Source organism: Parus major, chromosome 7, assembly GCF_001522545.3.
Source record: "Parus major isolate Abel chromosome 7, Parus_major1.1, whole genome shotgun sequence".
Taxonomy (NCBI): Eukaryota; Metazoa; Chordata; class Aves; order Passeriformes; family Paridae; genus Parus; species Parus major.
In genome coordinates, this window is record NC_031776.1 from 23,188,230 (window position 1) to 23,260,318 (window position 72,089).

General features: G+C 47.5%; 1 protein-coding gene across 1 annotated transcript; it reads right to left on the reverse strand.

Moving 5' to 3' along the window:
• Window positions 1-1,811: 1,811 nt before the first annotated feature.
• Window positions 1,812-60,489, reverse strand: IGFBP2 (insulin like growth factor binding protein 2). The gene is made up of 4 exons (XM_015635416.2): window positions 59,719-60,489; window positions 7,037-7,260; window positions 5,481-5,621; window positions 1,812-3,710 (listed from the first exon to the last, which is right to left on the reverse strand). The coding sequence occupies exons 1-4, from the start codon at window positions 60,116-60,118 to the stop codon at window positions 3,543-3,545; spliced, it is 933 nt and encodes a 310-aa protein (XP_015490902.1). The 5' UTR covers window positions 60,119-60,489; the 3' UTR covers window positions 1,812-3,542.
• Window positions 60,490-72,089: the final 11,600 nt, after the last annotated feature.

The following is a 72,089-nucleotide window of genomic DNA, read 5'->3' on the forward strand; positions in this document are numbered from 1 at the left end:
CCCGATCTCCCTCCTCCTGTGCCCCTCTTCCCCTCAGTTCACCTGCCAGCATCACCCCATGCGCCCAGAGCAGGGCGGGAGGCGAAATCATTCTCTCTGTCCCTATACTGAGGACCGGGGGTTGCCAGGGCTGTGCCAACAATGCATTTCGCAGCCATTTTGCAGCACACGTAGCTGGCACAGCCACCCTGTCCCCGATGGCCACCCTATCCCCGATGGACACGCCGTCCCCCCCGGACACCCCACACGGCCGAGCCCTCGGGCTGCACGGGAGGCGGGAGCCGCGCGGCGCCGCAGCCGCCACCAGGGGGCGTCATGCCCCGCCCGCCTTACCCTCAGGGCCCGGCCGGCCGGGCAGGGCCGCGCTGCTGCCGCTTCCGGCCGCAGAGGCCCTGAAATTGGGCTTTCCACCCAAAAAGTCAGTGCTGCCTTCAGCTACGGGCTAATAAATCACATCCCTAAGGATAGCTGGAGCTGTATACACCTGTATAAGTAGCTACAGCTGCACACAGATACGGTCATACATTTTCACAATAATGATTTTCTTTGTATTAAATAACATTGTTTATATTACATTATCGCACAGGTTTTTATACTAAAAATATTAGGAATTAATTCTTCACTGTGAGGATGATGAGTCATAGGAACAGGTGTCCCAGAGAAGTTGTGGATACCCCAGCCATAGTAGCATGCAAGGCCAGGTAGGATGGGGCTTGGAGCAGCCTGGTCTAGTGGCAGGTGTCACAGCTTGTGTTTGTTCCCCTCCAGCCCTTGAACAGGAGGGTGTGGCCCCCAGGCACTGCTGGGCTCTGGCTTGGGCATCTCTGTCACCTCCAGCCCTCTTTGGGCAGCACCTGGCTTGGAGCACCCCTGTGCCCCACCCTGCTACTCAGCATTCCCCCCCACGGCATCACCTGAGCCACCTCCAGCTTGCCCCAGAGGCACAGAACAGGCTATTAATTTTGCTACCTTTCCCATGTTCTTCAGCTTACATCCCACACCCCATTATGCCTGTCCTCTTTCCCCTCCCGTGCAGTCCCATGCACTCACTGCCTCCTGTCCCCATACAGTTTCCTGGTGCTCCTCACCCCTGGCAAGCCACTCAACATGTGTCAGTCTGAAACTCGTGGCAGGGAGTAAAAGGAAGCAGGAGAAGAAGCCCAGTAGTTTTGCCTCCCCTGTGGGAGTCCAAAGGGAAACCACAGGCAGCCGGATGCAGGATGTTGGGGCCAACAAAGAGCCTCTCCTTCAATGCTGCCATTTTAACTGAATGTAGTGTGGGGTTGTTTTTATTTTTATTATTTTCCTCTCTGTGATGCCCAAACACCAAGCTCTGCTGTTACACTCCCTTTGGTAGCACTTCTCACCTTGGGAGAAGGTGCAGGACATCCCTCCACAGCCCTGTGAGTGGAGCAGCTCAGCCAAACTCTGGTCACACACAGAGCCTGTACCTCCCTGCACTTTCCCAACAGATTCACAAGGACTCATGTGTACGATAGGAATATAGCCAAGCAAAGGAGGAGTGACACCAGTTCCTCCCTGCTCACATAACTGGGGCCAGTAACAATGAAAAGCTCAGCTCCCATTACTGCCTGTCAGCCATGGACAGAGGATGGTCAGGGACAAATCTGCATGTGATGAATCAGGCAAATAAACATTTTCTGCAAGCACTGTGGAGGGGAAGGACAAGTTTTCTGGCATCCTATTTAATTTATTCCATCTTTACATAGCTCAGCTTTCTTAAAAGGGAAAAAGGCAAACACATAAGAAAACTTCCCTATTCCTAAACAAAACAAAGTACAAACTGCAGATGAGAGCCAGCATGTGCAAGTTTTATGTGAAAAAGCAAACACCCTCAGATGTTAACAGATAACAGGTCGCATCATTTTTACAGTTACTTGGTTTTGCATGGTGTGTTTTCTTCTTTCATGTGCTCCCATTCATACACATCCACATATGCCCATCCCCAACTTTCCAAAGGGGGTCCTTCCCCTGTCTCCCCCACTGCCATGTCCAAACCCCTGCAAAGGCATGAGGGCCCTAATTTACAGAGCCCACCCCCTGTGCCCTTCACACTTCAGATCTGAAATGTGGGTCCAAGAAGGGGGACAAGAAACAACAAACCATTTAAGAAAAGCCCGAGATGTTTACTCCAAGGAGAGGGTTTTTGCAACTGCTCTAATAAGGACAATCCATATTAAAAAGAAAAACCAAAAAAAAAAAAACAACGAAGAAAATAATAAAACCTCCTTGCTTAGGCAATGGGGAAGTTATTTATTCTCAGCATCAGTGTGTTCTGTACAGAAAGAAATCAACAGGTGAATTAACAGCAGAGACACATCTCTCCTCAGTATGTCCAGCACAAAACCTTTCAGAGCACCTGGAATCACTTGGATTTCATCTATACAAATGTGTATGTGGGCAGAGGAGTGAGAGTGTGTGTATGTGTGTTGTGTGTGTGTGAGGGCCTTTACAAAGCAGGATATATACTGTAATTTACTTACAAAAAGAAAAAGTTATGTGCTGAATAACAGATGCTCACTTCAGTCCCAAGCAAAAATGGAGGGACAAGGGCAGCTGCTTGGGAACGCAGGTTTTAGATGTTTTGTTTTTTCCTATCTAGAAATAAAGAAAAAATGAATGAGAGAGAGACATCCCCTGGCTTGTTATCCTAAATCTACACACGCATCCTTCACACCCAGCCTCAGCAAGTTCATTTTAGCTCCCTCGGCATAAGCTGTTCCTAAGAAAAACTGTGCAAAAGCCCTTCAAATCCCTTGGAAAAACAAGCATTTAGCTTTGCTATCACCCAAAGGCCCCATGCTCCCAGACCAGTGGTTGAAGCCAGGTCCCTGTGGTGTGCCCCAGAAAGAGCAAAGGAAGCACCCAAGAGTGTTGTTAGGGGGCAAGGTGGCAGCTGTCTCATCTTTAGCCCTTTCCCTCACTGCTGCTTCCTTGGGGAACACATTCCAACTGTGGTGTTATGTTCCAGCTGGGAATGTAGGGTCTTTCTTCCTTCCCCCCCTCCCACACCACATCCCATGCCAGGACTGATGGCTGGGCTGAGGCACAAGACACTGACTGGCAGGACACAAGAGGCAGGTGACAGTATTTACAGTCTTTGGTCTTGGGGAAGAGAGAAAAAGAGGGGGAAAGGCTGGGCTCTTTCAGGTTTTTACCCTCTCCCACTCATAGCAAGGGGTTTTGTCCCCTGGGAAGGGTCAGGGAGCACATGGCACTCTGTGCTGGAGGGTGCAGAAAGATGCCGCGAAGCAGCAGGGAGGGCAGGGCTGCAGAGTGAGGAGCAAAGACCAGTTTTCTGGTTTATGTTGGGTGAAAGACTAAGAAAGCAGTCCCTTCTCCTTGCAAAACCCCCACTGCCTTCCCCTCCCATTATCCCTCCCCTCCCCAGGAACCAGGCAGCTGAGGAAGGAGGGCAGCACCCAGTCTCTTCCAGAGCTTAAAGAGACATGCTGAAACTCATGTAAAATCCAGCACTGGGGCCACAGTGAGCCACCTCCAGCCAGCAAGATCACATCTGTCTACTGGCTCCGCAGGGCGTGTGCTCCCCGGTCCTCCTGCTCATGGGCTGTGTAGAAGAGGTGGCACTCGGGGTCCCCGCGGATGGTGGGTGCACCCTGGATCACCTTCCCATGGATGGGGTCCACGCACCAGCACTCGCCACGCTGCCCATTCACCGACATCTTGCACTGCATGGAGAAGAACGGGACAGGTGTCAGAGTCAAGAGAAGGACAAAACAATCCACTTCCAGGTCACCCCACCCCACCCCGCACTCTGCCAGTGCTGGGGCTTCTCTGGTTATCTGGCACTAGTTTAGATTCAGGCAAAATCCATAGGATGCTGTACTGAAATCCCCCAGGGCCAAATGCTTCACAGCAGTGTTACTCCAGCAGTACAGGATGAGGGCTGAACCTCTTTCCCCAGGGGCTGTGCCAGGGACCAAGAAGCAAATTTTAAGTGTCCCTGAAATGCATCACCCTTTGCCAACTGTTGATGAAAGCATCCAATGAGACAAGAACCTTTGGCAAAGGGGGACGAGACAGACTGACAAAGGAGCTATGTAAGATTCTTCTCATCGGTAGATTATGGTAAACAAACATCAGACCAAGGCCCCCACAGCCAGACCAAATAGATTCACTCATCCCAGAACAGAGGTGGGAACCATGGTGCATCTGGACCTGGACTCTCTCCTCCCAGTCTTGTTAGAGAAAAGTTTCTTGGTCTAATAGTTATTGTCCTACTCCTGCCCTTCAGTGCTGCAGGTACTTTGAACCCGATGTTCATCCCTTCAGCCCCAGCAGATACATTTCTGAACAGGGTGTAGTGGGACATGCAGAGGTTACTCCAAGCAGGCCAGTGCAGGCTGACTTGTTCCCCAGGTACAAGGAGCAGCAGAAACTGTTTTTTTTCTTCTGTAGCACACTGCAGTGTCCAGCCTCATTCCCCAGACATGGCTCATCTTACAGGCAATTTGCCAGCTCTACTCCATCCAACCCTTCCAAGTGTGCTCATGCTGGGGGATCCAGCCAGCTCATGGGGCTCTTCAGAGGTAGATGGGTGAGGGTCCAAGTGGGACAGAGACAGAAGAACAGACAGAGGGAGATTCTCTCAGAGCATCCTATTTTTTTTAGTTAATGCTTCTGATCAAGGGGTAGAAGTAGCCCTAAATAAAAAGCCTAGCCATGTAAATAGCATGGGTCCCCTCCAAAGGCTCAGTTATAAGGGATCCTCATATCCAGGTATTATTCACAGGTGACTCTAGTCAACCCTGCACCAGCTGCTGTTCTGCTGTTTTTCTTGGCAGTTTTTTCCCCACTCCTCACCCACTGTCACCTAGTGGATTTGCATGGATGAAGCCAGAATTCAGACACACAAGTTTTCTGAGTTTTTCTGGGTCCTATAAATGCCTTAATCAGAAGTATGCTGCACCCCAATCCCCACCCTGCCTGGAAGGAATCTCTCCTGGAGGTGTGGGACCAGCCTTGACTTGTGGGAGAAAACCAGTAAAGTGCAGCAGAAACCTTTCTGACTCCCAGAAGTGCCTTCTCATTTGTCTACAAGGCTGTTTCAGTATTCAGTCCCTCTCTGCTTTTCTCTCTCTGTCTGCAGCAGGGCCCAGACATGACAAGGCCTGGCTCAAAGTTCAAGAAAATAGACCTGGGCAGATAAGTAGCTCTTGTGGGGAAGAACTAAATTGATTCTCCATCTCTGGACTGTCCCACAACCATGTGTGGATGTGGATTACATCTCCACTTGTGCAAACCTGTGGCTGCAGATGCACCTGGGTGTAACTAAACCTGTCCATGCCACATGCAACATTTGCTCTTTACCTCACATGGTATCAGCCCAGCCTTGAACTATGCAAGTTCTGTGTCTGTACATGGTGGGGACAGACAGTGAGCGAAGGGCTGCTTCTGGAAGCACAGACAGCCCCAGAGCTCCCACTCTCCCCACTCACCTGTTTGAGATTGTACAAGCCATGTTTGTCGCAGTTGGGGATGTGAAGGGAGTAGAGATGCTCCAAGGGCCCTCGCTCATCTGGCAACCGCATGGTAGATATGCGTTCCAGGACCTGATCCAGCTCCTGCTGACAAGGGGTCTGAAAACAGCACAGAAAGCAGATAAATAAATAAATAAATAAATATCAGGACAATGGTACCATTCAGCATCAACACTGTGGACAATGGGAACACCAGTAGGGATGAACACATGTGCATCCCTAAAGACACAGGTTCACCACTGGGTCCTGTTGCAGATTTCACCTCCAGGTACCCAAAATCAGAGTCACGCACAGACATGGATGTCTCCCATGTACATGGCCAAGAGCCAACATAATACCAGGTCCCAAGTCCTGGATACAGAGGAGAAACCTCAGAGAGGCCACCATGGCTCCCACTGGTGGTGACGAGTGACATGAAGCAGGGCTAGTCCAGACAGACCAGGAGGGTTTCCATAACCATAGCCCAGAGCACACACCTCAGATGCAGTTTTGGCCCAGAAGTGCAACTCAAAATCACGTGAAATTCCATGGGAGTGGAGAGGAAACCTGGGAATGAAAGTACCCAAAAACCAGCCTCTGGAGGTATCCTTTCTCCACAGCAGTTCCCAGACAGGGCTTCCAGCCAAGGCAGTATGGTTGAAATATGCCTGATGTGAGCCAAACTAAGTCCACACCTCTCTGCTTTTGCAGTGGGTGAGGTTTTGGGGTTTTTTTGCAAAGGAGCAGCAGCAGTGTGTGAGCTCTCAGAGTTGATGGTGCCTGCATTTTCTTTCGAACTTCTGTTTTGCCTAGTTCTTGGAAGGCATGAGGACTCATTTAGAGCTCCTTTCTGTCCCTGTGCTTCCCAGATAATAATAACTCTGTATGTTTACAGGGATGTATATTGCGGACCCTTTGGGGTGGGTTTCCATCTCCATCCCCATTCCTATCGCATCTAGTTGCCTTGATCAAGCTTCCCACTAGAGGGAAGCCACGGCCAAGAACTGGATAACAGACAGGGATAGGCAAGGAGACTGGGAGGTGTTAGATCATTCTCCCTGCTACAGGACAATCACACAGGTCATCCTCGGGACTTGTGGCCTCCTTTAACCTGGACTGGGGCTGCCCTGCAGCAGGCAGACAGCCCTGCTTCTGGCCCCTCAAATCCCCTTGGGCCACAGCTGCTTAGTGAAAAAGGGTGTGAGAAAGCCAGTCCATGGGCAAAGGGCATGCCTTCACCCCTGCAGAGGTGGGTGCTGAGTCAGCAGAAGCCCCTCTTCAGGAGGTGAAGCTGCAATGAAAATAATGCCTCCTGACCAGCATACCAAAAGTTCATCAAATGGTGTGTCCAGCCTCAGCATCAGGCCAAAAATGTTTGCTTTTCCTCTTTTGCTTCTCCCCACTTTTTTCTTTCAACTGATTTTGTTGTTTGTTTTTAAGACAGTAATTGCAGATGACACTTAGGCTTTGCATTCAGCATTTCCCAATGAGCACACAGCTTCCCCCCTTAGCTCCCCACAGCCCTGCCCTCTCACCCTGCCTGTCGACAGCCGTGACTTTTTGGAGTCCTCGTGGTTGTGATGGGCCTTGCTGACTTTGCCCATCTGCCGCTGCTGCTCGTTCACCTTCTCCCTCATCACTGCCAGCTCCTTCATGCCCGTCTTCATGGGCTTCCTCCCTCCAGCTCCACTCAGGATCCCCATGGTGCCATCCACGTGGTTCTCAGCAAGAATGCTCTCAGACCGGTCATCACCATTATCTGCAGGAGACGGGGCAGACAAGGAAAGCGTCCAGCTCAGTCAGGCGCTGCCTCACGTGTTCATCCAGCCCTAGATCATTTTCAGACGTGGCTGGTTACCAAGCCATAAAATCTTTGCATGCAAAAATGTTAAATTGCATTAGCCCTTTCATCTGGAAGGTGAGAAAAGATCCTTTCATTCTGGAGTTATTACCACTCTTAAAAGACAGTTTAGAGAGCAGGGGAAATCGCTGCTGGAGAAGTTCTTTCTGGCTTTTCTGTGACCTTCCAAATTACTTCCCAAGAATGCAATTTTCCCATCAGAAGTCCAGTTGGATTAGAGATGCCAAGTGTACCTCAGCTCCAACACTTAAAACCACAGTGATCAGCAACAATACCTTGAGTCCATCTATCATCCCTCAGAGTATCTCCAGGAATACTTACTCAATATTCATGTGCTAAAATAAATTCTCAGGCCTACTTTCAAAAATACCTCGCCTTTGTTCTGTGGCCATGTGGCCACCCTAACATCCTTTGGAGTTCCTGCCATTTCAGTGATCATCATCCTTGCCATACCATCTTTCCCATTGTTTGTCATACACTGTTACTCATTTAGCTTCTACCTACTTCTGCATTTGGCCACTTCTGCTGACAGAGGAACAGTCACAACTCTGCCACTGCTGAAAGCCACAAGATCCCAGCTAGTTCAGCCATTTCAAAATCAGTTAGCAGAAATCTGAGGATTTCTGGACTTTTTCCATCTCCTGCTCTGTGCTTCATGCATTTTCCCAATTCACCAGGAATTTGTGAGAGCTAACCTTGCCACAGCAGGATATGATGGTCACAATGCTGCAGGCACCAGTCTCTTTGGACTTTGCAGTGGCAAAGAGGACAGATCTCAATTCTTCCTGTTTGCTTCAAATGCCCAGGAGGTGACAGCTGATCACTCCTTGTTGCCTGCTCTGATCTGGCTGAGCAAGCGCATCTAATACTATAGCTGAATATAATATTGAAGCTGACCCTGAATTAAGCTGGGACTTGAAGCAAGACCTCCAGAGGTCCCTTCCAGCCCAAATTAGGATTGAACCCACACATGCACATCACCTCTCAGTGCAATAACCCAGGTCAGGCTTTATATGTCTCTGTATATATTTCTCTATATAAGACCTTTTCAGCAACTTCATAGGTACCACACCAGGGGACAGACCAGGCTGTTCTGGTGGTGGTGACAAACAGGAAGTGTCTTTCAGTACTGCCAAGGAAGAACTGTAGCACCCAACTTCCCAGCATCACAATTCTCTCTGGCACCTCCAGTTTCAGCTTTCCAACATTATGGAATTCAGGCACTTACCTAGAGGTAAAGAAATCATATCAAAATGTGCATGATGCAGGACAAGCAATGCTTTAGCTCACCTAACAGTGCTTAATTTATGGATCTCTCCTGCTTCTGAGGACCAAGCATACAGAGCATTTACAGATGTTAACAGTTCCTTTTTTCAGAATCTGCATGATGATGTTTTTTCAGGGCATAGCCCTACTGTCACAACAGAGTGAAAAATCATAATAGAAAGTGTTTTATTTCTGCCACAGCTTTCTAAGCTCTTTTCAGGTATTACAGCCCCAAGCTCACAAAGGAGAAACTGCCAGAAGAGTTTTGTCTGAACTGAATCAGCAAACATGCAGCTGCCTGATGCCGAGATGGCCCAGGTGGGCTGGATCAAGGCACTACCTAGCCAGATATTCATGAGACCATCAGCAGCTGCTTGAGAGCAGGACCATTCCTAATCTGTGCTGCAGACCAGCAGTAAAAGCACTTTCATGCCTGAAGAATGCATGTGACCCACAGGATTCAAAAGCCACCAAAAGACCCATCTCTCAGTGGATTTGTCCAGTGTCTTTCTGAACTTCTTCACAATTTCTAAAAATACTAAATGCATTTGGTCTGCAGGTTTTTAGCTGCTTAGGTAGCAGATGAAAAGTAAACATGGGGCAAAACCAATCGGGCAAAGTCCATTACTTTCCTCAGTTCTGGTTCCAGATGAGAATTGAGACCAGGTTTGATAGCCAGATGGGCGAGCTCAAAGTCTAGGCTGCTGTCTGGTGATTGCCATCTGGCCATCATCCTAGGAGTCAGACAAGCAGTATTTTGAGCAGGAATATTCTGTTTATACGCCAGTCTCCCCATTAATTAAAAACACATAGTGAGAGGAGAGAAGGCCATGAGGCTGCCTTTAGAGAAGATCAAATAAAAAAGCACCGTTGAAGAGACAGGCAAGGCTGGCCAGGCCCTGATCCCCAACAAGCTGCTTAGGAGAGTTTTAGCCTTCTGACCTCCTTTGTGCTCCTCTCCTTGGTGCCCCCCAAGTTGTCAACAACAGCAGAACAAGGGCAGCAGCAGGGCAGCTTCTCAGACACACCACAGTCCCCTGCTTCATTCAGAAAAAGATGGTACAAACTAACAGAAAAGCAGCAAACTGGAAGTGATGTCTTTCCCCATCCATTTTCACTCCTTCCTGCCTCCAACTAAAATATATAGACATCTGCCCAAATAAGCACTGTGCTAGTAAATGCAGGCAAGCTGGTAAGCCTCTTGTCGGCTGATTCATTCACAAAACCTGCTTCTGATAATATTTTTGCTCATTTTTCTCACTTTCCAATGCTAACAAATATCAGCCCAAAGAAAACCACCGATGGGAGTGGAGTGTGCAAGCCAATGTGCATGAACACACCCAGGAGAGATTGGTCTTGGCTCCCCAGGCACCATCACAGGAGCAAGACTGGATCAGTGGCCAGGAAGGTCTAGCTGCTATTGACTGTAAGCTCTCCTCTCTAAGGCCAAGTCAGCTATAGTGAGCCATGCCTTTGACCCTGCTGCCAAGCTGGACTGGCCCACCTGGGGCTGATGGCAGAGCCCCATCACAGCTTTTCCCTCTCCCAAATCTGGTGCTGCTCTTAGAAGAAGCTATCCTGACTTGGAGCTTCCAGGGGTGGCATCATCACAGGGGAAGGGAGATGAGACAGAAGATGTTGGCCCCAAGTGCAGAGCATCAGCATTTCTTTCAGGACAAGCTGCATGCACAGGAGAAGGCTGAGCACCAGGTGTGATGGACTACATTTGAAAGAGCAAAAGGGCTGGGGAGCAACAAGAAGAGTAGAGAGATAAAAGACTCGAGGTCAGGACAGCACAGAGCATGCCACAAACCAAAACCCCTCTTACATCCAGATAATGCTTTATAATGCTGCCCCAAAAGTGGCAAGTCATGTTTATTTATTACAAACCATGAACTTATGAAGCCACCTACCACCCCTACTAGCATGGGATGGGCAGGTATGTAATAGCCTCAAGACACAGAGCCCTAATCTGTCTGTCATCCTGGCCAACGCCTTTTTGCTGACCAGTTTCAATTCACACTAAATATATCTGTAAGGGAGTGGTGCTAAACTCCAAAACAATTGTTTTATAGCTTTTTTTTTATGGCATGTGGAAAACATCTCCTGTGTTATTTTGGATCAAAAGGTAGAGAGCTTTGTGCAGGGTGGGACAAGTGTGGCTATTCAACTAAGCAGATAGCTGAAGTTCTCCTAAATGCTGATGCAGAGTCCATGAAACACCTCTCTATTTGCCAAGAAAACAATTTCTTTATGGCCTTTTTCAAAGAAAATTCACATTAGTTTCAATGGGGCGAGGACTTGGCTGAGAAAAAAGCCTGTTCAAATGGCCATCAGTTAACATTTGTAGGAACCTGCACTGTCTTGCCAACATTTTCAAAAGTGACTACCAATTTCCAGGGCTAAAGCTTTTGGGAATCTGGTTTGAGACCTCTAGGCACCTCTGCCGAGACAGCTGAGAAACAAAGGGGCTGAAAAACAACTTGTCACTTCCAGAGCTACGAGAAAAAATGTACCACACAAAAAAAGGCAGCTGCCTCAGGTTAAAAATATATTTTTATCCCTTTGAAGAGCCCTGAAGCGTATCTGGGCCGCAGAATGAGATGGAGCCAGTAGCACTCACTTAGCACAGGAGGGCCAGGCTCTATCACGGAGAGTACACACCATGCCAAGGACTGCAGCCACCCTCACCAGTGCTGCTCCTGCTCTCTCTGCACTTGCTTTCCTTCATCAACAGCTTGCCCAGAGGGTTTCACGTGCATTTGCTTATCTGCCCGGGGTGTTTGTACAGTGTTTAAATGCTGATTAAGGTCCCAGACCCACAGAAAGTTTCACCCAAGTGGCATTCGACACCCTGCCTGAAACCCCACTAACTGGGGGTTCTGGCTGTGTCCTGGCTGGATAGGGCTTATATCTCCCTCCCACAGCAATCACAGCCTCCACTGGCCAGCATTTTCCTTCTGAAGATGTCTAAGGGCTGTGCAGTTCATTAATTACCCTGAAGACAAAAAGACGTTCATCCTGAATTACATGTGATTAAATAAAACAAAAAAAAGGCACAGAAATATTTGAGAATGCTGCCCAAAGCCGTGCAGGGAATATACAGGCAAATCCAGAAGCCTAAGACCTGACCTGGCACTGCACCATGTACAGGAGTGAGCATACTTGGAGTTGCAGGAATGCAGCATCCATGAAGATTTTTCTTACCTTGAGCAGCGTCATCCATCTTATCTAGTTTTGAGGGCTTTTTTGCCTCCAACTCTTTTAGCTTTTTGTGTCTGCAAGTTCTACCATTTCAGGGTAATTTAAATGCCTTATTGCTTGCTACTTTATTTTAAGGAGCAAAGCTGCCTGTCCCAGGCTGTCAGGAAGTCAGTGCTTGTCCTGTGCAGCCTGAGAGCAGACAGAGAGAGCCTTTAAGCCTGACCTTTCATATGCACAACAGCTCCAGTGGAAGAATTACTTGTAGGAAGGTAGGGAAGGAGCAGACAAACCCCAGCTACAGCCCCAGTGACCTCTGCCTCATCAGTCTGCAAAGTACTTCTAGAAGAGCCCTGGGCAAAGGTGCAACAGCTCTGTTGTGTGTGTTACAGCCTGGAACTCAGAAACCTCAGAAAAACTTTGCCCACAAGGATTATACTGGCATTGCAATTGCCTCACAGCAGGAGCTGCCAAGAACAAAGCCCACCCCTAAGCCCAGGACCTTTGGCCCACACCCTACCCCAAGAAGAACCCAGGGTTTGCTGATCAGTGATGCCAACCTGTAAAGCACCGAGCTGTGGCACAGCATCTATCAACACTCAGCTGGCAGCAGAGAGAAAATGTGGGAGCACTGGTACAAGGTCTGACCCCAAGCATCATCAAGCCAGCCTGGATGCAGCTGTCCAGAGGCAGATGAAACCAAAGCACCCACTCAAGTTTCACTCTTCACTTTGCATAAAATCACATCTGGAAATGCCACAGAGAGTGCATAAGCAATGGACTGTGTAGGAGAGGGGGCAATGGGAGACAGACACACATTAGAGAAGCATCACCTGCCCTGCAACAGCATCTCTCACAGAGGGTAACCATAGATGCTCAGGGGAGGGGCAGAAGAGAAGACCATCACAGAGCAATTCTTCCTCTGCTCTCCTCCTGGACATCGGCAGGTCAGAAACCAAAGCTATTTCATCTAGACTGGGTTTAACAGCCACTGACAGACCTAAAGAGGGAAAAGCTGTGCATGACCCCTCCGGATTCAAGTACAGGGACACCCCCATACTGCTTCCTATCCCCTCTCCTCAGCCTGTTCTTCTTAGCCTCATCCAGTTCTGCATGGGAAACATGCCATGTTTAAGCTGTTGATTTGGTTGCAAAGGACTTACAAGTCCAGAGGTATCCATGCCACCCAGCTTTTGGGAGGACTGGCCTGAAGACCACTCATCCCAATCTCTCAAAAACACTGGCTGTCAAGGGATACCCATCACTTCAGAGCATCTCTCCAGCTGCTGGAAAGCTCTGCAGGACTCTGCCTGCTGGCATTCCCAGGGTTATTTCATCACACCAATTGCTCAGTATCAGTGAGGAATTGCACACCACAGCCAGAAAATTCTTGCATTGGTCTCCAAGAGCTTGCTTTACCTCTGTGATAAGCTGTCCACAAAGCACTCTCAGATCTCCAGGGGCCAAAAGCCCTAGGGCTCTGCAAACATCCTTTTTTTTTTTTTGCGATGAGATCTTTTCAGCCCATCTCTACTAGCAGGGAAGGCAGGACTGGGGAGGGAACAGCATGTTCTGGTCAGGGGTTGCTTAGCAAGCTCCCCTCCCTACCCTGAGCAGCTGGCATCGAGGGGTGATCCAAGGGGCACCCAGTGCTTTCCTTTGACTCAGGCATCCTACAGGAAATGCTTTATGCGCCTCCAAAGTGCCAGGGACACTGACTCTGGGCAGCACAGCAAAGCAGCCTGCTTTGCTCTCTTTTCTCTGGCAATTCCTACTGGTTGGAGAGCTCAACCTTCCCTCCTCCATCCACCTCTTACCACTGCACAGTGCCCTATAGCACACCTGTGCACCTCTGCACACAAAGCCCTCCAGCACTGAGGGAGAAGCAATACTGACATGAAGCTGATGTCAGATGAGGATAGAAAATGGACTGAGATATCCTTCCCCCCGGGCTTTACTTCAAACAGTCTTTTTTTTACTTTTTTTAAACCATGTTTGTAGACTAGTTTCCCAAGGATACAGGACTTGAGCAATTACACAGCCTGCTTCTATGTGTTTCTGCATGTGCGTATGTTTGTATGACTGCCTGTCTCCCTATTAGCTCTCCTCCCCCTCCACCTCCCAATATATCTACAAACACGTCAGCAAATGCCAACTGCATCTCAAACAGGAACACAATTCGCAAAAATAGTAAGTTTCCACCATTTCATGGAAATGTGCAACCAGGCTGAAGAGAGACAAAATAGCAGGGTTTGTTTTGTTAGCTTTCTTTCCAAATTATTTGACTGAAGGGCCGTGTAGCACATTACCAGTCCACTCTGTGCAGACCCAGCAAAGCACAAAGCACCGCTGGGGAAGGTCTGCTTCAGCCCTCCTCCTGCCAGCAGTGAGCCTGAATGTATTGTTTGCGACATCCTGCTCTCTACCGCACCAGCTGTTCACTGTGTGCCAAGAATGGTAAGTAAGAATGCTGTTCAGGACCCTCAAAAATGCAGAATACTTTAAGTCCCTTCATTTACCAAGCTTCCACTTACAGTGTGCTTTTCTTTCACCACTTCTCCCAGGCGTGGAGCTGCTGTGCATCCCAGTGCACACCTACAGCAGAGACACTCTGGACTTACCTAAAAGCTGAGGCTGAGGAGCCAGAAGGTCTCATCTCATGGCTGATGACAGCGTTTTTGTGCATGTACTTAACCTCCACATGTGTGAAGGCAGCATGCTCAGGGGAAAGACCTTCAACGCATTTGGAAGGTTTTGCTGAGTGAGGCTCTCTGAGCTCCTGCCACCATAAAAGCATTCCCCCTTGTCAGTGAACCGTATCTCAGCCTTTTCAACACAGTTCGACAATTAGCCCTCTGCAAAGCTCCAACCTTCCCAGCAGAACCAAATGAATTAACTTGAAAACACTTCCCAGCTTAAATTAATTGCACTGCAGCTTCCCGATTTGACATTGACCCTGTCTGTAAAATCCCCAGAGCAGTTACTGCTTAGTCATTAGGGGCTTCTGCCTGAATGAAACAAGCCATTAATCCTACCAAGCCAAGTCTCTGCTCTCCTTCCCTGCTCACTCACATGCATCTGTGTGGTCTTCGGGCATCCCAAAAAGCCTGAACCAACTTCTAGTATAAGATCAGTGCCTTCTTTGGTTCCTATGAATTTCCAGAATAAAAATGAACCACAAAACATCCTTATAAATTTCCTATAGGTTTAATTGCTGTGTTTGAATTACCTGTATTTCCACACTGGAAACATGGGCCCATCTCTAACCCCGAGTCCAAATCTGCCAGGGCTTTTGCATCCCATAGTCCAGGGTACTGGAGCACAAGCACAGGAGAGTTTTCCTTACTGCAGCCTCCACGAGGGTGCCTGCATGTTCATTACTATCTAGATTATCTTTGGCATTAGACTGCTGCACCTCACTTTCCTGCAGGAGAGCCAGATGCTGTCAGAATCACAGAAGCTGTGAATCTCAACAAGGCCAATTCCCAGGTATGACACTCTGCAGCCTGCCAGGAAGGACTGATGAAGAACTTATAATCTGATGGACGCACAATATACAAAAACAAGAAACTCTTCAAAATCACACTAAATGTTTCTGCCTCCCTCACACATTTTGGGAAAAACTGTAGTATACAGGACCTTTTCAGACTATTCTCCTATTTTTAAATTATTACCTTCATCAGTGCAGGCCACAACAAGCAAACACCATGCTTGCTGGAGACAGACTGCCAAAGATTAGTTTGAACCTGCACAAACAAGAGATGGACTACTAGAGGAAGCACTCACATCTGTCCATGTCTCCTGGACAGGGTGCTTTAGCCAAATACAAGACATCTTGCTTCAAGGAGAGGTGGCTGAGGGAAATTTTGTGGGTTCTATCATATAAGAAGCTAAGGGAGAAAGTCTCTGACAGTGCCCTCTGCCTGTTCCAGCTCCTCAAGGACAGACAAAAGCTCACCAAAAAGATGTCCTCTGGCTCTGGAAGCCCAACCGCAATTCACTGATTTGTGAGTAAGCAGTTGGTGCCTGTTCATAACCCCTATCAAGATCAATGGCTGCTGGGGAAGTGGCTCTGGACATGGCATGACCAGAAGAGCCTGCAGCAGAGTACTGCACCATCTAGGAAGGCTATATGCAGCACAGCCAGAAGTCTGACCTTGTACCCTCAAGAAAGGTGAAAAAGCCTCAAAACTAGCAATAAAAAAAAAACAGTCAAACAAAAAACAACCCACAAATGAAGCAAAATACACTTAAAATGCAAAAAGTTGCTTCATCCTGCCTGTAAGAGCCATCTCTCAACTATCTCTGGTATTGCTCTGTTCCCTTCTCAGCCACATTGGCTTCTCCAGTTATTATGCATACAAATGGAATTAACTTCAGTCATTTATATTACTGATTTTTAAATAACATCTCACTTTTCCAAAGTCAATTTTCCAGACGGCAGCTCAGGCCAGGACTCCCCTCACCACCCATCCAAATCTCATTGCACATTTCCTCAGTCTGCCTTTTTCAAAACACACTTATTACAGTAATTTCTTCCTACCTTGTCAGAAACTCTGCCAGAGCCCAACAGCCAATACCATCAGCGTCACCTTAAGGTCTGCTGGACTCACTGTCCTCATGCAGCCCCTGAGCCATGCACCAGCCCTTAAAGCCAACACTGTATGCTTTTTCCCCCAGAAGCTTGCATTCCCCAGGCACAAAGCACAGGTGCCTCCAAATAAAACCAGAGCACTGAACCGTAGGTACAAAGAGGGAGTATCTACAGCAATTTAGTTGAGCCTTTTCTGCCCTCAAGCATGTCCCGGCTGCCTCCAGCACTCACAGTCATTATCTTCCCTCCTCATGAGGGCTGTTACTTAGTCGACACATCCCACATTTAAGCCACAAATTGAGCTGTTCCCGAATTGTGTTTTTTTCTCATTTGACATCCAAGCTAAGCAACACCACAATTGTTTCAGGTTATGTCAAAACACTTTGGTGATCTGTTCTTGGGGCAGTATTTCACTCAGTTTTGCAGTCACTTTGCTCAATTTCTTTAACCCTTGTTTCATCCTTCTCACAGCTAGAGGCAGAGCTGAATGAACCCTTGCGTTAAAGTACTCCATGAGAAGGGACTGAACCAGGTCTTGCACATGTATTTGTTATGCACATTTACTATTTATCTTAGTATGTGCATTTACTGAAACAAGGCAACTGCCACTCTCTAAGGATAAAGTCTTCACTGATACAATACTGCTACTGAAATATCCTGGAGCTTAGACAAAATTAAGCCTTTGCAGATTCATCGCACTGCTGACTGACACATGCAGGAACACAATGAAACATTCGAACTCATGGACACTCTACCAGAAGGCAGTGATTTGATCTGTAATACCTGTTTGTGGCATACAAGGGCCACACACACCCAAGTAATGCAAGGTACCTTTTACGGTCCCTCAGTGACTTCCAACCTCCAGAGCCTACAGCATGGCCATATCCATGCCACTTGGCCTTTAGAAGGGGAATTTTCCTCCCCACAGGTGCAAGGGAAGCAGTGCCAGGCAGCCTGCTGCTTCACTCTGATGTTGTTGCTTTGGTCTCTTGCCTTTATAGAAAAAAGGGCTGTATCTCATTCTGTTTGAAAATTACTCTCTATTTTGGGCCACCCATGAAGTTGCCCGAATTCAAACCTCAGGAGTTTGCAGACTCCTGCTGAGCAAACGCAGGAAGACAGAGTCATAAAACTGTGGTAGAGGAAAGAAGAAAAGACGGGAATATCAGTGGCTGCATTCCCAAGGAGAATGGAGGCACTGCAAAGCTTTAGAAACAGACCACCACAGAACACAGTGATGGAGACAAACGTGATAACCCAGCTTTACCACTGGAATGGAAGCTGGGGTGCACATCAGTCAGCTTTCCATTCAAACAGCTCCAGAAAGCATTTTGTGTACAGCCAGGCAGCATGCTCAGCACCAAGCACCCTGGTGTGTTTGCTTTACACCTGATCTACACAGCACCCCTTTCTTGGCCAGATAATCTGGATACTAGTTAAAGTCTTGGAAGAGATCCAAGCATGTGGGAAAGAGCACTTGAAAAAGGGGATCTGATGATACAATGTGTGAGATGGCCCCCAAACTAGAGAAAACCACCCCTGCCTTTGTAAGCAACTCAAATACTGAAACACTGAGCTTCTGCAAGGAAGTGCAGGGAATCCCCTGGCTTCAAGGAGGACTGGTGCTCCCACTGAATTCACTCCAAAATGCCAAACACCATAAACTGGCTTATGGCATACAGATGTTTATGTCTTCCTCCAAACCAACCCAGAACATGGTGTACACCTGGCGTGGGTCAGCCTCCCCAGCCACAGCCCAGACAGCTGCTCAGCAGCAAGTACGGCTCACACTGTACTCTGCTCATGTTGTACAGCAGGCAACAGGTTTTACCTGGTCTTTATCTATGGAATTTTGGAGCCCCCAAATTTTCAGAGCAAAATTCAGCAGTCATTTAAGGGCATGTAAGTCCCCAGGCACAGGGTCTGAAGAAGGAGCTCATCAAGGGGGGCACTAAACCATCCCAGGAGCCCTTAGGTGGGAGGCTGTCAGAGGTAGATTGCCCTGGAGTGCTGTAACTCACACTGCTCTCAGACAGACTACCACAGCTGGAAAGCACTGTAACCACAGCCATCCCAGAGGCAAGGGAGCAGGAGCCAAAGCGACAGCGGGGAACAGCAGCCCCCAGCAGATACATACCCCTTTTTATCAAACCCCAGAACAAAAGCACTGCTGCACTATTCCCCATCAGGAAGCAACAGGTACCAGCACCAACCACCACCACACTTGGTCCATAAAGCCCCATTTCATTAGAGCCACTGTTGCCACATCTGTTAGTGTTTTAAACCACATACATCTGGCTTAATTGAGCACTTGACTTTATTGCTGCTTTATCTCCATTTTCTAAACAGGCCTTGGGGAGAGGGCTTTGTGTGGCTGACATTTGCTTCTTTTTTTATTCTTCCTTTTTGAATTTTTCTTTCACTGAAATTCCACCTGAAGCAGGAATAAAAGCCACTGTGACAGCTGCTCACAATCTCTGGAGCTGCTTTCAGGAAAGTCTCCTCTCTAGACAATAAACCAGAATATTTAGCATGGGGTTTATGTGCTTCAAAACTGCAGACTTCAACCCACCAACCCTCCCTTCCCACTCTGTTTCTCCAGAAAAAAAAAAACAAAACAGAATTAGTGGCAGAAGGTGGTGGTAGTACATGTCAGGAAGAAAGAAAAGAAAAAGGATCTTGCTGCCCCTGCTGTCTCTGAAACTTTGCCTCTGCCAAGTTACAACAAACAGGAAAAGCAGAATCAAAACACAGCCCCCATGTCCCCCTCCAACCACCCAGTGCAGGCTGTACTGGTGCCAGCTGTCACTCACAAACAATCACACTGAGACTCCTCTGGCACATCCTTCCAGGTGGTCTGAACAACAGAAAAGCCCAGCTCAGGAAGCCTGCACTTGATGCACACAGTGCTTGAATCCCTTCCAGGAAGTACAAGGGTCCTTCATGCCCCCAGACTGAGGAGAGGTTACCTGAAATGCTCTTTGCCCGCTCCTGTATGCCTGTTTCCCTGTGAAACCAGAAGCCAGGCACACAGTAGCTGGGAATGTAGAGAAGCACTGATTGTAAAGTTGGCTGTTTTCCCACTAGACCACCCCAAGTACTTTGCAGCCACTGGGAGAACAGGATTGGTGCCTCCTGGGGCAAGGAGTTTGGACACCGTTGCTGGCCTGTGGCATCCTCACAGGGGCCCGTGTCCCAGCATCCTTCCACAGCTTTCAGGCCATGAGATGGGATGGGCACTATCCCAGACAGTATTTCTTTCACTCAGAGACCACTCAGCTGGCCACCTGTCACTGAGCACCAAATACACACAAATACATTACACTGCTTAACACTAACACAGACTGCAATCCACACAAGCAGCCCAGGAGCTCTGTACCTGCTAAAAGCAGGATGACTTGCTGAAATCAGGACTACTACTGCAGCTTCAGGGTACATGGCTGAAGTGATGTTTCATCACACCACCACTTGTCATGTCTGTGATGCAGCAATCCCCACAATCTGTTTCAGGCACCCAGAGGGAAGCTCCTCAGTTACACCACCACTTGCTTTTCATGCTCACCAGGTACGTGCCCCACCCCCACCAGCCATCTCCCAAGTGTCCTGCCCTGACCACAGCTCCTTGTCCTCCTGCCTGCCAAGTACAAGAGAATCCTCTTCAACCAGTGTCACACCTTGGGAAGTCTGTGGCTTTCGACACTTCCAATGGAAGCAGCCATCAATGTCTTGCCTGACCCTCTCCTATGAGAATAAGATATTCACAGCACTGTCAGCTCTCCCAGTGCTGTGCTCCAGTTTGATTTCATGCTGCAGGGCTGAGTCCAACCATCCTTTGTTGCTGCTGCCTGGTATCTTTTCTTCAATGTCTAAACACAAAAGGCACCCTTGAAGCGACCAAAAAGCAAGGCATACTAGCAGCAGCCAAATGAGCTCCCCTGGTCCTTCCTGTCCCAGTTGAACAAGACTTCAAACCAAAGAAAAGAAATATCTGAATAGTGAAGTGAGAGAGTCAAAATGTAATTAAACTCTGCACTTCCTATCCCAAACTGGTAATGGATGTTCCTGTGTGTGTGACAATTACTCAGGCAATCTTGTTTCACTAGAGAGGAAAACAGACCTGTCTTTAAGAAGACAAACTCCTGGATTCCTTGGAAGGAAAGCAGTGAGCAAATTACAGTCTCTAAATCTCTCCCTGCCCTCCTCTCTTCCTCCAGCACAGTTCATATGCACAAAGCAGAGACATCTTTCCTATGAAAAAATCCCTCTTCAGGCTTTAAGTTGAACCCAGCTGGACTCTACCTGTGGGAACACCAGTTTGAGTTATTTTCAAAAGGACACCCCCATCTTCCAAAGTTAGGGAAGGCAGAGAACTTAGGTACCGCTGTACAACCCACACTGACACTCCTGCTTTGACCAAGACAGAGAGGGGACAGCAGATGGAGCTTTGCTTCCCAGGGAAACTGGGAGCAGGCAGGGAATGAGCTGCTCTCCTCTGGGACCAGCAGCTGATATCAGACTGATCATCTTCTCTGCTTCTGGAAACCAATGACATAGGGACTTTCCAAGCCAGAGGCTGCACATGGATCATCACATTTCTTAGCCAGCCATACATCTGTGATTTTCTATACTTCCTTTTAGATGCCATTTATATATCAAGGCAATTTCCAGCTTCTTACAGTTCTTACTGAACTTACATAGTTCAGTTCTGTGCCCTGCTTGATCTTTTCATGGAATGCCAAATGAAACTGAAAAATAGTGATCTTCTTGTTCCTGCTTCACAGCTTTCCCTCAGCCCACAGGAACAAGTAAGCAGAAAGACCTAAACATCACAGTGCTGGCCTTTATACCCCGTTGAGGCAGGTTTTGAAGACCCCTTAGCCAAGGGGTGACCTTCAGAATGCTAAGTGCACCTGCTGTGTGCCATGCATGCCTCCAAAATCAACCACAGCCCTGGTGAAGGGCTGGGAGCCAGGACACCTCTTCTTTAAAAAGAAATAAAAATGCCCAGCCTTTTCGCAACTACAGAAGGCTTTGGCATGAGATAGGGGCACAGGAACAAAGCCAAAGCACATGGAAAACAGCAGCAGCAGTTCTTACTGCTGCATATGTGGAGAGCTGGGACACCACCCTGGAGCAAGAAACTCACTGCAAGCTCCTGACGAGCTGCACAGGGTTCCCTGACACAGAGAGCCCTCCAGTGCCACCCCCAGTGCTGCCCCGATGGCCCCAGCCCATCCGCACTTGCTCTTGTCACACAGTGAAACATGTTGGCTGAGGACCAATGAAAGCACCTTCTAATGGGATTTTTCAGGTTTCAAGGATATCAGTGTCTGGCACAGGCTAAAGTAATTAAGACTACTTCCAAGAGACAATCTGGCATTGATTAACCAGCTATTTACCACTGAACATTACAAGTCCCTGCTCTAAAAGTGTTCTACACCAGAACACTTGCAATTTCCTAATTGTTTTCTCCCCTGCCCCATTCCTGTCTCTCACAAAGCCCAGCTGTGGCCTCTCACACCACTCCCTCAGCCTCACCATGCTTTGCCTTGCTAAATAAACCATGATGGTGTCAGCCAGACTAAAGCTGAAAGGCTTCCTGAGGGTTAAAGGGAAAAGCATGTTGCTCTTGGCAAACAGATAAATCCGGTTTTCACTGAACAGGTCTTAAGATGGACAGCCACAGCCACATGTGCTTGCAATCATCATATTTACATTTGAGTCTTCCTACTGAATACCAGCAGGAAGAATACCAGGGTAAGAAAAGCCTTGGGCTGATCTCATTTCTACCAGCTTCATTTGGCTGATCTCTACACAGCCACAAATCTCTTCATCATCAAGTTCCTCCAGACCAGAGATATCCCTAGCACTGCAAGAGCTGAGTTAACAACTCATTTCACTACTACTCCCTCCTGCATCACTTAGAAAGTGTGCCTGGAGGAGCAGCAAACAGGTGCTGCTGGAGGGAAGGGTTTTTTAGTCAGCAGAGAAAAGTTACTGGTAGCATTTAACACCTCACAGGAGGGGTAATGCAAATTTTGCATTCAAAGACAGGATTTGGTACAGGACCAGAGGAGGTAGAATGGGCATGTCCAGTTTCAGGGCACTTCCACATGCTCTCCATGTGTAAATATCACCAGCTGCTTTACCATCCCCTCTTTGAAAGGGAATTTGGAAGGTCTTCCATTCCCAGTGAGCTCCAAAGGAGCAAAAAGGAACAAAATACACCCAAGCCTCTGTAGTACGTGAGTTCTTCCCTGCAAAGCTCTATCATCTCAGCTCCCAGTGCCCTCACAACAGATTGGAGATGCATGGAAAGACAAGAAATCAGTGGGATAGGACTTTGCCTCTTTTGAGGTCTGTAGAATACTATGTAAATTGACAGGGCAACATAAATATTATTAAGGAGGTGTAAGAGGAGAACGGAAACTGCTTATCAATAATGAAAAGCAAAAGTGAATAAAACCTGTGGAGATAATTCCACACAAGTTTGTTCTTAAAATAGATAATGGAGCACCACAGAAGAAAGTAGGACAGATTGGTCAGATATGATACTAGACAGGAAAAGGGCAACAGGGAAAATCTGACTACACCTATGGTTAAGTCTCGGAAGACCAAAAGGAATTAACAACTCTTATAAATATGCAGCTTTTACTGAGATGAAAACTACTGGATTAGGCAAACACGGACAATCAAAATAATTAGCCACTGGTATAGTTTACAAAAGGGTTGTGATAGTGTATAATGTTATGAGTGATTTTAAAGTCAAGACCAAATGTTTGTAGTGTTCTAGTCAAAACAGCTGTTCACACAGCAAAAATCTGTGGTCTGAACTAGAAAAGGAAGCAGGCTGAAGAATTAGACACTGTCCTTCTGGCTGTGAAGTTGTGAAAGAGTAACCTGGAAGCATCAGAGATAGATGCCCTAAGAAATGACCGTGTGGAACGATCCCTAAACCAAGAACCTCCACCAAAGAAAAGGGCAGTGCTCTGATTACGCCTACTGCAGAGGAGCTGGGATGGAGGTTTCCAGATGATGATTCCTTACAGAAAGTGGCCTCCATCAGTTGCCACAATTGACAAGCCTGAATTCTTAAATTGGACAGAAAATGGAGAAGCACCCATACAGCCCATGAACCCATGAAACAGCCCCAGAGACAATTAAACTCTTAATAGAGCATCAGCTGGTGGAAAATTTGAGAAGTCATCCAGACAAATTAACTTGGAAAATGGCAGAAGGCTGATGAATATTTGGCATCAAAACAGCCATCAGCCTCCCCGCGATGTTCCCAGAATGAAACTGTAGAACGAGCCATAAATAGTCTGAAGTGCATCTTGCTCCTTTGCCCCAAAGGCAGCATGGCCATGCTGGGGGAGCTTGGAAGTGGAAAGAAACAAATGCTTAAAAATCTAACCCTCACTGAGTCACAGGAATAAATCAGTCTAGAAAGGCCCACTGTAAACTGGGGAAGAGCCTTTTGGAGGCCTTAAAGGCATGTGACACTTCTCAGTTTCTCCCCTACCAGTTTTTGTTTCATTTGCAATTAAAGTATCAGAGCTGCCAGCTATCCTTTTCCCTGTTCCTGTCTGGGCTGTTGGCCTCAGACAATATACCTGATACCTCCTCTTGAGCAACCAATTCTCTATCTCTGTTCCCAACTTTACCACATTATCTAGTCATTGCCATTGTATAAGGGTTTTGTTTTAAAGCCTTCCCCCGCTTACCCATTGCAAATACTCACTTTCTGATCACTTGCTCCATTTCCCAAATCCCCTTTCATTTAAAGTTTCAGGTCACAAAGTACAGATTTCCTCTTTTCAGCTCCCCCCAAAGCTTGAGTAATTTAGCTTGGGTGCAGAGTAAACTCTAGAGCCTAAAGAAAAGAAACACACAGGACACTTCTGCTACTCTGAAATGCTGAGCAATAAAATCTCAGTAAATAAATAAATAGATGGAAACTCACTTTAGGTCAGATAATGTCATGCCACTTGGTTTGCTACAATTTAAAATAAAATCAATTTAAAAAACAGGCAGACCAGGGACCCACACCTGAAAAACAGTATTAAAAACAACAAGCAAAACCATCTCTCCTTTCCCTTTGAAAATTCAGCACAGTAAAACTTTTTGTGAAACAGGAATACTGCTCTAGCCTCAACCCAACTGTACTGTGAATGAAACCTCAAACTCTTTTGAGCACAATTTTATTTTGAATTTGGTCTTGATCATCATTTGGTTACACTGATCTTTAACAATCACTCTACCATGACAAAACCTGCCTTCTGCCAAGCTGAAGGAGCATTAGCATGGTAGGGTCAGCACTATGTCCTGTGTGTTGACAAAACCAGCTGGGCTCATAAGAACTAAAACATTTTAGAAAATCCTTCTTTCAAGGAAAAAAATCCTCCCTGGGATTAGTGCAAGGGCCTCCTGAACCACTGGACATGAGACTTGCCATCAGCCACATCACAGCAGCTTCCTTGGGAGCAGAAAAGTATCTGCCCTGCCCTTAAGGTATCACCTGGAGATGTCATCCTAGAAAGACAATGCTCCAGCCAGCAGAAGATGCATATTTTCTAGACAGGATATTATTAGGGCTGAGTTATGGTATGACATCCTCACGCCAGTACTATTTTCTCACTCACAGTGCTCTTTCCCCTCCCTGTCTTTGTTTTCCTCCTGTAACTCATCAGAGCAGCCAAGTCCTCCCTGTGGCACTGGAGCTCTTCCCTGCACCTGTGCCTGCCTACATCCATTTTCCAGGCTCGTGACTACTGAGGGCTTGCCAGCTGCTTTATGGGGGGTTAACACTTCCCTCCCCATGGGACACTTCTCTGTGGATACAGAATGAGCCTCGGTGGTTCCTCAAAGCAGGACGGAGGTCCCCCCTCACCCTGAGATCAATTAACACACACATGTCTCAGCTGTCCAATGGCAGGTTTCACTAGCAAAAGCCCCATTCATCAAAGTCTTCAGCCTGGTCTTTCACTGCCCATCCCAGCACTCTTTTATTCACCTTTATCCCACTCCTGACCCTCTCAACCATCCACATCATTTATCCTCAAGAGTTATTCTGGGCTTTCTCTCTTCATAGCAATGAGCCTAACAGTGCAACAAGTATTCAACATGTTCTCACCTACAGTTTCCACCAGGGATGGTGCTCCTGTCCTCTGACTGATTTCAATCAATTTGAATTCTTTGACTTTTAGTTCTTACTCTCAGTTTACAATATTTCCATGTCCTCATCCCCTCCAACTGTATTTAACAATGAATCAAAATTTGGTTAATACTGGATCCATACCTACATCATTTTTGATCTTCCAGTTGTTCCTTGCTGCACAGCAGCTTCAAGTATAATGTTATTTATGTAGCTGAGAAACCTGTTGCTGTTTGTTTAAATTTCTTTTGCCAAACCTAACGCAGCATGACTTTTGGCAATTCTCATTTTATCCCTACCCTCCCTGACCTCTAAGACATTGCTTTTTTGCCAATTAGTCTTTTTTTCCATTCCTTACAGACTCTGTTTAATCCCAACTATCATTTTTAAGGTGGCTATTCACCAGCTTTCAGCAAGGAGACTTTCCTGTCCTGTTTTCCTCCTCTGTTTAGGACCCCTGGTCCAGATAGTTTCTGCACCTCTGAATTAGAGGCTCTGTATCCTCTGCATTCTGCATTCACGATTCTCTGCCCAGATGACTTCACCCACCAGGTTTTTTCATTTTTCAAAATTTGCCCTTTCAAAGACAAGTATCCTAGCTCCAGATCTACTTTTGTTTAGGTTTATTTAATTTAAAAGGAATCCATTTTATGAACACTAGGTCCAAGATTCCTCTGTACAATCAGGCCCCCCTTAACATCAACATTAGTTACCAAAACAAAACCTAAAATAGCACCTCCATTTGCTGGTGCTCTATTTAATGAGAAAAATCTGGGCTACCACATCCAGGCATATCTGTGTTTTACCTTATTAATAAAACATGTTTGTCAATGTGTATTCCTAGATATTCAGATATGTTCCTAAGTTCCCACAGCAATATTATTTTGGAAACTTTTATCTTTCCAATTACATTACAGAGACATTTATCCACACGACCCCTGCCACCCCATAGAGTTTCCTTCATTTTCTTAATTTTCATTTTTAATTCCACCTTCCCCACAAAGGCTGCCTTTCTCATCTTTACACTGCTTTCACTTCCAGTCCATATAGGCTCCATACCAGTGCTTCTAGTATCGCCAATTCTGGGTCCTTGACTTCTGATCACAACCACCCAGACCTTCCTCCTTTCTGAGAATGCTATCAAAGAAAACACACCATCACAGAAAAACACAAAACCCTGGCACTACACAACATTTAAGTCTGCTAATTGTGGCCTCATCTTTGGTCTGTCTGAGATGGAGTCAGTAGTGTTGGCTCAACAAGAGGGACTGTGAATGGACTTGTCATGGATGTCACAGGGCCTGGCACATTTCTTCATCAAAACCGATGTTAGCCAAAAAAAGGGGAAATGCAAATGAAAGAGGATGAATTAGACTAAGACAAAAATGGATTCTGGTAGACTAAGAAAGTCTCAGTGCCCATTCTGTTACTGACTGCAGGACCAAAGAGGTTATTTTTTAGTACTTTCTTCCTGATCCTACTTCAATTTTTGTGTGCTCTGTTTCACAGTGAAGTCCTTGAAAGCAACCAATGTGGCCCTGGCCATAATCTGTTTAAGGTAATTTATGATGGTACAATACAGCTGACTTGGAGAAGTCAATCATGACACCAGGAAGGTCCCATAAACAGTCTCAGAGCCAAGTTCGTGAACCAGGATTCAAGAGAATTGGATTTGAGCCCTCCTACCCTGCTTCTCAATCCTTAAGAGACCTTGAGGAAATAATTTTATCACCCTATCCAGCAGTACACATCTATAAAAAAGGGACCATAAAAATCCCATCCTTGACAGACTGACTGTTAGCATCAAGCCACCAGACAGAAAAAAGTCCTTGTAACTTATGGCAAGGACAGCCACATAGCTAAAGTGAACAGATATCCAGGTGCAAGTCCCTTGCTCTGACACTGACTGTGCTTTTAATGCCACATAAATAATTTCCCTTTTTTTTTTTGTCATGCCATTATCACTGAACACACAGGTTAAAGTAAAAAGGGGCAGGGGATTGGGGGAAACTCCGATTTCTTTCTCTCTTTAGCCCTGCAAAGGCTGTGGGCGTTCAGCAAAATCCAAAAAAAGGATTGTGGTAATTACCTCACCTGCCTTGCTCCAAAAATTGCCTCTTCACAAAAAACCTCATGCACTGCAGCTGCCCAAACTAAGACAACCCCAGACAATAATCCTGAGTTGTGCATTTTGCTTGATTTTTTTCCTCAGGCTATGCAGATTAAGCAAAACAGAGCCCATGAAGAAACCCAGGAGATACAGACAACTGCCTCTGAATACTTACCCTGACACAGCCCCTACTCTGGACCACACAGCAAGGTGGGCTGGGGGAACACAGGTGTTTCCCCACAGCACTGAACACAATTCACCTCCCTGTTACCTTCCTACCTGCTGAAAAATTCCTATTCTTGCTTGGCATCAGGCATTGTGATTTACCAAGCCTGGCAAAGGTTGGACACATCTTAAACTTGGAAATTTCAGGAAAGATTTAGGTGCATCTTTTCCCCCTTCCTCCCTCACACAACAAGAATCAGCAATTTTGCAGAAGTGATTTGCATTTTCTCAACCCAGTAATTTTTCATATCAAAGAAGTGTACGTGCCAAAACACATGTGAGCCTAGGCATGTAAGAAACAACAGTAGTCTGCAACTTGCCCTTGAGAAACATCAGGCAGTAATAAGGTATTCATTCATAGGGAAAATGCTGCTCCCAGTCAGTGAACAGCTTCAGATGGGCCAAGATTTGATCCTGAAGGAACTGTAGAACTCTGGGAGGAGCAAAGGTCAGATCCCCAGAAGTGATAAATTTAGCTCCTCACCTCAGCCACTTGATCAAATGCTATTGTTACCACTTTAAATCAGTTTGTTGACCAGAGGTCCCTCCAGGACCACGGAGTCCCAGTATACAATTTGCTCAACAGGCTAATTTAGAGATAATCTTGTATCCCAAAGACTTTTCCATCAAAGAACAATACTCAGGCTCCAAAGGAAAGGGGTGAGCACCCCTAATCTCACTGCTTCATGACTGGATTAGGTAATATGGATCTTCAGGTTCAGAAGGTGGAGCTGAGCTCCCTCAAATCCACCTGCCCCTGCTGAACCTCCTAAGGCCTGGCTGATTCCAAGGCTGCAATAAGCAGCCACATGATGAAGTCCCCCAGCCCTGAGCCTTTGCTCTCCAAAAAGTCATCACAGTTTATAAATTCTCTGAAATCAACACTGCACCATACAATGCTTAGCCCTTGTTTGTTCCACAGTGAATAACATAACTCCAGTGTTGGGCAACTTGACTTGCAGAAATCCAAACTGTCTGCTCCTCCCACCCCAAGGAATGCTCTTGCCTGCTTCTCCATTGTATGGTCTGGATGGCCATGGGTTTGGAAGGAGGACAAAGCAGAGACAAAGGGACAATACAGTGGTTTGAAACAGCAGCCTGGTCTCTCACGTTGCCGTATCAGCTCAGCTGGTTATAATCTCCTCCACAAAATGAAGTAACAAGCAAATGACTAATGACTGGAAGATGAGTGTGCCTTGCTGAGGCAACACAGCAGGGCAAAGGACCCTTGCCAAGAGCAGTGAGAATCTTATTTCAGTGCTTGCATGAATACAGCTGCCATTTACCTATGTCCCCAGATCCCAGCATGCCTTCAGAAGGCTGCTGTGATGAGAAGCAAAAATCCTGTCCTCTTCTTCCACCAATGACTGCCTCCAATTCACCTTAGCTGCTCTGAACCCATTTTCCTTTAATGAGCTAGGCCAGCCTGATGCTTGTCCTGCACAGCTGTTCACAAGCACCTATTAGGGATCTCTCAAGCACCCAGAAAAAGCAGCATGAACAGGATCAGCCAGGAAATCCCCAGATGGCCTAAGGGGAGGGAAAAAAAGCTGCATGATGCAACCTTGTGCTGAACTAAACCTGCCCTAACCAGTTCCCATCCAGAGTAGTTTCTTCTCAGGGCAAATGAATTTCTTCCCGAGACAGCTGTTTGTTCATGTGCAGATGTCCAGAGGCAGCTACCTCCTTGCCTTGTCTCCACCACTTATGCCACATCATCAATTATATTTAATGTTATTTCACTCCTGGCTTTGAGCAACAGCAGCTCTTGTTTCAGGTAAGGACACACTCAGCCCCCTCTTTGTTTCCCCAGCTCAGACCAAGCCTTCACTGTATCTTCTGAGAGCAACATTAACTTGTGACCAACCCTGTTCTTCCTTACATTCTGATGGAAAAAAACAGTAGTTCAAACCCATTCCACCATCACAATTCCCTCGTGGAACCTCTGGGGACTGCGCTTTCTGTGGCAGTTTAGTCTGAACTTGAGGGCTGCATTATCAAGAAACACGTGGAGAAAGGAAACTGGGTTCAAGGAGCTGAGGACGGAATCAGGAAAGTCTGATAGATGTCAACATGCCATCAGCAGGGATGTAAGCAACAACTTTCAGGAGGTTGCAAACAATAGGACAGAAAAGGCATGACAAGCCAGAAAAGGAATAATTGCATTAAAACGGCAAGATTTAGACCAAAATACTTTTGAACTGGGGGAGGATGAGGCCAGTTTTAACATATCTTCTGCCCAAAATGACAATGGACTGGAGGGTTCTCCAGGGAGCAGAACAAGGAGGTTGTATGTTCAGGCGGCTGGCATGGATGAATTATTTCCATCTGGTTTGTCAACATCAAATTTGTAGTATTTTAAGTACAAAAATTATAGCATCTCTGCCAGTTTTTATTAAATGAGTAATAAATAGTTTGAATGGCTCCAAAGATTATTATACCAGGCATGAGATGACTGAAACATGGGAAATCTCACCACTTACATTTAAAAAAACAGACTGAAAAAAATCACCCATAGGACCTAACTCCCACAGTCAGGCTAGAGAGACTGACAAGTGGCTACACATTTGCTCACCACCAAATCTTGTCCAGCCTAGCATGGAAATACCCAGAGACACAGTTGGGCTGGAAAACCTACTGGTGCCAGAGAGTATCTGTGTGCCACTGCAGCTGGACAAGGCAGAGGAAGAAAAAGCACTTGGCACATCCTACTGATGGTGCACGACAAGCCAGTAAGCCCTCAGTGATTGTCTCCCTTCTAAGAGACCTAAAGCCCAAAAGAAACATCAAAGACAAGGTTCCCCCTCCAGCATCCCCTGCTTTATCTCCCCACACTCACTGTAGTGTGTGTGACCTTCATGAGGGGAGCAGACAATGCTCATCCCAGAACAAGATGCAGGGAAGGACAGAATACAGACATCTCTGCGACAGAGCCTCCACAACTCTCATCTTCCAGATCCTGAAACAGTGACTAATTAGAAACATCTTTAAATCCCCAGCTGGGGAGGTGCCTGAAAAGAGACAAAACATAAGGATGATGATGATATTTGTAACTGCTGTTACTTGTTATCATCTCAAAATGTTGACAGCAGCTCTTAGCAAGCACGTGAATAGCTTACATGCACTAATTCTCTCTTAAAAAGCATGTGTTTAACCCTCATCAGAGACAGCACTTCTCCATTCTACATGAAACCTCAGGAATTGCCAAAATGATTTAAAGCCCTAGCAAACAAGAGCCCTTGAAAGTGATAATCAACCCCCTCTTGCCCACACATGACTCTCAAGGTCTGTTTCTCATGCTCTACAGTTTCCAGCTGGGACCCATCAGCAAGCTATCAATTGCCCCTTACATACAGATGAACAGGTAATTAGTTAAATGACCTAATTAATATTAATACACTTGAGTGATATAACTAACAAAGCTTGATCTTTTTAAGGAGCTTTATGTATCTTTCCTGAGAGTGTCCTTTTGAGTACATTGCTGGTTCTCTGATATCTAATACTGCCTGAGTTTCGGCTTCAACCCCCTTAGGAGACATGAACAAGGTACAGTCCTACCACCCAGCAACTATGTCCATAAAAGCCATAGGAAACCGGTATCTTAGAGCTCAATCCCCCCACTGAATTTTCCGGTTCAAAAGTTTTCAGGGTAGCCATAGAGACAAAGATAATCCACACGTGCCCACACACAGGCTCTCTTGGAAGAAAGCCAGGCTCAAAATGGGACAGCCAGTGCATTGCTTTAATACAAGAAAGAGAAGTCTTTACTGAGTGCAAGAGCCAAACAAGGACCATGTTTGCACTTAATTGCCCAGATGCCCTCTCAACAGAGTTAATACAGCATGGCACACTGTAGAGGTGTTAAAGGGGAAAGATTTGCACTTTGACTGTCATCAGATGCTCTGGATGCATGAAGTGTGCATTCATATGATGGGGATTAAAGAAAAAAAAAAAAAAAAAGCAAGATTTGGAAGTTTTAATGGGTGGGGGAGAGAAAAAGAACGGGCACAGTGAACTCAGCCTCATAAAACACATGCATGCACTGGCCTGCACCAAGTGGGGACGTGGAGAGCCCCGGTGCCAGGTCCTGGAGCAGCACAGGGGATCCTGCCCTCCCCATCCCCGGGGCTCAGGCGGTGGCACAAACAAGCAGGGACAGACACGTTGGGGAGCAGCCCGCAGGGAAGCACAAAGCCAGTTGCTCACCACACAAAGCCTGAAGGCAAGGCTTGCTCGGCGCCCGCCTCCAGCTGCTGCACAAGGGGAGCCAGGGGACACGGCCCCTGTGCCCGCAGTGCAGCACCCACAGCAGCCCCACACACGGGAATGGCATGTTCTGCTCCAGACACCATCCAGCCTTGGAGGTGCTCCCACATCTCCATGACTCTAGCACATCACATATGGAGGAAACCCAGGGAGAGGGCTGGATCAAGCAGGAGAAATGAAGTTTGAATTCATTTACAGTAAGTTTAGGACCCAAATGAAATACAGCAGGCCCAGGGGACCCTTCTGGCTGGGCTGGCCTCACCACAACTGCGAAATTCAGGGGTACCTTCTGCAGCAAAGAACTCCTTCCAGCTCCAGTGTCTGCCATTAGTAATATTTGCCCCTGTGCCTCACTACCCAGGAGACCGCCGAAGTAGTAACTAATTCAAATATTTCACAAGTTTTCTGCTCTGTTCAGGCTAGGACAGCTTTCAAGGAACATTGTCAAGGCAGATATAGCCCAAAAAATCCCAACCACACACATCACACCCCCAGCCTGAACCCTTCAAAAAGTGAGAGAGAGGAAAGGAAAAAGCTGTGTCAGGATGGAGGACACAGCATGAAGGGTGCAAGCACAGGCACATCAACAGCTCCTAAAAAGAGGAGGGGGTTGAAACACAGCCCAGACCTGCAGCTTAGCAGCTGGGATTTAACACTTGTTGCAGCAAGAGAAATTAGTAACAGAAATCAGCACAGAGAAGGATGGGGGTGTCAGGTTCAATGCAGGGCTTCAACAAGGGAGAGCAGCAAAAGTCATCTTTAGGGAAGTGTTGGTTGGGCTTCTTCTATTTTGTTTTATAGTTTTCAGGACTATATCTTCATACTCTTGATCACAGTCCCAGGAGTTTATACCCTCCCTTAGATCTTATTCCACCATCTTGGTGCATCTCCAAGGCATGAACACCCTGGAAACATGAACAGCAAGTGAATTCTTATTATTTTCTCTGCTGGAGCTCTTAGGGATTTGACAGAAAATGCTTTTGTTAATGGCAACAGCTAGCTTTATCAGCTGTCATTCCTACCACTGATCCAAACAGAGTATTTATTGAATGGGAGGAGTAAAATAAAAATCCACACCCCACGAACATTTGCCTCACTAAACATGCTGGTGCTGCCCAGGCATTACCCCCTGCACGGCTCCTTCACCCCACTGACCCATTCTCCCCTGGGGAGAGGGGAGGGGGCAACAGGTGACAGTGAGCGACACTTCAGGAGCCACACTCACCATTTCTGCATTTTTGCAGGACAACCCCATCCCCGTACTCCTTTGCAGATCCTCTGCAAACACCAGGCTCTGCAGGGAGAGTGGACAGGAGGAGCCTTCCCTGCCATCCCACCTGGTGCACATGCATGAATTCCCTGACCTGAGAGCAGCAGTGGTACGAGGTTGCTCCCTACTTTTATCTCAAACCACAAGCCTTTATCTCTATTTTGTCTCCCCTGTCCAGCTGAGGAGGGGAGCTACAGAGCAGCTTTAGTGGGTACCTGGCATCCAGCCAGGACCAACCCACCACAGATATGCAGCACACATAGGCTCCTCTTTAAAATTTAACCGGTGCCAGCAGCAGCTCAGGTTCCTGTTGCAGGTGGCAGAGCTCCCTACATCAGGATGAGCAGTGAGCACCTCCATCCCACATCTGAAATAGTTTGAGAAAAATGCAACATTAGCTCAGATTTTCCCCAATACCTGCACACGTCAGTCACACTTCAGGTTGTGACTGCAGAGGATCACACAGTCCCATTCTTCCAAGATTTCCTCCTGCAAGAAATGTGAACCACACAGATGAAGGGAGGAAAGCCAAGACACCAAGCAACCGCAGGCTCTCAGAAAAGAATTCATGATAAAAAATGATGGCTTTTCCTCTCAAAAAGTGTGACCTTAAACTGGGAAGAATTTGGGAAGAACCTCGCTATGCACTGCAGCCCCTCACTCCATGGAGTGCACCTACACATTAGAACTCTTGCTAAAGCATATCAAGTCAATGAAGACACTCAGCAGGAGCCTCGTTGGGCTGGTGGACAAAAGGGAGGAGGCAGGGAAAAACTGTGACAAATTGAAAATTCATTGTGGATTGCGTAACTGCATGAATAATTCCTTTCAAGCCATAAGAGATTCCTGCAAAAGAGGTAGCTTGCTGCAGTCCCTCAGCTCTGTTTAATGAAAGAACTCCCAGACAAGTGGTTTGGGTATTCGGGGGTTTTTTTTGGTGGGGTTTTCTGATGTAACAAAAAAAAAAAAAAAAAAAAGCTTGATTGCAAGATGCAGCTGATCTTCTATCAGCAGAGAAGAGCTCATGGAACCAACCAAACAGGTGACACTGATAGATTTCCCTACCCTGGTAGAACAAGAATTTGCTCAAAATGTCTCTTTTGCTAGAGACAATTTTTCATTCATGAAAACAACAGAAGAGATGCTCATTGGGGGGGAAGGAAGATATGAAAAATATTTTCTCTAAGCCACTGAGACTTATGAAAGTATCAGGAAAGAGGAATTAGTGAAAAGAAGAAAGGGACTGGAAAAAGTCCCAACAGTAAGATATACTTAAAGTACTGAGTGTCATGCACGGAAGCAGGGAAACCCCATGCATAAAACTATATATAAAATATATATATAAAAAACTATATATCAAATCTGGAACCACTTAGCTCAGGAAGGGTCCCATCCCCTGCATCTCCCAACTGCCATGGAAGGGTTAGGCTTTTTCTATATGCCAAATTGAATTCTGCAATAATCTCTTCTAGTCCTTCCTGCAACAAGCAACAGGACAAGAGAAAATACCCTTAAGCGGTAGCAGGGGAGATTTAGATTGGATATCAGGAAAAATTTCTTCATGGAAAGGGTTACCAAACATTGGAACAGACTGCCCAGGGAAGTGGTAGCATCGCCACTGAAGGTATTTAAAAGATATGGTGCTTAGAGACATGGTTTAGTGGTGAACTTGGCAGTGCTGGGTTTACAGTTGAACTCAATGATCTCAAGGGCCTTTTCCAACCTAAATGATTCCATGATTTTGGGGCAGAAAGTGCACCATTTCCCGAAGACAGCCAGGCATCTCAGAAGCAAAGAGTAGCATCTTGACGTTTAAGCACACACACAGATGCCCTGATATCTAATATTCTAGATGAACCCATGCTGCAGCTTTCCTCTCCAAATAGACACTAACAGGGCCTTTCCTCCTTTATGCGGTCAGTGATTTTTACCAACCTTTGAAAATTAAAATCATTGGTCAGACCTCTGCACCACCCCACCAGCAGGGAGTTGGTCAATGGATCCAAAAACTAGTCGGAAAGAGAAAACCTTTATAGAAAACCGACTAAAATTTGTTCTGTCCTGTGGGATCTTTAGGAGCCAAGCCCACTGGCTTTGGAGCTCCCTCCTTGAATTCCACATATTTTACACTATTTGCCTAAAACCAGATCCCCAACTCTCTGCCAAGCCCTCCTAATCCATCAGCTTTGAGGCCAGGACTGCAGCCCACTCCACAAGTTCCTCCTTTCTTCTGTGCAGCCCCAGCTTCTCCTCCTCTTCCCTGAACACCACTCCCACAACTGCTCATTACCCATTTTTCTACTTCACCTCAGTTCCCCTCTTCTTGCTTCCCACATGAACATCATGAGCTCTAACTCCCCACCTAGCCAACCTCAGGTCCCATTTTCTTCAGGAATGCCTGTGTACCTAACCTGAGCTCCAGGACCAGGCAGGAAGACCAGAGAAAAGGACAAGGTGGCAGGCTGAGTAGTTTGTAGGCTGCTGCTTATTGGGAGGGTGGGAGAGGACCCCTTTTCCCCTGTTTGGGGATAGGGTTGTGTGAAAGGGGTTCCAGATTGCCTCTTTCTCCAGCCCTTCCCTGGCATAAGCACTTTGGCAGCTCAGTGCTTCCCACCCACTCAGGATGGCTCTGAGCACACTCGTTCCTTCCAGGTGATGTTGCTCCATGTGCTCCCACACCAGCCCACTCCAGACAGTGCTCATGTGGCAGAGCCAAGCCTCTGCATCCTCCTGTCCAGCTGGGCTGGGGTGTGAGCAGTAAATCCCATGGCTGGCCCCCAGCAGGGGAGCAGCTGTGCTCACAAGTGCTGACTCAGGCGTGAGCAACACCAGCACAAGGGCATCGCCTGCCCTTGGCATCCAGGGCCAGACAGCCGGCAGCCTGGGCCCAGAACATGCTCTGCCCTGGTGAATCACACACCAACCCCGGCAAGTCCTTTCAAGACCCATCAGTCACCAGAGGGGAAAAAAAAATTACATGCACACAAAGTAATTAGAGGTGTAACCCTCTCCCCTCCCTCTGTGCAGGCTTAATGCTTCCTTTGTCCAGGCATGTTTGCCTTGCTAAGTCATGCTTCAGGACAACTTTCTTGACAGAAAACAAAGGTTAATTAATATTAAAAAAAAAAGAAAGAAAAAAAAATCACACAGAAGCCATTAAAATGGCCACCCTCCTCTCAGCACAGCTCTCTACTCACACTCTTCCTTCTCGGAAACAGAGCACTGACCCATGGCAATGACCCCTGCAAAAAAGCCAAACTGCACACAACCAACTCAGGGCTGTCCACGCTCCGGTGATGGAAGGGTGGGAAACGAGCCAGCAGAGCAGATCAGAGACATAGCAATGTTCAAACCTGAGGGCTGTAATCCACCTCACTCACAGAAGTCCCAGCCTCACTGACCATTTGCCTCCAGCTAATTCAAAACCTTCTCCTGGCAGCTCGGTGGCACACATCCTGTGACCGGCTGTAGCTCTGCTACCCACTGCATCAGCAGCTCTAAGGAGTGCATACAGAGGAAGGATACCAACTCCAGATACAGATACTCTGCTCCCATCCCTCCTCACCTAAGCAGCTGAAACCACAACAGTAATTTCCAATTTATCACCTACATTATCAAATGCTTCACCTCCATGGTGGAAGTCCCTCATTACAGCACACACATGAGAAAAACAGGTCTGCTTCAAACCTGCACTCTCCAAGTGCAAAAACATCTCTTCCAGATACTCCTCCACTTCACCTCGGACACACATAAGCCCTTCCGATCCAGCTGGCTCAAGAGCGGTGGTGAAAGCACACACACACGCATGCTCGCCAGCCAGCTCATTAAATCTAATTAGACAGTCTTCCACAGGGAATTTTGAAATTCATATCCAGCAATTACTGCGTCCTGTTCTTTCCTCAACCCTCTGGATGTGTGAGCATGATTATTCACCAAATGAAAAATAAAAATTAATATGAAACTTCAGAGAGTTGCCATATGTGCACATTATCACAGGTGCACTGTAACTTAATCGGTGTTCCTGCTGAGAGATGAATATGGTAGCAACACAGGGAAAGAACACTCAAGCCTCAGCTTTAGATCCAAATGTCTCCAAGAAACTGACAATATGGAACCATAAGTTCTCCCCAGTAACTTTATAAAAAAATTGTCCTGCTGACTTTCTGCTGTGCAAGGTGTGAAGCCACACATGCACAAGACCACTGGCAATCATGAAGATAACTAAGCCGAAGTGCAGAGGGACTGATCCTTGATGGATTCAAGGAAAATGTAACAGTCATCTCCATGTGTGTCTAGAATAGGAAAATTGTCATTTCATATACCATGTATAGGATGTAAGAGGGCTCATCACTGAAGTGGAGGGTCCCATGCATTCCCCAAGGTGTTCCCCATCCCCAGCTCTAGGGACATTCCCTCTGCTTGCAGCAGATTCCTCTACTGCTTTTGCTTTACTGTATCAATTCATGACAAAAAAAAAATTGCTCATCTGGCTTGTTTACACAGAGGAAGCTTGATCTGAATTCACTTTCACAGTAGAGCAGCTAAACCACAGAATGCCAACTCGACACAGAGCATCCCTCCTTTAAGTCTGCCTTCTCATTTGCAGGGAGAATGCTGCTCATTTTGAACAAGGAGCACTTCAACTCCCAGCAAATGTCTTGCATTGAAACATCTATAGATGAAACTAATCCAGAGTATGTACACATCATTAATTCCTGAGAGTCCCTCAGCTTCCAGACTCAGCAGCCTCTCATCATGCTTGATCCAGCAAATCCCAGATGAGTTCAGTAAACTCCTGGTTATCTTGCTGATGTGAAAGCACACCAGCAGATTTCACCAGGAGATACCAACAGCATTGCTCCACTGCAGCAGCTTACAGAAGGTATTCAGGAGACAAAATAAGCATCTGTTCTGGAGCCCACCATTTCATTAAGTTCATTGTTAGGGTGACAAGGTCCTGAACAGAGGCCTCGGACCTCAGCTGATGTGTCTCACTGACAGAAGCTGAAACATTCTTCTTCCATGTATCATGAGTGCTCTGCCCCCAGCTCTCCACTCCCTGGTCACTCTGAATGAAGACTGCCCCCAGACTCATCGCTGCATTTGGCTGCACAGTGAGGCACTCTGGAGAAAAGCCTCTTACAACAGTGTGTAGGGCAAAATAAAACTCCAGTCCTTCTCTCCAAAATCCTGCAGAGGACCAACCTCACCAGCAGCAACAGCTGCAGCCTGACTATGCTGAAGGAGCAGCTTTACTTGATGCCACAGAGCCATCAGCCTTGGGAGCCCGGGGAGCTAGCACAGCCCTTCTGCCATGGTGCAACAGGGTCATCCCATCCAGCCACATCGATGCACAGAGACATTTCAGTGCACACAAAGAGATACAAGTGGCTGTGTGTCTGTCTGGGCATGCAAACTGGTAATTTCATGTCAGCCACTAAAGACAGAACACAGATGTGACAGCACAAAAGCCGCCTAAACTGTGTTCAGCAAAGAAACTGCCATGACCCTTCTCAGATACACTTTGGGTCAAATCCAGCTGCAGGCAAGGATTATGGAAAGACTACCGCTGGCCTTCTGGGAGCTGCATATCATCTTCATGTAGATGCTCTTGCACAGGGCACAACTAGTTCAGTGCAAGGTTGGTGCTGTTCTGTGAGTTTGCAAGCTCAGCTAGTGAAGCCAAAGGGTTTGCAATTTCCATAAAGCAAGTTTTTTCACTCTTGCTCTTTCAGGTCTTAAAGACACATGCAAAAAGGAAAAAAAGCCAACAAATAAAAATCCAACCACAACACCAACAAAAAAAACAAACAAACAAAAAAATTGCAATAAAACCCTCTTACATTAAAGCAGAAAAAGTCATGGAATATAATGGAATAATACAACCATCATTTATATGGATGGATGATGAATATTCATAGCATTTGCCTTTGTTTTCCTTGTTGATTAAGTATTTAACTTAGATTCCTACTGTTGACAGAATTGCAAGTCCTAAATTCTACAGGATGACAAGCATCCACCTAGGGTTAGTGCACACAGCTACCCTGAGCAAGCTGTTCAGATTTAGTGATTATTCTAATGGTAGAATTTTGTCAGAGAAACTACAGTTTCAATTTTAAAGAACATAAGAAATTAACTGTGAACTACAGCACCCAAGTTAGTGAATAGCTGTCAAAACAACGGAAAAAAAAACCAAAAAAGCCACACCCAAAACATTTTCACCAGTAAGATCTTTCAGAAGATCAAGATTATAGCACATTGATACAGCCAGTAAATGACAGAAGGAAACTACTAAAAAAAGGAAAATCCCAAATAGTTTTCCATAATTTTTGTGACCTTACATTAGATGACTTTTTGTTGCTCACAGTCAGAAACAGCAGTAACATACTCCCAACTTTTTTCCATTTTGGTCTGACAATTATGAATTGTAGTAAAGACTTTTAATAAAAAGGAGAACCTGTAAAAATTGAGACACAATGCAACAAAATGCTTAGCTGTATTACAAAAGCGGCTTTGCTCTGCAAAAGTGTTGTTTCAGCAAGAAAAATAGAAGATAATAAGACATTTATTCTGGCTACTGGAAAATACAGATGTTAGTCCTAGATCATATCCTGTTACAAACAAAAGCTAAGGGAGGGGAAAAACTTTTAAAAAGTATTGGAGTCACAACAGCTTCTTCACAGAGACAGAGAGAAGCAACTTGAATATAAATAAGTGTCCAAAATAGGTCAGCACTCTTTTCTTGGCCACTGAAGTCTGATACTTTTCACTTGAGGTTATCCCGGCCGGTGGTGGCACACACAGTCTGCAGGGACAGAGGCTGAGGGCAGACAGGGCTCCGAGCTCGGTGGGAGTCACAGCCCTGCTGCTGCCCACAGCTGTGTGCCCAGACCTGCATTCCCCTGACCGCAGTTCCTTCCAACCTAACCTCACTCCCCTCCAGGAGGATGCTCCGTGCCCACACTTTTGACCTCATCAAGCAAGAGGTGTGATAAGAGACGGTGTTTTCCTCAGCCCCTACGAAGACCCGCCAGCTCCATGCATTCAGCCCCGAGCACCCCAGGCAGGAAGCTTCTCTCTGGGCCGGGAGAGGACTGGGCCCTGCACCACCCAGCTATGCTGTGTTTGCCTTCCCAGCAAAGGTTACAGTCCCTTAAACCAAACTCCAGAAAGCAGTTTTAGACCCAAAAATCGGGCCATGAGGTGCAGAGCATGCACCTCAGCTGCTCTGCCACTGCTTCCACTGGGAAGATGGTAGGAGCATCAGGCTGCAGGAGAGCCACAGGTTCCCTCTCCCTCCTTAAGGAAAAAACCGAACAAGTTATTTCTACAGCACTGAGAGGCAAGCCTGCCAGTCCAGCCTCGGCAGCATTCCTGTCTAGCTCAGCTTGTTTACCACCAATAAAAAGCCCATTAGTTGCACAATGCGCCTGTTTAAAATAACTCAAAAAAAAAATCATCACTGGCAAATTAGTAAGACATTAGGACATGCAGACACCTCAGCATGGCGTTATGGAAACCACAGAGGAGTCAGACTTCCCTCAGGAGCTATTCCCAAGGAAGACAATTCCAAAGATTTCTCTCCCTTTGACTGGGCCCATGTAACTTGGAAAGGCTCAGGACCAAAACACAGCAGTGACCCAGTCAACTGACCCAAGGTTTCCAACCAAGTGACTTCCAGAGAAATTAAATTTACCAGGCTCAAATGCTGCTGGTTTGCACTAATGAGAGCACAAGGTCCCCCCTTCACAAAGGGCCAGCCAGCAGAGAAGGCTGAAATGGCATGAGGTATTCCCAAAACCTCACACCCCTGACCAGGGTCTGATCCAGCAGCAGCTGACTCAGCACACTCCCCTCCCCAGCCATCAAAGAACCCTGCTGTAAAACCATTGCTCATTAAAGGCAAAAGGAAGCATGAAGTGAATCATAAGCTGCCCTCCTTTAAGGGCTGCTCACATAACTGATACATAAAAAATAACCAGCTCCCAGGCCAGTCCCTGACCATTCTGTGACACAAACACAAAATCTATCCTTGCTACCTACCACACACACCACTGCTCTCCAGCTAAGCCCACAGCAGCACAGCTCAGACCTTGCAGGCAGGGCTTACAGTGCCTCCTCTCACCACTGCTTCCAAATTTGTGCAATTCAGGGGTCACTCCAAAGCTAACCCCAGGGTTCAAGCAGTGCAAAGACTGGAGGCCTGCCTGGCTTCTCACATGCCTCCTCAAGCACCCAAAACCCAGGAGACAAGGGCAAAGGTAGAGCAAGTTCAGGAAGGTGGATTTTAGGCAGAAGAGCTGAGGATTTTTACAGTACTGTCCCTCTCAGCAAACTCCTCTAGATGCTGAGCAACCCCAGGAGCTGCTTTAAACACTCAGGAGTAATACTGCTTTTCCTCTTGAGTCCAGTCCATTTAAAGGGAGGCTGCCCTGTAAATCCATAGCATTGCCACCAACCTCACCATTAACTAAGAGGGGAAACCAGAAGACACCACTTTGCAAGGACGTAACCTGATTTTCTATCTCTCCACAAAACAGCAGGTTGTCTGCAACTCCTCTGCAATTTCTGCCTTTCCTCCATGTGAGCACCTGTGTGATCCCAGCCATCTCTCTCCTCAGCCCCTCAAGAAGCTCCTTTGGGAGAATGCCAAGCAAAGATATGCATCGAGGACACTGCATTTGTGAAACAGGATAAGGATCCTGCTGACAAGGGGATAAGAGGGGATTTCAAGAACAGCTGCAAATATCCAAAGTGGTGATTTAACTTTTCACAGGAGAAAACTTTCTCTTCCCATGCCCACAAAAACAGAGAATGTATTTTTCAGATAATGCACTCAATCCTCCAGATTTGTATGAATGAAAATGGGGTCACACAAGCAGGTGAACAAGCACTAAGCTAAAGCCTGGGTGAAAGTATAATCTCTGGATACAAGAAACAAAAACATCCATCACCACAGAGGTTTCCCAATATTTGTGGGAAATTACCTATGTGGCAAACAATTCTGCTACAGAGCCCTGAACACCAAAAACTCCCAAACAAAACCCAAATGCCACATCACAAACACTCCTCATCTCCAGTCTGGAGGATAACAGCTATAGCTATATATCTATAACTATATAGTCAGCTAACTGACTTACATCCAGGAGAAGAAGAGCTCCTCTCAGTTCAGGAAGGAAAAACTAACAACCAAATCCTCTCCCACCTAAAATAAATTCAACTGGGACTTGATGAAGACAACAGAGGAGCAAGAACTACAACTAAATTAGTACCCAGTGTTTTTGCTGGGATGATGCTCAGTGATCAGTTGTGATCACCTTCATCTGGAAGTGGGTGGGAACCACTCCCCTTTCATTGTTTCTGAAACCTGCATTAATATTTTAAAGCTGCACTCAGGAACAGTTTTCCTACTGCCAACAAGCCCCTTCCACAATGGCTAAACCAGTAACACCAGCAAGGTTACAGTCAGAAAGAGCTTAATGTATTGAGGTTCCTACCAGGTATCTTACCAGATATGTTTTTTAACAAATAACAAAGGAGGGTGCTTAAAATTAGACACCATGGTGGCCAGTGACCCACTCTGCCCATCCCCTACTGCATTTAAGGCATCCAAAACAGCTTTAGGGGAGTGAGCAGGAGAGGTAACTCCACTCCAGCAGATCTCACACCAGATAAGACTATCACAATTGTCTGTGCCCTGGTGCTGGGAGGCAACATGCCAGCACAAACAGCATGCAGGTGCTCCAGCTGCTTCAACAGCATCACAACCACATCCCTGGGATGTGTCCAGGCCACGCCCTGCCACCTGAGCCACACACGACCATCTCTGGTGCTCATGGCCATGGAAACTGAGCTTCTGTTTGCCCTTCTTAGGCTGGTCTGGGGTGCAGGGCCAGCACAGGGGAGGTGGGTGGGAGTGCAATCCCCAGGAGTCTGCAATAAAGGAGATCTGTGTGGCTGGCCAGTGTGAGGTCTCCTGGGAACAGCCCTTTTACTGGGCTCCAGATGCTGTGGAGTGATTGCTTATATGAAGGCAGGGGAGGCCTCTTTACTGTTTCTCATTTCCTCTTTTTTTTTGCTTCCCCCCCCCATTTCCTGGTTTTGTTCAGAAGCACAAGAGAGTCATTCATCATTTTTCTTCCAGCACAAGGAGCGCTCTCACCTCCCCCTCACCCCTAAATCCCTCCCCACCAGGAAAGGGCACACGTTCTCCAGCCAAAAAGGCTCACAGCAGGGAAGGCAAAGCTCCGCAGCTCCTGCAAGCAGCTCCAGCACAAAGGGCCACATTCTCAGCTGGTTCGGTGGGTGCCAGCCCCCAAAGGGGGAAGGCCAGAACTCAGCAGCAGCAGAAATGCTAAGTCAGAGAACGGATACCAGCAGAGGAGGAGAGCGATCTGCACCAGCTGGAGTTATGATGCAAAGCAGAGGGGAATTTACATACTGAGACAACAGACAGCACCTCAGGTAATTGGAGAAAAAGAGCCAAGACATAAAGGTCCACATATGTCTCAGCCCACATGCCATAATGGTCACTTGCCTCACCAAAACCTGGGAAAACCTTCCTTATGGACTTGGCCCTCCCACCCTCTGGAAAGTGGATGGGCACTGGTCCAAGTGCAGTCCAGGCACTGGCACCACTTTAAAAGCCACCAGCCCCAGGTTTGGGATGGGATTCCAGGAAAGTCCTGTTCAGTTTGCAAGAGGGGAGAAAGGGGATGACAATAGGGGTAGAAATTTAACCCATCCAGAGGGTTGACACCACCCCCAGGAAAGCTTCATTGGAGGGCTGTGCTTCAAAATACACTTTGGCTCTCAGTCACACTGCTCTTTTCACAGTTTCTTGATGGCTTCTCCTTGTCCCTCCTTGGAGAGAGAGTGCCAGGATGAAAACATCTCAGTACATCTGTAACAAAGAAGAGGATGTCTCTCAGAATGCCCTTAAAAAAAGAGAGTGAACAGGAAAACCCCAAATTCTTGCACACATTTCTATAAAGGAACTGTGCATTTTCATGAAAAGCAGGACAGTGCAAACACCTGGGGTCTGTTTGGGGCTGTTTGGTTTGGCTGATGACCTGGAAAAAAAGCAACTAAAACTGGACATACAGAAAACATTCCAGGTTTTGGTTTGGGTTTAATCACAGCAGTAACAGAAATCAAGTCAAAAAGGCTGGCTTATGGTCAAACCCAAGGCTTCTTTTTGGTCCTTTTAGAAGGAAAAGAAATAGAAGATTGTGGTCAGTTCTGGGCCCAGTTGGGTGGAGGGAGCCTGTGTGCCAGCAGCTCCACCAAGGAGGTACATTTATGACCCAATTTCAGCAAGAACTGGAAGAGCAATGACAACACAAGCCACCAGGAGCCTGGCCACTTGGGACTAAAATCTTCCACACCCACTGAGCCAGAAATCCCGTTGGCTCCTGCAGTTGCTGCTCAGGAGGTTCGCTGAGCCCAGAGGGATCACTGTGCTCCTCCAGGCTCTCCCCTAAACACCACCAGCTGCTTATGCCAACAGAAATGTCAGAGTTTTGCAAAACCCATACAGTTACAGTGTGGGAGTCCAGACAGCCTGGGTTCACCTGTCAGGCACAGGAAGAGCTTGGGGTGACTTTTCACACATCCTGGGTCACTGGTGGCATTGCTTTTGAGAGGGTGGATGTTCATTCCCTTTTCTTTCTTTAAAGATGCTCACGTGGTGAACTTCTTTAGCTGCTGGTCTCCCTAAAAATCTTTGCAAGCTTGTTTTGAGGTTCCTTTGTGCTCCCAAGGAGAAATGTCAGTATTTCCAAGTTACCAAAATAAAACCTTAGTTTTACCTTTTGGTTTTTTTCAAATATTTTGGCAGCCAAACCAAAAGGATCAGCCCCAAGCAGGAACCAACACGTGGATTCCATCATACTCTAAACCCAGAGAGTGTCACCTCCACAGCTCCCAGACATGCTTGTGCAGAGCTCTGCCCTGACCCTCCCAAGCTGGCAGGAGCGCTCCTTGATGGCTCTTCTGGCTGGATCAATCAATGGCAGGTTTCAGCAGGTCTTCACTGAGCCAGACAGGTCACAATAATCCTGCTAGCACCCTGCTGAAAATATGCAAAGTAAATATGGGACCAAGCATAGGGAGAGAAGAGATGAAGCTGGCAGAAATGCAGCGAGAACACAAGAGGAAGAAAGAAAGCAAGCACAGCACCTTGTAGCAGGAAAATAATAAACTTGTTGACCAAAAGAAAAAATGCAATGGGGAAAAAAGTACAGGGTTCTAGAGGAAAAAAAAAAAAAAACAGCAAAGGAAGAGGGCGAAACTGGGATGAGCATGCTGCTCTGAATGCACGTGGTCAGCATGGGTACAATGATGCATATTTTCTTTTTGGCACTAAAGGGGATCCCAGAGGGCCCACAAAAGCCTTTTCCAAGTCAAAGAACCAAGATCTTGACTACTCCCAGGTGGAGCAGCTACTGAGTCATTCCTTACCTATCAGGCTCTCATTCCACAAAAATCCAGACTTCTGCTATTGCAAAGAGTATTAAAAGAAATTTTAAAAAATCCCATGGAATTTTGCACTGGAGCCTTTTCAGTGTTTTTTCCACCCTGGCATCTTCAAACTAGGCAACACGTGGCACTGCCATCGTTTTTGCTGTGCTCATTACTGGAGCAACTAGCAAGCTGTTCAGTCTAAGGAACTTATTCCCCTAAGGTACAGTCCCATTACTGAATCTTCCAGGACCAAAGGATAAGCACACCCAAGAACAACACACTCAGCTGTACCTGCCTCAGTTTCCTTGACTCCCAGGTGGAGCTTTTACTGTGCAGCAGAAGCCAAACAGCCAGTCTGTGCCTGGGGGCTGCAGAACCACAGTCGAGGAGGAATGAGATCAATTACATGAATAACAAAAAGCCGGATGCCAGCCACCAGCCCCCACCCCACACAGCTCAGCAGGATGCAGAAGGAAGCAAGCAGCTCAAAACCCAGAAGAGCTCCCAAATGAGGCCAGTCTTATCCTATTCCAGCTACAGACCTGTATCTTGGCCTTCACAAGGGCCAAGAAAAGCCCTGCACATTTTCTTTAGAAAGGAGCACAACAGTGAAAAGCCCCCAGTAGGAGAGTTTTCCTTTCAGTCTGACCTGGACCGTCCTGTGCATCCGCCACGAGGGCACAGCCACCGGGAGCCAGCTCACCCCACTCAGGGAAGAGAAAAGGGAAGTTAATTTTTGCAGCCAAAAGAAAATAGGGAATTCTTTTCAGATGGCAGGAATGTAACCGTGACATTTAGTCACTTGGTATTTCTACTTCCTAGCTATGTCTCTCCACAGGAAAGCCCCTGGACAGAGGCACCCTCCAGGCAGCATTGCAACATATGTGTGCTCAAATTCTGGTGTCTAATTCCACTCCTGTGGCCCCCAGGTCCTTGGGAAACAGGGGCAGTTTTGGGGAGATTCAGTCTCACCCTGTGCCTTGGCTGCTGTACACAGATGTATGTGTATGTCTGGGAAAAGGGCAATCCTGCAATTCCGGCCCAAGGCTGCTCAGGGTCCGACCCCAACCGAGAACAGCAGAGCTCCAGTCTCTTCAGAGGTCAGCCAGGACAGGATGGCAGCATTGTCCTGTGTTGGCTCCTGCACTGGGTTCAGAGCAGAGGGGAGCCAACACTACCTCCCAGCTCTGAAATGCAGCGATTGACCACTGTCACAGCGGGGAAATCACATTTGCTCCAGGTTGAGCTGCGATGATGGGTGACCCTATCTGATGGCTTTGCAGCACCCCCAGCCGAACTCCACCACGGGAGCAGTCTGATCTGCACTGTCCTAGTCCCCGCCGGGCTGTGGCTACGTGTCCTCCAGGCATGCTTCCACACTTGGAGACCAAGGAGAGCAGCCCAGCTGGGGTTACTCCAGTACAGGGCAGGCTGCACACCTTGCACAAGCCCCAGGTACTGGTGTCAGGCAGTCAGCTCAGCTCAGGTCACGATTTCAGGGATTTCCAAAGCTCAGCCCAGTGTGCTGGCTGCTCACAGAAATACCTTTGTCGATGTCTGACCACACTAATTGCAGCCTCGCATTGCAGGCTCTTTCTGCCACACAACCTAAAGTCCCAGCCTCCCACAGCTATTTCTTGGGCAAAACTGGTAACTTCCCTCATCAGATGGGAGTCCACTGCTTCAGCAGCAGAGCTGCAAAATCTTAATGCGGGCTGCACACAGGTGTTGTCAGGATGTGGTTTGTATGGCAGTGGGCAGCCCATAGTGGGGTGTAAACATTCCCACAGGAGCATTTACACACTCAGCACTGAGCTCGATATCAGTCTTTAAACGTCATGATGATGGAAGACAAGCAAAACGCATAATTTAACTGCCAAAAATGCCATTCATCGGAGGATGCCGTGGAGGTGCTGTGCATTCAGTTGACTATCCACACATAGGCAGGGAAAAGCAAAAGAGAGGAACTGGAAAAAAATGCACAGCAAAACACAGACTCAGTTAAATATTTATGGGGGCCACTGCATTTCAATCACAAGCAGTTTTTTAGGCCAGCTGAGACATTTTAGTTCTGCTAGGGCAGATCAGCTCCAGGGGACAGGATACTGCTGACCACGACAAGCCGGAGGCTCACCCCTCCTAGCACACCCCGTAACTAAGGATAAAAACAGATCTGGGCAGGGCTGTGCTTCCACTGGGCACAGCCCAAGGAATGGGACCTCCCTTGTCGCCACAGCTGAAGCCTCAAGACACAGGACTGATGTACACAGACATCACTGTGGGTTTGTTTGCTTCTCCCAGCACTTGAAGCCCCACTGCTGGAAGTCAGGTCAGCTCACCAAATAAAGAAGATACCTCTGTGAGCAGCCAGCAGACCAGGCTGTGCTTTGGAAATCCCTGAAATCGTGGGCTGAGCAGTATCAGCAGCATGATGGGTTTCCATAGCACTGTTCCCACCTCGCAAGTCTCACTCCATACTCTTATCATAAGTTCCCAATTTGTGCACTGCTGGCTGTCACTTAGCTAAGGCTGGATTATGAATGTGACATGTTCACCTACTGCCCCATCATATCTGCACTGCCCAAGCACTTTCAGTGTGGTCTGAATTTGCAAAGGTCAGTTTCAGCAGGTGCAGGACCAGCCTAATGGAGAAAGGTAACAAATCCTTGAAACCAGAGTGATAAAAAGAATAAACAAAAAAATGGAGGAAAGCAGTGACTGAAATCCACAACAAACATTATTAGAACACCAGAAGCTTTCCAACCATATGAGATTTGAAGAATCTATGTCTGCATTCGCATTTCTTACTCTTTGTACAGGGCACATTTTGTTAATGCTGGAAATTCTATGTTTCAGTCCTTGTTAGCTCATTTGGCCATAGTCCAGGATGAGGGTCACAATTCTCAAGAGGGCTGAGCAGCAACCACACCACTCTGTGCCATGAGACCTGCAGGAACTTTACCACCTCACTGGTCAGCTTTCTCATGTTAACTCACTTCATCCAAAACAAACAAGTCAAGCCTGGGTCACAAAGGTGGGGCTGAGCAGAAAGGAGGGGTCAGACTCAAAATGGGAACCCCTGTCCAACCACAAGTATCTGAAGCAATGTTCATAAAGCAAACACTAGAATGGCCACAGCAAGCAGTACACCTGTCCTTACCAGCAGGGCAAATCTCAAGAAAACATCAACATGCCTAAAAAGGGATTAAAATAAAAGCACACCGAGTCCATGGACAACGTTTGTTTAAAAGCCATGTGAGAAGTGGTAAATTTCTGCAGGCTGACCCCCCACAAACATAAGCAAGGGGAAGTTATCTGCTCTGGGATCCCAAAATATTTACTCAGTCTAACATTATTTTGACTACACTCAAACATTTCCAAAGCCCCATGCCACCATAAGTCAAGTGCAGAGCACCCTTTCACAGGGGTATTTCCAAGCACTTCACTACCATTAAAAGCCAACAGTGTCCTTGCGAGGTAAGAAACCCATTGTGCTGGGGAGAGGAGGCTGAAAGTGTGCAGCCTTCACTGTGCAACATCCAGGAGTCAGATCTGAACACTGCATCAAACTGAAATTGTGGGAGTAATTATGAAGCCTAGATGAACAGCCTAAACTGAGCAGGAAATAAGAGGCTGAGAGAAGACTGTCATGAGCAGGCTGGGATGTTTAAGTGGCTGCAATTGATCTAAAACTGGGATTTAGATCGCATCTGGCCAAAAGCCACAGCTTGGGAAGCACATCTGGTGGAGGATGTCAGTATACTCTGTGTGTTTCCTCACAAAGGCTTGGAATACTAGTTTTTATTTTTAGTACTATTTCCATTTCTTCATGTAATGAGTTCAGTGTTTCAGGGAGCCCTGGAGGAGCAGGAAGGACAAGTCCTGTAATAAAACTAATTAATTCATGTGGAATTTCTAGCCACTATTGTGAAAGTGGACAAATTCCTCACTTCTGAAAAGCTGCCCAAGTGGCCATTAATCTGGCTGTGGTCACAAGCCAGATTCCTGTGGCCTCCTGCAACACCCAACCAGCCCCCAGGACAGAGCCTGCAGAAACCAAAGTGGATGTTGTTATTTCCTCACACTGACTCCCACAGCCCGAGTTTTACTAGACAAGATAGTTGCTTCAGAAGGCTCCATGCCAAATTCCTCCCCGTGCCCACAGACCAACCATGCCTCAGTTATGAGCAGAGAGGTCCAGACCTTTCTAGACCTCCAAAGTCAGCCCAAAACAGACATTTTGGCTTTACTCAAAGCTCCATAGACCACTTGCTTTCCACCTGCCCAGTCTTGGCCATGCTGTCTGCAACAGGAGCCCTGAAAGGAACAGGGTACCAAGTTTGTCCTGAAGACATCTGAAGTTGTATTCCCACCACCCAGCCGAGTGTGCCAGGAAGTTGAGCTTTACAGGTCCCATCTGCAGGCAGTTGGAAAGCTGGGCTCCTCCACAGAGAAATTCCAGGCAAGAATCTAATCAACCAAAATCCCTCAATAATGCACAAGAATTAATGGAATCTGAAAGCTCGAGGTGACAAGATCTGTGGGGTCTGGCAAGGAAAAAAAGGAAAGAATACACTGATTTGAGTTACTAAAATCAACAACAACAAAATGACTCAGAATTCCCACAGTGAGCTGACGTGTAAGAAGGCACTATTTTGCCATAGTCTCACTTTTCTCTCCCAGTTCCAGAATGCTCTTTAAATTCAGTGATGGATTGGTGGGTTAGCCTCTAATTAGTACCTGTACTGCTGACCCAGCATCCTGTCCCAGGAATGGCAATACTCCCTAAACACCACTACAAAACCAGGTCTTCTGGTCCAAATGATCTCTGTAATGGTCTGTAACAACCTGTCTTTCTGCCTAAACAAAATCCTGCCAAAACCACCTCTTCAGAATCCATGGAAGCAGTCCTGTTCATTATGGCCAGGCATAAGAGGCACCAGAAGAGTCACCCTACCATGGCCAGCCTTTGCTCTAGGCCTCCTTATCCCAGTTTCCATCTTGGCAGATTATTTATTTGTTCATTCACACCACAGTCAGATCAAGATGGTCCGACAGTGGTTTCACTGTCATTCTATTTATCAAGCTCATATGATCTTCAGACAAAAAGAAAAGACCTTCTACACATAACAGACCACATCAAAATCATGGTCCTTAGTGGTGGGTACTCTGCTAGAAAAATGGCTGTTGGAGCCCAGTAGTGCAGAGAGAAAAGGTTCCAGAAAAGGAATATTGTCATTGGTATCTGGACTAAGAGATGCCTTTTCAGAGCCTGGGACAGAGCCCGGAGCAGTTCTTCCAACCTTCAGAAAGCAGTGTTAAGACTTGTTATAGTGCCATCACTCAGCATTTTCCTCACACTGGTTCAGCTGCAAAGATAGAATAGCAAAGCAGCTACTGAGGGAAGGGTGGATTGCAGCACCCCTGAGCAGTGTCCCCAAGCAGCAAGATGTGACTCACCAATACAACTGGAATTCGTTTTTAACACAGGCACTTCACAGTGAGTAAGGAGGGCAAGGAGGAACTAAAAACAGCCATGGAAAGTCCCTGGGCTGTTGGGTCAGCTTAATGCAAACAGCAACACCATAGTGGCTCTAGCCTCCACACCAAACCCTCCCAGCAGCCATGTCCCAGAGGACACAAACCAGGCACCCTTGGGAGCCTCTGAGCCAGCTGATCTAGATTATTCACAGCCTTGGCAGCTACAGTCAGAGTCAAGGCTATGAGGAAGAGCCCTAGTACCAGCTCTAGGCTCCAACAGTGGGAGGATGGAGCCTCATGCCAGCCACTCATCCTGCTTCTCCTCTTCATGCCACTCCTCTTTGCTAAATCTGAGTTTTCCTCCCCATTTCTGCTTGTTTTTGGAGAGCTGGAGGGAGGTGACCCTCTGGAAGCAATGGGAGCGGAGCGTTCCTCCTGGTTCAGTCTGCAGCAAAAAAAAGTCAGATTCTGTCCAGTTTCTTTCATTGGAGCAAAATGTGGGAATTCTTAAAACAGGGCACTCCCTAAAAGAACCTAGTCACACTAAGACACATACCTGATCTTTGAAGGTACCAAAAAGGTCTTAAAGGACACCCAAAACCACAAAAACACTTTCAGCAAATCACCAGTCACCTCAGACTGAGCAGCAAGCACTCTTGAAGAAATGGATGTCAGATATTCACCCTTTCCTAGTTAGAAAACAGCAAGGAGAAAACAAGGGAAGGAGGGCTTCAATCTCCTCACCAAACCAAGAGAAATTCATCAGCTTGGACTAAGTCTTCTACAACTAGCCAAGAGAGCTGAGACCAGACTTCTGGCTGAACTCTGACCAGCAACATCATACCAGGAAAACTTGCTGTAGTCTGGAGCAAAAATACTGGGCAAAGCTATATGAATTTTCATGATATTACAGGACATGTAATCCCAGACATCTTGTCATGCAAGTGAATGCAGTGCCCTGTGTGACAGTGTTGTAGACATCCTGCATCACAAGGACAAGTTGCAAGGAGACACAAAGAATCTCTCTAAAATTGCCTCCAGCCAGTAAGGTGTTGAAAATATTATAAATCTCAAGAGCAGAGCATTAGAAATACCCTCATCCCACCTGAACTGGTTTATCTGCAAAAAACTCTAAGGAAAAGCAGGGATTTCTACACAGTCCAATTCCCACCAGTGCTTTGTGTCACTCTCAATTACAGTCCAGAATGAAATACCAAGAAATCGTTCCTTGCAGCCGGCAGAATTAATGGGATCTTTGACTACAGAGAGCACCAGGCAGTGAACTTGCTCCCTTACCAGCCAAGAGGCACAATGCAGCTTTCTTCAGAATAAAAGCTGCAATGTCAGAGGACAGTTCAAGGCTTATAAAAGTGACCTGATGTCTCCCAATATTTCAGTCCATAACAAAGGCATGTAATTCCTGATCTTTTCCTTTCTTAAACAATTTATTTCTACCATAAGCTGATACAACAAGAGACTCCATCTTCCCACTGGTATCTCACTAAATGACATGTCTGGCAAAACACTGAGCAGAAATCAATCAATAATGCAATTACAAAGAGCTGTCAAATGCTGGGCTGCAGCAAATCTCCAATAACTGAGCACTAACCCTTTTCTCCTCAGCCTTTGCCTAGGATAGCCATCACATCACGTGTTCTTGTAATTAGGTGTCAACTCAACGTTTAATGAGGTCATGCTTGGCCAGTTTGTGAATGAGAAACACCTTCCAGCTTGCTGGCAGTGACTGCTGAAAGTAGGCAGAGATGTTTCAGTCAGACTTGGTCTACTGAAGGTAGTTTGTCTTTGTGGAAAGAATAATAAGACTAGATTTGAAATCTGATAAATTGGCAGAAAACTCATCCTTCCAGAAAAGTGAAGATTCGGTTAAGTAAACTTCTTATCATGGCTCTGCGGGTCCAAACAAAGACCAATTCCTGTATGACAGAGCATGAGAATGTGCACGGGGAAGAAAGTGGCACACGGCTGCCACAACATCAGCTCAGCAGAATAATCTGCACAGTATGTTAGAACTCCTAGCAGGAATTTTTCCTTCTCTTACAAGTCCACAGCAGGACCATGCACCATGGTCAGCCTCCCAATCCCCACAGCACACATGTACTACAACTCCCTCCTCCCAGGAAGATCCCGGGCACTAATGCAGGCCTCAGGACAAACCTGCCCCTTTTGGCAGATGCAACAGTCAGAGAGGACAAGTTGGAAAGCCAAGCACAATGTGTTCAGTACGTCCTGCTAAAGGACACCGTCACAGGGGCGCTGATTCCGGCAGCACCTCCCCAAGGGAGAGCCGGGGTGAAGATGGGTGGATGCGATAGTGGAAGTGCAAGCAACTGCATTGGATTTGCATCTCTCTAATACAGAAGGGGTCTGCTAAGCAGACACTTGGTCACAGTTACATATCTCACACCAATTCAAGGAAAGAAAACAGGAATTCTTATGCCTGGAAATTCAGTACATCGCAAGCTCAGCCTTCCTTCTGTAACAGAAATGCTTTTGTATATGTAAGTGCATCTTTACATTCTACTTTGGCCTTCCTGTTACTCTGTCTGCTTACAGCAGAAGATCCTCCCTGAAGGAGTCCCAGCAAGTAAAGGCACATGTTACCATGCTCAGAAAACTTAGAATTGTCCAATATAAACAGAAATGCAAAAAATCCACCAAGGAAACTACTGTTTCTCCTAGATCCATAGCTCATAACACATGACCAGGAAAAGCAGGTACAGGAATGCTGCTGGGATGAAACCCTGCCTTCACAAATCTAGTTGTGTTTGTGGGTAACAGCAACAGCTGCCCATTGGGCAGATAAATTAGACCCCGATGATACTGCAGGCAGGTCTAGTACAGAACCATACACAAAGACACCTCTCACATTCCAGTTTTCACTGCTTTGCCTCCTGAATTGTTTATCTCAGCTCAATTCCTGGATGTGGATAAAACAAACGACATGGACTTTCTCACAGACAGGGCTTCTTGGTGTTCCCTTGACAAATACCATACTCAGTGAGTATAAGCCTGAAATCCAGAGGAAAGGAAACAACTGCAAAGGGCAAGAAGGAAACAGATCATTTGCCAAGGGACAGCATGAAAACACATTTCTGCTTTGGGTCAGAGCCTTGAAATCTTCCCAGGCTTCCCTCTCCTTTCCAAACCACCATTTTCACACCAGCAGCACTCTCACCACAGCAAACTCCAGTGGGACTGTGGCAGGGGGTAGCAGTTTCAAGAAGCTGCTTCACAAAGGTGTTATTTACTGTCTTAATACTTAAAAGATGACCAGGTTTGCTCTTGACCAGACACAGCTGCTGCAGACAAATGTGAAGACCTGGTCCACCTACTGGCAAAGCCCCATAGGCAATGAGGACAGATGAGCTGTGTGGTTTTCTCCTTCACCTACCATCCCTACAGCTGTTACTAATTGCATTTGACTTTTAATGATTTCTTCCAAGGCAAGGAGCTGTGCAGACATTTGGCTTATCCTGGGTAGAGCCGCTGTAGTGGCTGTGGACATATTAACACACTTTGTGGATTTGGTTCTGGTAGCCAGCTTTCCTGGCATGTGGTAATGTCCAAGCTTGCATAAGCCAGGCTGAAATCTGGCCTTCACTCATAACTAGCCTCCCTCCTGTTCATGTGCTTCCAGCACAGGATGAGTGGGATACTCACAGCCTGGCTCTCTTCTACTCCTCACCCATGTTTTAGTACTTTCAGGACATCCACCGCTGCATTGGATCCACCAACCTGACTGGCCTGGTCAGAAGTTGTGGAGGCACAAGACAGATACACACAAGCACATGCAGATCATGACGGATGCTTCATTTCCTTATAAAAGCAGGAGAAAAGCAGAAGTCTTCCTGGCAATTCAGCAGAGATGAAAAATGCATTCATAGCATTACTGGCATGGTTTTCAAGTTGCTGTTAAAATTCCAGTTACATTATGCTACCTCCAACCTCAGAGTCTTCTGTGTTTTCAAGCAATACATTAAACTGTCTTTTAGCAGCTGCCTGCCAAGGGGAAATGAAGGTTTTGACATCTGACCTGTAAGGAAGGATGTGTGGCATTTGGAGCTACCCAAATAAGGATTTTGGTTGGATGCTAAAACAAGCTCTGTTTCTAACAGTTAACTATTTTGACGCTGTTTTTGTGTCATGGCAGTTCAAAGAGGAGACCCTGGTCAGGTGAGTAAGGCAACTCCAGCCCTTCAAGTTCAAGTTCGCTTTTGCACAGTTCTCTTTCCCTTTGGAAAGGTTACTTTGCACTCGCATGGACTGAAAAAACACATTCCTAGTAAGTGAGATTCCAAAGCAGGACTCATTAGCTAGCAGTGGGTTCTGTGACATATCCCACTAAATTAGTACAAGTATCCCAACAACAAAGTAATACTACAAACACAACTGAACTGAACTGGCAAAGGGAAAAAAAAATTCTCTTAATGTGTCAGCTTTGAACAGTGGTTCAAGAACCGTTTTATCAGTGTGGAACAAGTTTTATTCCTAGGATCTTGTCTCCATTAGGAGAAAATATGTTCTTCAGCTATTCTCATAGCTTGGGAAAGACAATCTAGGGCATTTGCTGACGGCATTGAGATCTGCCCTGCTCCACCTCTTAGCATAAATTCCCACCCTGGAGCAGCACTTGACATCCTGCTGGGCACCCTGCTGCACCTTGAGCCAATTCAGGTCGTTGATCTGATACTTGTTTTCTAGGGCTGGCTTGCAGCAGGACTATCTCCTGACCCAGCCTGAATAAACAGAGTTGAACCCAGCAGAAGGGCAGGAAAAGGACATGGGACTTGAGAGCTGGACAACACCACACAAGCCTCTGATTCCAGTTCATCATGGCTAAAACAGAAGGCAGGATCTTCACCCTCTGGCTGAGATTGGAGGGGTTGAACGACCCTAGTGGTACCTAAAATGCCTCTCAAATCACACTGTGTCTACAAGACCCATATGGCCACCTTAGGCCTGTTTTGAATAGAAGGTGTCTGAAGGCACCAAGACATTTTCTGCCAGGACACAGACTAACACAATGAAAAGACAGCCCTCACTCTGCTCCCTGTGTCCTGGAGGACCTTGGGCACATCACTGCATTTGCAAAACCATGATAATCTAGCCAAGGTGCTGAGAGAATAAACACACTCAAGACCAGCAGGAGCTCTGCACACACAGTAACAATCCTGTCCCCAGGTCAGGCGTACAGTCAGAAGTACAGGAATCTGTTACACCATGACCTGAAACAAACTGCAATGGAATGTGGTCCAGAGGCATCAAAACTACCAAAAAGGCCCTGGTGCCTGTAGATGCTGAGTCTCCACCTCAGTCCCACCACTGACAGGGGTTGATGCACTCACGTCCCCGGGGAGGTAGAAGTTCTCAGACTGATTTCCACAGACTGCTGCTATTTTGTTCCAACATTCCCAACATCTCCAAAATACGCAAAGCCTCTTGTGCAATGAGCAACATCCCTTGCTTCTTAGCTGCATGGTGGTTTATGTTACTTTCCGCCTACAACCATTTCAAGATTGGCTTTACAGACCTTAGTGGAAGACTAAACAATGCTGGAGCCATAGCAGGAGAATTTGCAGAGTTTTATTCCTTGTTTCATTTGGGCAATCCTTCTGCCTCTCATCAGGGACAAAAAAACTTGCCAACCTCTTAATTTAGGAATAGCACGAGCTCTGCATTCCAGTCCTGAATCAGCCAAAGGAGCCTTTTCAAGCTAGAAAGGGGAAAAAGGGTAAATACCTTTAAGCACATTTAAAAAGAAGGAAAAAAAAAAAAAAAAAAGGCACCACAAAACCAACCACACCAAAAAACCCTCAACACCTGCTTTTTGCAGGCAAAAACTTGCTCTTGGGGCACTCTTGAAACTGGCTTAACATCAGCATTTGAAAGCAAATTCCAGTCCCTGCTCTTTTGGGTGCCAGAGTGCTTTCCCTGGGACTGCTTAAAATGAAAAGCAAACTCAGCTCCCTCATATATGTTTATATATGTTTAGCAAGCACAGTGTAGATGGGATCAAAGATGAGTCTGAAGAGAAGAGTATCAAGTGAAGGTGGCAGATTTGGATTTTGTTTTTGTTGTGGGTTTGGTTGTTTTGGTTTGGTTGGGATTTTTCTTCCTAATGGCTACAACAACCTGTTAAAAATTTTGTAATCTGAAGAGCGCAAACCCTTTTTGGATGTCCAAGCTCCTCTGCCAAGACATGTTCGACTGTGAATATTCCAGCTGCAAGTTTCACATCACGCTGGATAAGGATGTGCCAGTATTTTTATTATTCACCCCCTATGGATATTACAGAGCACCACATACATTATAGGGTTCTTAGAGTGTGTTGTTTATGTTTGTGTGTATTACCCGCAGATATACAATCAAATAAATTACTCCCATTGTAAAGGAATAAAGATAATCAAATCAAGCAAAATACTGAGTGAAGTTAACATAGCACTGAATTAAACTCTGTAAAAGAAAAAAAAAGAAGCACTAACTCAGAAAATCACCTCTCAGCCCATCACTGCAATGCCCTCCACCCACCCCAGCTTTTTGTAAAAGCACAAGCCTGGAAGTCAGCGCCAAATTCCTTAAATCTAAATGCCCTTGGCTTCTTTCTGGAGAGTCTAAAATTCATTCCCTTGACACTAATATTCTGTAATCAAGGAAGATTTTGCATCAACATTTTTCTCCAGAGTCCTGGCTCTCCACAGCCCTTCACAGCTGGGCAAGGAAGCAGGGACAGGAGAGGGGACAGGAGTGGGGAGAACAGCAGGCGCAGCCTGGCTGTGTGAAGCAGCAGCTTGAAACATGCAAAGTTCTCTGTGCTGCTGTTTTTTCTTTCCTCTGCTCTCTCTATCTCTCCTCCTCGAGCAGAGCAGCGTGCACAGGTACCTGGTTGCATTCCCATCCTCACAGAGAGGGAAGCCAAAGAGGTACAGCCCGGTTCAGAGCACTTTTAAATAAAGCCCCAAGAGGGAAGGGAGGGAATTCAAAGTCGTGCTGCTGAACTAGTTATGCAAACAGGGTCAAGAGCCCAAGTCATAGCCAGGGGAGCAAAACCATCAAGGCAGCAGAAGTCAAGGACGGGTGATTATAAAGGAGAAAGCGCTGGTTTCTATTTCCAGAGCTGATTTGTCAATTCTCAACATGCCACAGAAAAGGAAAGAGCTTGCAGTTGATCGCATGGGAGAGGAGGCATTAATGAAACCCAGCACTGCTGTATCGGCAGCACGAAGAGCGCTCCCTCCCACGGCAATCACAGCAACAGGTCAGGAGCCTGTTGGCGTGCCTGTGCCCGGGGCTGTGCCCTCGGGAGACGCTCCTCTTGTCCCTGCACCCAGCTCCCGGAGCAGGGGGGCCTGAGGGGGCCAGGACCCCCACGGGAGCTGGCAGAAGCCACCTCGTCGCCAAGGTGGACCCTGCTGTGGAAGGGAGGCCATAGGGAACAGGTTCCTCACACAGCAGGGCCCCCGCAGTCCCTCAGCTTCCCCCTTCCCACCAGGCAGCACATGGTCCTCCCACACTACCTATCTCCCTATATTTGGGGCATCCATCACCCTTCAGGGTGGTTTTACTCCTTCACCAAACACAAATCTGAACATTGACTTCTCACTGCTCCCCAAAGGACCTTCACCACCCCTCAGCTGCATCTCCCCAAAGTTCACATTCATCTGTTCCCATCGTGGGTTTTTTTCCGTAAAAGACCCCAACCTCCAGCTTGCCCCCCGGCGTAGCCCTTGGATTCCCACCCACCTCCCCCCCTCACCTCGTTACATTCCACCCCTGGGGCTCCTGTCCCACAGCAAGGAAACCTCTCTAACCCCCAAAGTAATTGCACCTCCAAATATCCCATTTTGCCCACCTCAGGGATGCGCTCATGCATTGTCCCCCCTCCAGCGCCCCTCTCATGCCTTCCTTCTTTGTGCTTCCCTGGACTTACTCTCGCTCCTCTCCCCCAGGGAACCCCTTGTCTGCCCTCCCTTGAGGTCGCTCTGCCCCGTGAAGACCCCCCCTGAGGTCACCCTTTAGGATTCCTTTGTTCCCTGGACGTTCCGGCACCCCGGCGCTGCCCCGGCACATGTTCCCGAGTGCCAGTTCCAGCGCCCACCTGTCCCCCCGTGCCCGGCACCCGGTGAGCGATGCACGGTGCACCGTCCCCAGCGCCCGAAGCCCGGACGGCGGTCCCCGGTCCCAGGTCCCCGGCGCGCAGTGCCCGGTCCCTGGCGAGCCGAGCAGAGCGCTCGGTCCCGTCCCCGGTGCGCGGCTCTGGGCGCGCCGTGCCGGACCCGCGGAGGCCGGGGCCGGGCGCTGCTCACCTGCGGGGCGCTCGGCGCTGGCGCCGTACTCGGCCGTGTCGCGGCGGCGGGCGCAGGTGCCCTGTCCCTGCACCAGGGCTTGCAGGGGCAGCTCGGCGCCGGGGTCGGGGTAGCAGCGCAAGCCGGCGGCGCAGCGCGGCGTGTAGACACCGCACGCCTCGGCCTCCAGGCGGGCGCACACCGGGCAGCAGCCGCAGCCCGGCTCCCGCACCAGCTCGGGGCAGGGCGGGCGGGCGGCCGGGGGGCAGGCGGCCAGGCGCTCCGCCGTGCAGGGCGGGCAGCGGAACAGCACCTCGGGCAGCGCCGGCCCCGCCAGCGCCAGCGCCGCCGCCGCCGCCGCCACCAGCAGCCGCGGCCAGGCGGCCCGCGCCGCGCCGCGCCCGACCCCGCCGAGCGCCATGGCGGGACTGACGGGCGGCGGGGCCGGCAGGTGGACGCGCCGCTCGGCCCCCCGGCGGGGCGGCGCGGGGCGGAGAGGAGAGGAGCGGAACCAGGCGGCGTGGCACGGCACGGCCCGGCGAGGCACGGCCCGGCCCGGCCCGGAGAGGCACGGCACGGTACGGCACGGCCCGTAGAGGCACGGCACTGCACGGCTCGGCGCGGCGCGGAGTCGGGCTGAGCGGAGCTGAGCGGGGCCGGGCGCGCCGCGCCGCCGCTGGGTCCTAGAGCCGCCCCCGCGCCCGCCCCCGTTCCCCCGCGGGGGTCGGGGCTGTCCCTCCCGGTGGGGAGCGGGGATCAGACCCACAGTGGGCTGGGGCCAGGCGCACACAAGACCGGGAGTGTGAGCGAAGGCCTACTGCAGTGGGAGACAAGGTGTCTCTCTGGGAATGGGGGTCTGCACCGCTGAATACGCCCGGCCAAACACGGAGGGAATCAAGACCCGCCTCACGGAGACACCTTGGACAGGGAGGGATGGAGATCCCACTCCACCAGGGGCTGGGGTCGTGCCTCACAGCAACACCCAGTGCTGCGAGAAGGGGAGCTGAGTGATCTCCACACCCCCAAAAATGACGGGAGCTGGGGGTGGGGGGTAAGCAACAAAACCCTGCTGCCAGAAAAGTGCCAGGCCTGACACAAGCCACATTTCAGTCCAAGTGCCACCATGGACATGAGGACCAACACCTAGCTGGCTCACCAAATGTTGGTCCTGGGAGCCACCATGCCCCCATGGGAACAAGACCCTGGGGCTGGGGGAGACCTCTTGGAGACCCAGGGCTCCATGCCCATAGGGATGCTCCATGTCTCCAGCTTGGCTGCCCACAGGATATTTTGCCCCCTGATGAAAGCTGTCTGCAGCTGACTCAGCACCTCCCTTGTGCCACTGCCTCATGAAGGTGACCAAAAGTGCAGTACAACCAGAGGCACAGAAGTCTCTTTTGGGTTTTGGTATGAAACACCCATTTCAAATCCTGTCACACTCCTTTTTCTGCTGCCCGATTGCCAGAGGCTACACAGAGGATTTTAACTACAAGGAGTATTACATTGAGGTGACTTTTTTTTCCGTAATAAAAAAATAGCAACAACAAAGTCAAGGGAATGCAACTGAGCTAATGAAGCTGGAAAACTCAGTTAATATCTTTGCGGGGTGTACGGTTGAAGTCAGGCACTGAGGCAGCCTGAGTTCCCTCAGCCACAGGAAAAATGACAACTTTGGAGCATTTAAAATTTGCTGGTGTAATTTTTTGTTGCTCTGGTTTTAGTTTTTTTCAAATTAAGAAAAATGCAGAATGCTGTTGTTGACAACTTGCGCGACACAACTTTTGGCACAGGATTACTCACAGCTCTGGAGTTATACAACAACATATTTGTTTGTGAGATTGATGACTGCAGGCTTGGTTGATGGACTGCAGCGTTCAGCATGCTCTGTGAAATCTGTGATACGTCCTGAGGCTGAGCATGCAGTCCCATCCCAGCCCCTGAGTCTTCCCAAACTCAGGTTTTACAAGAGTTTAATCAACCGTGGTCCCTTTCTCTGTCTGCCCATCATGCTGCAGATACCTTCCCATAGAGGAGTTACCCACTTGCTTTAATTTTTAAAACACACCATTGCTTGTTTGCGCCTTACTTAAGCTGGACACCAATTTTAACCAGCCCCATTTCACTTTGGAAAGTATCTAGCTGCTTTTGGGGTCCCTGTGGCAACAGCACTCATTGCTCTGAGTGCAGGGGACTCTGAAATTCCAAGCCAACAAACACGTTCCCCTGAAATTAGAAGCAAATAATGGAGAGATTTTTATTCAACTTCATGTTACAAAATGTCTTTTTACATTACAGAACCCAAATTTTAGCCTGGGCAACTTGAGAAAGTCTCTTCCAGAAGACAAAAAGAAAAATAAATGTAGTGAAAAAGCCTAACACAGGATTTGCAATTGTTACTCCAACAAATCTCGAAGTGGGAAAACGGGATGCACAGCCCTGCATACCAGCAGCCCTTCAAAAGCCTCCCTTTTAGACAGATTTCCCTGCAGATGTTCAACAGAAAATGGAGCAAATTATTTTCACTGCACTCTTACAACTTCTTGGGGATAGCGGGAAGGAGGCTCTAGGTAGCTTTTTTATGATCTGCTGTTGACTTCACTAATGACTCACATTTGGTTCCAATGAGATATTTTCATATGACTAATGAATCTATATTTGGAGGCGTAAGAGGGTTTGGCTAATTATCTGTTGCAGTCAGTTAAATATTCCAAGTATTCAAAGTAGGTTTTCTTCCAGTGGCAAATGTTATGCCCTCACAGTCTGTCTTCTGGTGTTTTAAAAGAGCCCAGAACTTTGACTCGCACCAAGCTGACATCTGGGTTTCTGCATGTGTAAGCACAAGAGATGGCCTGAACTTAATTATACAGCAAACCAATCCTGTGTTTTTCAGGTGGCCAATAGGTCATTGCCCAAGGGACGATTTAAACCCGATTTTTCAACACGCACTTGATGCTTGCAGCGGCCCATTTTGCTGGGGGCATTTACAGAGGTGCCATTAATAACTCCTGGCAGGGGCAAATTCCTTCTAAGCACCGTTGTGTAGGCTGCTTGTGCACAAATCATTTTTCCACAGGGAGGGCTCAAAATCTGATGAGAGAAGGGAAGGTAGAGAGGAGGGGGAGGGAAGGGGCTCAGCTGCCTGAATTGCAGAAGGACATTAAACATAATGATCCTGTAGGGAAAGAAACTGTACACAGCTCAGATGTGGGAACGAGCCAGGATTTCCTGTTCATATGCCTCTTTAGTAGGTGCTTGGGCTGTTCTCCTTCTTTTATCGCCGTCATTTTCTTTGTCTGCCACTGAAGCAATAACACCGGTGCAGATACAATGGATCAGATGGTCCCCCTGCCCCTGCTGCTCCAGCCCTGGGCTGGGAGACCTTTCTGTGCTGCTCTCCAACTCCAGCAGAACAATAAAGAAGATTTTACAGCTGTTGTGGGGATGGGGGGAGGCGGGGAGGCAGAGGGAAACAGCTTGAGTGCCCGTGGCCAGCTATAATTTCTCCAGTGGGTTTTTGCTGACAGTTTTAGGATTAACAAGTGAGCTCTGTTCCCAGGCATTTACCCCTCTGGATAAGCTGGCCTGTTTGTTCTCAAGGGTTTATTTTACCCTACAAAATATGGCATTGCCAAACAGATGTACGCTTGTTCCTAGAAAGGCAAGTTATAGCTGAAGCTGCATCTCACACAGGCTTTAGCCCTTGGAATTGTTTGGAAATGCTACAGTATTCCTTCGACCCTTTTCAGGGCAGTTTTTTCCCACAGACGTGCTGGTTGATTCTTTTATGGCTCTGTCCTTTGTCAAGGATGAATTAGGAAAAATAAACTCACAAACAAAAAGTGGAGGCCCAGCACGGAGATCCTCTTGCTCCCAATCATTAAGAAGTATTTTACAGCTCTGAGTGTGTGGGGGGAGAAAACAAAGTGCCCTTCTGCCTTTTTCTTTCCCTCATTTTTTCTTCCTGGGTAATAGACCATGGGGGGGGGAAGAGTCAAGAAGATTAAAACAGAGTTTTAATTATTTTTAAATTACTTCTTTTCAGTAGACTGACACAAAGTGCTTTACAGTGGGTGCTGGAGAAAGTCTCCTGAGTCCCAGAGCTGGCTTGGTGAGGGGCAGGTGATGACGAAGGGGAGGCTGTGAGGAGGAAGGTTGGGATTGATGTATATAGGCCTCCACTTTCTGTTTGTGAGTTTATTTTTCCTAATTCATCCTTGACAAAGGACAGAACCATAAAAGAATTTTGCTTTCTCCCCGGAGATTCAGCGAAGTTTGGCCATAAGTAAAAGGTACTGGGAGTTAGTTCGGCAATTAGGCATTGCCTCTGGCTCACAATGAAGCACATCAGAGTGGGGTGACAGGGGGTCTTCCCTCCTTCATCCCCATCCCTTCCCAGGGGGTGCCAGGGGAACATGACCAAGGCCAGGGTGAGTTGGTAGCAGGGGCAGAAGGAGCTCTGCCCTGTCCTGTGCCCCTGCAGGGGGAACTTTTACTCCCCCTCAAAAGGAACACTAAGCCTTAAAATCCAGGCTATTGGATCCAGCCAAGGAGTTGGCTCTCTGTCCCTCCCTCCACTCTCCCCAGGACTGTAGGTCCCAATGCTCCAGCTCCGTGCTGCCTCGATGCACGAAACTTAACCTGCTTTCAGCCACCCCAGTTCAGGAGCTTTGCTCATTGAATTGGGGTGAGGGAAATGAACTCAGCAGAGCCCTTCAGGGAGAAGGGAGGCACTGGCAAGACCCTGTTTTTCCATCCTGCCCACAGCTGCTCCCCAAGGCAATCACACTGGAAACAGCAAGCTTTCCAGGAAATAAACAAATGGGCCAGAACTGAGTTCCCAGCATCATGTATGGGTTAGGTGCCCAGAGGTTCACTGCATGCCTTACCTGCACTGCCGGAGTTACACCTGTGGTTGCACATCAGCCTCTCGCACTTCCACCCCCCAAAACTCATCAGCATGTTTTATATTTCCATCAGCACTTGTTCTCTGGAGCCTGGTTGGCTCCTGTGCAAGGGGCTCAGGTAGCCCACAAGCTCCTACAGCTCTGATCCACAGCCTTAGCTCTTCTGCTCCACAGGTCACACTCAGAGGTAGGTCTGGACCTGCCTGATGCCCCAGGCACCCCTCTCTATCCTCATATTGTTTTCGCCAGGTGCATCAGCCAGAGTTCAGATGTCAGCAGAAGGGTCAATTACAGGCCACTTTATTTACATTCACCCTATCTGAAATGCTTTTAGAGCAGCCCTAAATGCATTATCTTTGAGCCTGATCCAGTAATTATGAATGCTTAGGAATGGTGCAGGCTAGTTTGTTTAGGTTTCTCCAGCACTGATTAGAGATTAGCAGAGCTAAAACCACCCATTAGCTGGAAGGCATAAAGCAATGGTGATTCTCATGCTAAGGGGCCAGGTGCTCAGCACTTGCCCATCTCCCAGCCACCACTGCTCTCCAGCAGGGGTGCAGGGCAGAGGGGCAGGGTGTCACAAGTTTGTCTGGTCTGCAGTTGCCGTACATAGCAGAGGTTTGTGCGCTTGGACACCTCAGTAGTCACTCCTCACTCATCCCTAAGCTTCTTTCAAATGTGCATTCATTTGTTGCAGGTGTTTAAAAGAGCTTGAAACCAAGAAGCTGACCAGAAGGAGGTGAGGAAAAAGTTTCTATATCGATCTAGGCCGATCAGGCACAGTGACGTGGCTTGTAGGGATGATAAAACAAAAGCAGACAGGATTTATGTGGGAAATGTCCTTGATTTCTGCAGGTACCAGGGCTAATTACTCTTGGAAGAGGACCAGGTAAGGAGATGTAGCTGAGGGAGGGGAAGGAAGAGCCAAGATAGCAGTGCACCTTTGCAGATATTCCTACTGTAAACAAATCTCTGTTTGAAGTGGGCCTTAGGTGGCTAAAGGACCTAGTACTATACACAGCTCCTTTATTACAGTTTCCCAGTGGCAGTTCTCAGGATATCAGCAGAAGGTGACTTGTTTATGAAGATCCTAAATTCTCAGTGGCCTTGCAGACATCACAAAATTCCAGCCATAACTTAGAGGGAATGGGGACTAGTACTGTTCATATTTGGTGACTAACAACCTTTGCTTCTTACCTGAGGACCTGTTCTTTTGGCCTCAGAGACCTTCCCTCTCCAGATCACTCAACCATGATTTCCCTTCAGTAATAGGAATGCTCCCAAAATCTCATGTGCCTGGGCGTAAGAGCCACCACAATCCATACACCTACCGAGTCTTCCAGTATGATCCGTGGTTTCCATGGGGATTTAGATCCCAAATAAATATTAAAAATCTCTTTGTTTCACTGAATCCAGATGCTAAAGGGTCCAGCTTCTTGGAGAGGGCTGGGACAGCCTCCCAGTCCCTGGAATAGCAAATGGACAGATACAAGAACCCAAAGATTGCTTTGACATTTGCATTGACAGGCTTCCCTCGGTGCCTGATACCCCTTGAGCAGGGCAGCAGGATGAAAGAATTTCAAAGCACACATAGATGCTTAAGAATTTTGTTAGCAGCATCAGCCAACATTTCCACTTGCTTTGTATTTGCTGTTGGAAAAGTAATAACAGCTTCGGAGAACCTACTCAGGAGAGAAAACAGCTCTTTTCCAGGCACCATGCTGGGATACTGCTTTGAGTAACAACATTGCATGCAGGAATGGAGTGGAAAGGGGCTGCAGCCCCAGGGAGAGCAGGGATTGCTTACATGAGTCCACAGAAAGTGCTTGGATGGAACATGATGAAGGAAAGTGTAGTGTGACTACATATTAAGAAAGGACTCCAGCTGCTGGTCTCTAGCTGCCTATGTCAAAGCCTCCTCGGGGAAGTAACTTTATTCGTCTCATGGGACAAATAAAACAAGTACTGGAAGAAACACAGGGAACAGTCGTGTTTTGGCTGGGGCAAGACAGGCCATTCAGATCTTGACTCAGAGTACAGAGCTCTCCTAGGGCAAGAGAAGCGTTTGAAGGTACACTGACATTTATGTCTAACACAAAGGAAACCCCATCATTAAAAGTCTCCTGGCTCTTGAAAAACAGGAGCTGCTCCAGGACTAGGGAGCACACAGGACTGAAGTGACTTTAACCCCCTACCAACTTCTTAAACAAGAATTTCTCCAGTCCCATTTCCCTGGCCCTGTGTCTGCACCTCTCCTGGACTGACTCGTTTCTGGATATGTGGCCAAGGAAGAGGAAGATGGAACCAAGAGCTGAGGGGACAGAGCATCTTGCAGGAACAGGTCCTTATCCTACAGGATCTAGATAAGCTCTACTCCACCTTTGACCTTGCTCAGTTGCAGAGACCACTTGTAGGGGACCTTGGGGCAACACCAACTCTGCCCTTCGGCCTCCAGACAGAACCCCTTACCCTCTTCAGCAGCAGCATAGGAGAAAGACTGAGGAACCAGCTCTGTATAAAAATGTCCAGGGGCCAGCAGAAAATCATGGGGCCTCAACTCACCATATTTAATCATATACTTTAAAGCACACTACCTGTCAAGACAGGTGTGGGAGGGGATCATCTGAATGATCTCATCCCAGGGTAGCTCAATAAGCCCTCCTGCACTGGTGCAGCCCTGCTGAGACAGCCAGGCAGCCTGAGACACTCCTACAGCACTGAGTCTTTCCATTTCTTCAGTATGTTTATATGTACCAGCCTATGAACACAAGCACTGACGTGCAGCCCACAAGCAAGACCCCTTCTGCAGCATTCTCTCCAAGCATCACTGCTGGTTTCTGGCTTGCTTCTCTGGACACTCACTGTGGCAGAGGAGGAGCTGGACTAACAAACTCTTCACTTTTTTGCTGATGTGGACACCCTGCCAAAGAAAAGGCATGATTAAAGTAGGAAGGTTGGGCCACCACTGCCCAAGGCTATATATTCCTTCCATCCCAAGAAAAGGTGCCCTGGTAACCCCACAAACCAATAACCCCAGGAATCCCCCACCTAAAGCAAACAGATGCTGTGCAGAGCAGAGCATTCAGCTAGAAACTTAGAGAGTTCCCCTTCAGAGCTGGAAAAGGTTGCTTAGCATCTGTTCTGATCCAGTTTTAAGTGTCTCCAGAGATGGAGATCCACAGCCAGTCTGGGCTAAACCACTCTCCCTCTGAAATGATTTTCATTTTATTGAGACAGAACTTCCCTCACAGCAGCTTGCCCTTGTTGTTTCTTGCCTGTTTGTGGTGCCTCTCTGAGACCTGTTCCATCCTCTCTGAACCCTCCCTTTGGAGAGTCAAATACAGCAATTGGCTCTTGTCCTCTCTTCTTCACGCTGACCAAACATAGCCCACAGCCTCTCTTCATCACTTGCCATCACATGCTAGTAATTAACCAGACCTTTTATTAAAGGTTCTAGTATCTCACTCAGCAGTAGAGCATGATTTTAAGTTTATAGCTCTGTTTCTATTTCCAAGAATATTTTACTGGCCTGATGTACAAAGATGCTTAAACCTAAAAATGAAGTAATCTCTGCTGCAGAGCACAGCTTGCTAATTAACCCTTCACAAAATCATTACAGCTAAAATCTCAATGCGTGAGCACCAGCATAGCTCAGTGGAAGGACAGGGGGCTTTTAGGAAGGGAGCAGGAGGGATCCAGATCACGGGTTTGCCTGGACATCGCAGCTGCATGAGCCAAACTCTATCATGTTGCTTTGAAAGCAAGCAGACATTAAAGCTGAGGACGCTCCCACTCAAATAAACTAGATTTGGATTTTAAGCACAGTCCCACTCTGCAAAGAAGCTCTATAAAAATGTCATTGTGGGACATCCTGTTTATTGTCTCACACAGATTCCAGATGAAACCCGCCCCACCAGAGAGAGCTGTTTTCTAATGAGCCTTCTGCAAGCACAGGTTCTCCTCCCTTACCCACAAGCTCTAAAATGGAGGGTCCAAACCCTATGCAATACTCTGGATTTTGGGATATACACCTAATCAGAACCTTTTTCTGGATCTGTGCTGGATTCATCCTTGTACAGCATCCAGCTCTCCCTCCTGTCACTCTGTCCCAGTGGGCACTGCTGGTGTGGCTGCAGGGAGGAACAGGGAGCAGTCAGGAGCAAACACACCCTTGTCTAAGGCAATAAACCAGTTACTCACTCTTTTACCTACCAGAACAGCTGTGAGCTGGAGTAAAGCCTACTTACCTTCGTTACTGGGCTTTTCCTGGAGAAACTAAGAGAACAAGGAGCCTCTGCACTACAAGCATTCAAAGAGAAATGAGTATATGATTTCCTTCAGCATTTTTAACTCTCCCAGCAAGTACAGCCCAGTGCTGACCTTTTACAGGAAGCAAATGCACAGCAACTGGTGCTGGTTTCCCGCAGTGTCTTTTGAGAGTTGAACCACATTTTAATTCCCTTTGATGATGCACACACACTAACTTGTGCTGAGAACAAAGAGAGGGCATCCCAAAATAAAGGACAGGAATATCTGCTTCTCTTCAAACTTGCCTTGTTTATTTTTTAATTTGCTGATTAAATCTTAAATCTTAGCCAGGTGTAAGGGTGAATAGTACACATTCCCAGAAGGGAGGGGACTTGATTAGAAAGATTCTGTCCTGCAGCACATGGGACTGTGAAGCTGCCAGCTGGAACAGGTAACAGTGTGAATGTCTGGATATGCTATAGCTGTAAAGGAGCACCAGAAGCCATTTGAGTAATGTTTGTGCACACAATGGAAAGAACAGCTCCTTGCTTTTAGCAGGCTGGAGAAACAGCTTCTCTGGGGAATCAGCTTTCAAGACCCCAGGGCCTGTGATCCAAAATGGACCCAAAAAAGAGGAAGATGTCTCCCAAAACTGCAGGAAATAAACACAGGAAACAAGCAAACAAACAAACAAAAAAATACACATTTAAAAAATACTTCCTGTATCTAGTCAGACTGAAAAATAGCTAAAGGTTTTGAATACAAGATCATGCCAGTACCAATCAAGACGTGAATGTAGAAAAAAAAATGAAATATGGTGTGGAATGTAGAAAAAAATAAAATATACTGGCCAGGAGAAATGGAAAGATGCAGACAGGCGAAGAGGGTAAAAAGGGGGTTGTCTAATGTGATCTTGTCTGCCGAGAGCCCAGAAGAATCCCAAAAGATCTCCCGAGTAGTGAGCATTGCAGGGGGGATTGCAGGGACAGGATCGCTGTCTTAGCTCGCTTGCCCTCTGCCGGATGCCAGGAGCTCCTGGGTAGAGTCAGCTCTTTACAGTCCAGTGCTGCACTTCTGCAGGGCTGAATACACTGGGAATGCAAGGGGAGTGGGCAGGAAAAAGCTGAACACAGAGCTAGTAACTGCAGTGGATACAGAAAGTGATAGAGGGAGAGTAAAAAAAATAAAATTAATTGTAACATCACAGAGGGATATAACTCTTGCCACTTGTGTTTCTTTGAATTGCCCAATGTCTCAATGAAACAAGATTTTTCTAGCTCAGGTTCTCAAGATGTGCATCTGTCTCCCTGAAGGACATTACCACTGCTTTCTTGTGCTGCATCAATATGCCTAGAAGAGGTTGTCAGGAGGATACTGCCATCCTTCTCTCCAGGCAGGACTACCCTGCCCCATGGAGAGGAGATGGGGGCACAGCTGGTGTTATAAAAAGACATCCAGTTTTCAAACTCCTCCATCCACTGAGCCAATATAGAAATAACCCAGCCCAATGCCTTCTGTGGGTCAGCCTGACCCAGCAGAGCATAAGGAAAAAAGATCTCCTAGGAAATAGCTTTTGCACCTCTTAATTTCATGGGACAGGTCAGGGCAGGTAGCTGCATGGAAGCCAGCCAGGATTCCTGTATACCCACACCACCAGCAGCCTGCACATGAGCTCCCACAAGGTTTAAGTCATGGTCTGTGGGAAAATGTCAGCCTCTCTACACAAACTATTTACATCAAAAAAAATCAATGCACCTCAAGAGGTTTGATAGCAAGCTCAGCATGATCCACATGCCATTGAGATATTGCCTGCATCCTCCCAAGCATGTGGAGTCTTACATAACACACCTTGAAGGTCCCCCACTGCTGGGAATTCACTGGAAAGCTCACTCTGGTGTGGTAGAGATGGGACTCAACCATGTGGCTTCCTATACTCAACACTGCTGCTTGTAAAATCCCCACTTTGATCTTTATACTCACTTTTCTCCCACAAAAGCAAGTAGATGCTTCCATTCCAGCATGACAGTAACCTCTCACATGAAGACAAGGGGTGCCACTTCATGAATGTTGACATTGTGCCAATAAACACAGTCATTACTCAAAAAAGGGCAAAAGCACAGTGAACAGTATGAAGTGTTTGGTAAACCAGTTCACCACATTGGTCTGAACTGGGAAGAACTGTGAGAGATCAGCCTGCCAAATCCTCCTCTGGAGACCTTCCAAATTACCCATGCCAGCCAGGAGAGCACTGTCTGGGAAGCTGATGGGATGGGGTGTTTGCAGGCAGCTGGACTTCCCCGTGTCTAGACTGACTTGGGGGTGGCAGGGGTTGTGCTCCGTGACTCACCCACACACCTGGCAGCATGGCAGTGACCTCCACTCTGCCCAGCAGCTGGGGTGGAGGAAGTTGTGTGTGATCCCAAGGAGAACCACTCTGGAGCTGGGCCTGGGTGCTGCGGTGTTCTGGCTGGGCACCAGGCAGTCTGGCTGCAGCTCCATGGCTGGAGCACACAAACCTGTTCTGTCACTGCTTCCATCCGTGTCCTGTTCTGTGCCTAACTCGTGGGATCACAGGGGACATGATTCTTGTACCTGAGCTTGTCCCCAGAATGGGACTCTTCTGCTAGCCACATTACTCACACACCCACATGTCCCACATAAGGTCTGGAGCTTGGCAGTCAAGATCCAAGCTCACGTGCTCTGTGTTATCAGACACTGCTCCAAGACACCCAGAGCCCTTTGGCAGGTCCCTTGAACATGAGCAGCTCAGAGCTTTGGGTGTCTGCTTTCAAACCCGCTCTGGAACTGGCAGCATGGATGTCACAGCGAGTTTGTGGCTACCACAGCCGAGTGTGAGCCCAGGAGGACTCACAGAGCTGTACTTCACACTGGGACAATAAAGCCACCATCCCTGGGGATGACAGGAAACTGTCCCCAGAAGAGAACAATTGTGCTGGTGCAACTGCACTGGGGACTCCAGTAGGCTTAGCTAAAGCCACTCACATGTCACATCACGTCCCACCCCTGACCCACATAGCTCTGTGGGTACAAGTCTGTACCAGTGCTCTGGCCAGAAAAATTAGACAAAACAAATATATTTTTAAAGAAAGGGGGAGGAACATTTTTCAGGCCTAGGGGGTAGAGGGTGTTGATATAAACTGCAGGAGAAAGTTCAAGGTCAAATCCTCCTGCATGCAAACCAGCTCCTCCAGCAATCCTTTGCTGTATCTTTGCACTTTT

Coding starts and splice junctions, on each gene's coding strand:
- IGFBP2 (XM_015635416.2), bottom strand. CDS start 60,118: ATGGCGCTCGGCGGGGTCGGGCGCGGCGCGGCGCGGGCCGCCTGGCCG. Junction 7,261..59,718: donor CAGCGCCGAGCGCCCCGCAG/GTGAGCAGCGCC, acceptor CGTCTCCTGCAG/ATAATGGTGATGACCGGTCT. Junction 3,711..5,480: donor GCTTGTACAATCTCAAACAG/GTGAGTGGGGAG, acceptor TTCTCCATGCAG/TGCAAGATGTCGGTGAATGG.